The sequence below is a fragment of the Adiantum capillus-veneris genome, chromosome 5 (assembly GCF_014529385.1).
Source record: "Adiantum capillus-veneris isolate H3 chromosome 5, ASM1452938v2, whole genome shotgun sequence".
Taxonomy (NCBI): Eukaryota; Viridiplantae; Streptophyta; class Polypodiopsida; order Polypodiales; family Pteridaceae; genus Adiantum; species Adiantum capillus-veneris.
The window spans coordinates 26,372,941-26,445,029 of record NC_140935.1 but is presented as its reverse complement, the minus strand read 5'-3'; positions in this window follow the sequence as shown (position 1 = coordinate 26,445,029).

The window sequence follows — 72,089 nt, the reverse complement described above, 5'->3', positions numbered from 1 at the left end:
AGCCAGTTAGGGGTGGAGTCTTTGCCAATGAGGTCTGAATTTCAGCCTATAGAATCTTTACAAGGTCGCACGTCAGGGGTTCATCACGAACCAGTGGTTCCTGTTACTACTCAGGTTATGCCAGCAGTGGTCACTACAGCAGTGCAAGATGATGGGCTAAGGCAAGACATGAGGCAAATGGTAGATTTGATGAAGAATCTCAGCCTAAACATGCTAGGTCAAGTGGGAAATAATCGAGGTCGAGGGAGGTATGCAAATCAGCCAGGAGGTAAAGAAAGACCTAGGAATGGTGGACAAAGCAATGGTAGGTTTTGGAGGCAGACGCCCACCTGTTACAATTGTGGAGAGTTGGGTCACATCAGCCCGCAATGTGATAAGCCACCAAGGATGGGGGGAGACATGTATCCATTGCCAAGACAGGTGTTAACTAGGTCAAATGATTATGGCATCGAAATTAAGGGAGACGAAGGAACCAGTGGACTGACCCAGGACGAAAAAGGAAAGACAAAAGTGCTAAGTGTAGTCACCTTGGAGAAGGCATCAAAGCTAGAGGATACATTAGTGATGCCTATTGGGAAGAGGACCACATAGGAAAAGGAAGGAAGAAGTGCCCCAGGTCCTAGTAAGAAGAAAGGAAAGAGCCATGAAGGCGAGGATGTCAAGGCCAAGAGGAAAAGGAGAGCTCGTCGAAAGTTTCATGTTTCAGATTTTCCACTAGGGGATGGGCAATTAAGCTATGACTTGAAGGAGGATCTGACGAGCAGGAAGGCAGATGTTACTTTTGGGCAGCTTATAGAGATGGTGCCTGAGCTAAAGCGACAGTGGAAGAGGATGGTTAACCCAATGGAGAAAGAGCCAAAGAGAGGTTCGGTAAAGGTGTTGGCAATGGATGAGCTACCAGACATTTGTCCAATAGTAGATGTGTGGCATAAAAGGAAAAATTTGGGACAAGGTTATGTGGATGGCGGAGCCCAAATATGCGTCATAACACACTCATGCGTTGAGAAGATGGGTCACACAGTGGCTGGGGTGTCAGGGTTTCGGATCAGATTGGAAAACCATCAAAAAGTAAAATGCTTGAGTGTTGTAAAGAGCTTAGAAGTGGAGGCATATGATGCAAAGGCAATGGTTGATTTTCATGTGATGCCAGCAGGGTTGGGAGCATATCCTATTATACTGGGTAGACCATGGTTATGTGCAGTGGGAGTTGTTCAAGATTGGAGACATGGTACGATTAGCCTCTATGGAAAGACAGGTACCAAGAAGCTTTATAATATGGACACAAGGAAACAATTAGAGGAGCTTTATGAAGATGAGGATGAGTCTAGTGATGAAGACTCTTCCACGGTGACAGATGAGGACAGTGATAGCACTACCAGCAGTGATGAGGATGCTGATGTTGCATTTCTTTTGATGGACAAAGAAATCCAGGAGTTTGGTTTAGTTGCATTTTTGAATGAGGTTGAAGATGAAAGTGAAGGGCCTTATGAAGTGATTGAAGGGCTGATGCAAACCAAGGTTGAGTTGTCAACGAAGCAGGAATTGATGACACAAATGATCAGTGGAGACCTCTCAACTATGGAGAAGGATATATATTTGCACATGCTGGCTAGTTTTCCTGATTTGTTCATTACTTCATATGAAGAGATCAGAGGGTTCAAGGGCGAAGAGATGCATATAGAGCTGAAAGAAGGTGCTAAGCCAGTGCGGCAAAGGCTAAGAAGGATGGGTCAAGAGCAAATGGAAGCCTTGCGAGAAGAGGTGGACAAGTTATTGAAGGCAGGGTTCATAGTCCCTGTGGAGACCACAGAATGGGTGAGTCCAGTTGTAGTCAGTCCAAAGAAGGATGGGAAGTGGAGAATTTGTGTAGATTTTAAACCCTTAAACGCAGCCACTAAGAAGAACCCGTATCCTCTTCCATTCATTGATCAGATCTTGGATTCAGTGGCAGGTTATGAGAGGTACAGTGTGTGTGATGGTTTTTCAAGCTATTTTCAATTGAAGATTGCTCTTAAAGACCGCACAAAGACAATTTTTATTACGCCATGGGGCTGCTATTGCTACACAATATTGCCATTTGGGTTGTCAAATTGACCTTCCTTCTATCAAGAGAGAGAAAATTGGGTGTTGGAACCATTCATTGGTAGTTGTGTTAAAGCTTTTATGGATGACTTCTGTGTTTATAGCAGTAGGGCTGAACACCATGAGAAGCTGCAGATGGTATTGGCTCGATATGATGAATGTGGAGGACAACTAAATCCAAAGAAATGTCATCTAGCACAGCCAAGGGTGAAGTTATTGGGCCACATGGTGTCAGAAAATGGCATTGAGGTTTATCCAGACAAGGTTAAGTCTATTATTCTTCTTCCATCACCTACGAGTACGAAGCAATTGGAAACCTTTATACACAAAGTGAAGTACATGGCAAGGTTTATTCCATTGTCTTCTCAGATTCTTTATCCATTACAACAAGTGGCAAAGCATGATCCATTGCAATGGGATGACAAGTGTGAAGAAGTGTTTCAAGAGGTGAAAGAGGTGTTAGGGGGTTTGTCAGCCATGCAGGCTCCTGATTGGGAGAAAGTTTTTTATGTAAATCCCTCAGTAGGGGATGATGCTATTGGAGCCATGCTATTGCAAAAGGGGAAGGGCAGCCATTATATGATGCCAGTGTATTGTGCAAGCCGAGTGAAGTTGGTAGCGGAGAGAAAGTTCTCGGAAGTAGAGCTAGTGATGGCCAGTGTAATATTTGCTTGTCGACGATTTCGTCATTACTTGCTACCACGGCCTTTTGTTTTCTTGACGAGTTATGCCTTTTTGCCACAGTTAATTAATGGTACTAACATGTCAAATGTGGTGAAGAAATGGGTAATTGAGCTGCAAGAGTTTGAGTTCTCTTTTCTAGTGGAAGATAGTACAAGGGCTACCCTAGCTGATTTGTTGACCTACAAGGAGAATCCACTTATTGTTAAGGAAGAGGTGGTGAGAAAGGTAGTTGAAGAAGTGCCACAGATCAGCAATGCACATGTGTTGTTCTTTGATGGTTCATACAGAAAGAGCCATGATGCAGCTTCAGGGGGTATAGCACTTTATGATCCAGAAGGGAAGCTAGTATGCAAGAGAGGGTTCAAATTGGATGCTCATAGTAACAATGAGGCTGAATATGCTACTCTGGAAGCCGGATTACACATTTGTTTGAAGCATGGGGTTCAAAGGTTGAGCATAAAAGGTGATGCCTTGTTAGTGGTGAAGCAAGTGCTGGGTGTGTGGAAGAGCAAGAACACCTCATTGAAGAAATGTGCTTCAGAATTAAAGGCCTGTTAAAAACGTTCGAAGCATGGATCATCAGACACATTGAACGTGCTCTAAATGGAGAGGCACATGAAGCAGCTCAAGGCATGATTGGGGAGCTATTTGTGTTGAGGACCACTTTACCTCTTTATCATGGCCGGGAAAGTTTGGCTCAAGAAGAGGAGTTTTTGCTAACAGGAATCATTCCAAAGGAGATTCAGAAGTCTAAGAAGTATGGCTTTGTGTGTAGAGCATACAGGTACAAATTGATTGGTGATGTCTTATACATGAAAGGGACTAATCTCGTGTTGAGACGTGTACCTTGGCGGGAGGAGCTTTACAGAGTGTTGGAAGAGAATCATGAAGGCGCATGTGGTGGCCATTTTGCTCTAAAGATCACCTTGCATAAGATTTTGCAAGAGGGGTATGTATGGCCTAGTTTGCACAAGGATGCTCACCATTGGTGTAGGTCTTGCAATAGGTGTCAAGCATTTGGGAAGAGAGTGTTGAAGTCAGAGCTACGAAAAACCATTATGGCGTTTGATGTGTTTGAAAAGTGGGGGATTGATGCAATAGGCCCGTTACCTATCACAAGCAGGGGCAAAATCTATATTTTGACGGCAGTGGACTATCTTTCTAGATGGGCAGAGGCTATACAGTAAAACAGATCACTGCAAAGAATGTGGAAAAATTTGTGTATGATGAAATATGTTGCAAGTTTGGGGTGCCACTGGAGCTACTTTCAGATAAGGGGCCTGGCTTTAGAGATAAACTGCTAGATTTTTTATGTGCAAAGATGAAGATTAGGCACCAGCATACCACTCCTTATTACCCACAGTGTAATGGCTTAAATGAAAGATTCAATGGTGAGTTGGTACAGATTCTTTGGAAAGTGACAGAGCACCAAGGAAAGAATTGGGATTTGGAATTTCCTAGTGCATTATGGGCTTACCGTACTTCGGTGAAGACAGGTACAAGGTTTACTCCATTTCATTTGGTGTATGGAAAAGAAGCACTATTGCCTGTGGAAGTAGAGTTGCCTGCGGTCAAGATGTTAGAGAAGTTGCTTGGGCCGCCTAGTGATGCATTCGAAGAGAGGCTCTTACAACTACAAGAGGTTCAGCTGGATAGGATGAGTGCATTGGAACATTATGGGCAGATGCAAGATAGGGCTTTAGCAAAGATAAATGAAAAGGTCAAAAGTAAGGGTATCAAGAAGCATGACTTGGTTTTGCACTACAACAGTAAGCTGGACAACACCTTCCAAAAGAAGTTTCAAATTAAGTGGGAAGGCCCTTTCAAGGTAGTGGAGTGTTTTCCAAATGGCACATATCACCTGGCTAACCTAGATGGTGTTCTACATAAGTCAAGGGTAAATGGATTGCGTCTTAAATTGTATCATGCTAGATTGATGATGGTGGAGCAAGATGAACTATCTGTGGAGCAAGCAATGTTGGTGAAGGATGAGGAGACCTGTGATGCGGCGAGTCTCATATCGCTCTTTGCTGCTGCTGATCATGAATGATCTAGCAAGCTAGGGGATGGGCAAATTATGTCAGGAGTTTTTTGGAGCAAGGGATTGCGCATATGTACATATACATGCATGGTGCATCAAATAAATAATTGCCCATTTTTCAGAGCCAGGTGGTTACGTGGGGCCCACATGTGTACAGGTAGGACAGGGTGTACATAGTGCATCGATTTTTCACTATTACCAGTACCATTGTGTTTTTTCTACAGAAAGGAGGAGTAGGTAGCACGTAAAACTTCTTGAGGAAGCTATCCGCAGGCCGACGACATGAGGTAAACAGGTGCGTCAGATGGCATCGAGTGGCGTCAGGAGGCCGAACGGGGTCAATATTTGCACGTGGATGAATACGGACACAAAGTGGTGTTTTCTTGTGAGAGTTATGCAGAAAGGTCATCATTAGGACCACTTTTTGGGGCCACTTCACGTGGTTGCGAGATGCATTATTGAAAAGAAATGAGTGCCAGGTGTGCGGATGATGCAAAAAAGGTGACAACTATGCACTGCGCGGTCAGTTTTTGGCTTGTTCGGGGTCCGTTTGAGGTCATCTAAAAGGCCAAGGGTGCCCAACTAATAAATCTAAGTGTGGGAACTGAAAAAACTGAGAGAAGACCAGAAAAAATGTGGAGAAGAGAGGAGGAACAGTCGCAGGTGTGTTTTTGGGGTTTTTGGAGCTTGTTTTGGCTGTAAACTGCTCATTCGAGGTCGGATTTGAGCACTTTGACATTGTAGACAGGGGTTTTGGGCCGTTCCGGACGCGATGGCGCTGTCCATTTTGCCAAATTTCTCACTTTTTTCTGCTGTTTTTTTTGTGTAAGTTTCTCCTGTGAGCGTAGTTTCTGCTCTAGTTTGTGATTGTATCTGGCTTATTTTACCCATATTGTGTCAGCTATTTGCCCCATTGGTGTTGGCCCAAGCTCAATTGTATCTAAACATCAGAAATTCTCCTCTTTTGAGCTGAGTTTTTTGGGTGTGTGTGTGTGTGTGTGTGTGTGTGTGTGTGTGTGTGTGTGTGTGTATCTGTGTGGAGTGGGCAAGTGGATAGTCTCTCTCCTCTCACTCCAGAGGTGTGTTCCTTGTCTCGGCCAGGTGTGTTGTCTAAGCCGAGTGGTGCCCCATAGTGTGTGTGTGTATCTTCCCAAGAGTGTGTGTCGGGTCGTTATAGAGGCGCTGTGTGTGTTTTCATCCCGCTCACACCGTTAACTGATATAGTGATTCTCAAAGGATCGTGGGGTCCAAAATCTTGATTGTGGAGTGGACCACAAGCTATTTTTTAACCATAATTCTTAGATCGTGCATGATTTTTACGTCACACCCAAGAGAGAAAATGTTCTAAATGATTTGTTTTATCTTTGGTTTAAAGGGTTCGGTATGACTCATAAGGGTTCATGAGATATGACCAAAACAGTGTTCCTACCGCCTAGGTGACTTGAAATGAAAAGCGCATTTTATGTACACATGACCATAAATACATTATGTGCATAAATCAACGTGCTAAATATGACTAAATAAGCATGGAGAAACCTCATAAACACCCAGCAATTCCATACATGCACTCGTATATGACAAAGAAACCATGGAGGTTATAGCAACCATGGAGATGATAGCTACTTAAAAAACGATGTAGAGAGAGAAAGAGATGTCGGCTATGGATTTTAGAGCCTCTCTCCATGCTCTAGGATTGATTAGGTGTTGTCAAAAGGCTTCTTGTTTTTCCACAAGAGAGCGGTGATGAGAGCTATGTAGGAGTTTTCACCACAAAAGCCATTGAATTGCGTGTACACTGTGAAGAGAGAGAGAGAGAGAGAGAGAGAGAGAGAGAGAGAGAGTAAGCAAGTACAGAGAGAGAGTGTTTTTTTTCTTCTTCTTTTTGCAAACCGAGAGAGAAGAGCTTATGGAGATAACGATCGAGAGCTTGCACCACTCCTTATAATAGATATGTATTGTCGTGCGATAGTAGACGCAACGATCAGCACTGAAAAGTGAGGCTTGCAAGTGAATCTATGCGCAGTGTGTCAAGCGAGAGTGATACTCAAGCCAAATACTAGCGCCCCGTCTTCTTCTAGGAATAACTATATGCTTTTCAGAACTTTTCTAAAAACATAGCTTGGCTTTTGGTGGTCAACTCTCCCAATTTTTCTTTAATTTTTCAGTAAAATTTGACTAATTGGATAAAATCCTGGCAAGGAATGCGACCGTGACTAAACTTTGTAGAACCTTGATGTCTTGCCATAATTCTCACTTTCTCATACTGCCCGAGCATATTTACATGTTGCCTTTTATAAAAATAATTCTCAATTTTTTTTATTTAATTTGATTTTTTCTCCGGATGGTCGTTTTTAAATCGGACGGTGATTAGAAGTAATATTTATGTTTAGGTCATCTTACAAAGCACATTGCTTTTCTAAAACATCAAAAAGCACTAAAAGCTAAAAATATTGTAAAAAGAAAAAAAAAAGTCTTCTAAAGTTGAATCACGGATTTCTCTTTCCCAACGACAAGAAATCCGGCTCTCTTTTCACTAAAAGGAACTTAAAATCACAAAAAGTTTTAAATAGCATGAAATGCATTCAAAACGCAGATTTTCACAAAATTGAACCATAGCTTCCTTTTGAGACTCGTAGATTAAGGATCCAACACATGCACATGAGGCATCCATATCCATCTGTGAGATTCCTTACATCATATAACATCATTCCATCAACATAAACATGATGCAAAACAGCTCCGTCACTTTGATCAACCATAAATCAAACTTCTCATATATGCGCAAATCAACTTTTTGTCATTCTCTGGTGCATGCATATCAAGTGAACGGAAGTGTTTGATCTCAAACCAATGCATGAAGCTCATCTTCATAATAAATATTAACACCTTATCACATGACTTTGTTAATATGATACTCATGCAACAAACGGTAACACGAAAAGAAAGCCACTTTATTCATATGTACCTATATGGTTTTGGGTCACTAACCTTTTACCCTCATATAAGTTTATGGGCACCTAAGACTGGAAATCACCTCACAAAAACAAGCCATAAATAATATATAAACAATTCGACCAACTCACGATGTGATTTGGTACTCCCCCTTGATAGCACCCCTACACGCGTAGGTAAACCCGATCACGGAATAGTTAATAACTCGCACTCACAAAAAGATATCGGTGACCTAAATACATTTATCATCAAGTATAATCAAGCATTTTACTTGGCTAAGTGGGTTTGATTATCCCCTTTTCTAAAACGCCAAAAAGCACTAAAATCTAAAAATCTAAAAATTGTGTAAAAAGAAAAAAACATTTTCTAAAGTTAAACCACGGGTGTCTCTTGTCCAATGACAAGAAAGCGGGCTCGTTATTCAGTAAAAGGCACTTAAAATCACAAAAAGTTAAAAACAGCGTTAAAAGCGTTCAAAACGTAGATTTTCACAAAATTGAACCATAGGTTCCTTAGAACTCGTAGCTTAAGGATCCAACACATGCACATGAGATATCCATATCCATCTGTGAGATTCCATACATCATATGACATCATCTCATCAACATAAACATGATGCAAAACAGCTCCGTCACTTTGATCAACCATAAACCATAAATTCTCATATATGCGAAAAACAACTTTTTGGAAATTTTTGGTGCATGCAAAACACATGAATTAAAGTGTTTGACCTTAAACCAATGCATCAAGCTCATCTTCATAATTAAGATTAACACCATATCACATGACTTTGCCAATATGATACTCATCCAACAAATGGTAACACGAAAAAAAAGCCACTTTATTCATATGTACCTATATGGTTCTGAGTGACTAAAAATATACCTTCATATAAGTTTATGGATATCTAACACTTGAAATCAACTCACAAAAACAAAAAATAAATCAAACATCAATAATGCGACCAACTCACGACGTCATATGGTCCTCTCCCTCGGTAGCACCCTTACACGCGTAGGTAAACCCGATCATGGAATAGTTAATAACTCGCACTCACAAAGTGGTATCGGGGACCTAAATATATTTATCATCAAGTATAACCAAGCATTGTATTTGGCTAATTGGTTTTGATCATCTGTTGAATGTATATAGTGATTCTTGAAGGATCGTGGGGTCCAAAATTTTGATTGTGGAGTGAACCACGAGCTATTTTCTGACCATAAGGCTTAGATCGTGCATGATTTTTGTGTGACACTTAAGAGAGAAAATGTTCTAAATAATGTGTTTTATCTCTGGTTTAAAGGGTTCCGTATGATTCATAACGGTTTGTGACATATGACCAAAACAATGTTCCTACTGCCTAGGTGACGTGAAATGCATTTTATGTACACACGACCATGAACACATCATGTGCATAAATCAGCATGCTAAACATGATTAAATAAGCATGGAGAAACCTCATAAACACGTAGCCAGTCCATACATGCACTCGTATACAAAAAAGCAACCATGGAGATGACATCTACTTACAAAACAATGTAGAGAGAGAAAGAGATGTCGGTTATGGATTTTAGAGTCTCTCACCATGCTCTAGGATTGATTATGGGCTATTGAAAGGCTTCTTGTTTTTCCACAAGAGAGCGATGATGAGAGCTATGTAGGAGTTTTCACCATGAAATCCATTGAAGAGCGTGTACATTGTGAAGAGAGAGAGAGAGAGAGAGAGAGAGATAGTAAGCAAGTAGAGAGAGAGTGTGTGTTTTTTTTCTCTTCTTCATGCAACCAAGAGAGAAGAGCTTATAGAGATGCTGATGGAGAGCTTGCACCACTCCTTATAATAGATGTGTATTATCGTGCGATAGTAGACACAGTTGTCGACGATGAAAAGTGGGGCTTGCAAGTAATTTATAGGCACTGTGCCAAGCCAGAGTGATGATGCCCAAGCCAGCTACTAGCGTCCCCTCTTCTTCTAGGAATAACTGCATGCTTTTTAAAACTTTTTAGAAAACATAGCTTGCCTTTTGGTGGTCAACTCTCCCAATTTTCCTTTAATTTTTCAGTAAAATTTGACTAATTGGATAGAATCTTGGCAAATAATGCGACCGTGACTAAACTATGTGGCACCTTGATGTCATGCCATAATTATGACTTTCCCATACTGCTCGAGCGTATTTACGGGTTGCCTTTTACAAAAATAGTTCTCGTTTTTTTTTTAGTCCGATTTTTTCTTCGGATGGTCGTTTTTAAATCCGACGATGACTAAAAGTAATATTTATGTTTAGGTCATCTTACAAAGCACATTGCTTTTCTAAAACGCCAAAAAGCACTAAAATCTAAAAAATGTGTAAAAAGAAAAATAAAGTTTTCTAAAGTTAAACCACGGGTTTCTCTTGTCCAACCATAAGAAATCGGGCTCACTTTCAAGGCAGAGTGATACCCAAGCCAGCTACTAGCACCCCCTCTTCTTCTAGGAATAACTGCATGCTTTTTAAAACTTTTCTGAAAACATAGCTTGGATTTTGGTGGTCAACTCTCCCAATTTTCCTTTAATTTTTCAGTAAAATTTGACTAATTGGATAGAATCTTGGCAAGTAATGCGACTATGACTAAACTATGTGGCACCTTGATGTCCTACCATAATTATGACTCTCCCGTACTGTTGGAGCGTATTTACGGGTTGCCTTTTACAAAAATATGTCTCTTTTTTTTTTAGTCCAATTTTTTCTTCGGATGGTCGTTTTTAAATCCAACGATGACTAAAAGTAATATTCATGTTTAGGTCATCTTACAAAGCACATTGCTTTTCTAAAACTCCAAAAAGCACTAAAATCTAAAAATTGTGTAAAAAGAAAAAGAAAGTTTTCTAAAGTTAAACCACGGGTTTCTCTTGTCCACCAACGACAAGATATCGGGCTCCCTTTTCAGTAAAAGGCACTTAAAAACACACAAAAAAAGCGTGAAATGCCTTCAAAACGTAGATTTTCACAAAACTGAACCATAGGTTCCTTGGGACTCATAGGTTAAGGATCCAACACACGCACATGAGGCATCCATATCCATCTGTGAGATTCCTTCCATCAAATGACATCATTACATCAACATAAACATGATGCAAAACATCTCCGTCACTTTGATCAACCATAAACCATGACTTCTCATATATGCGAAAAACAACTTTTTGCCATTTTTTGGTGCATGGATAACACATGAATTAAATTCTTTGACCTCAAACCAATGCATCAAGCTCATCTTCATAATTCAGATTGACACCTTATCACATGACTTTGCCAATATGATACTCATGCAACAAACAGTAACACGAAAAGAAAGCCACTTTATTCATATGTACCTATACGGTTCGGAGTGACTAATTATATACCTTCATCTAAGTTTATGGACATCTAACACTTGAAATCAACTCACTAAAACAAACCATAAATCATATATAAACAACTCGACCAACTCACGACGTCATATGGTACTCTCCTTAGGTAGCACCCCTACATGCGTAGGTAAACCCGATCATGGAATAGTTAATAACTTGCACTCATGAAGTGATATCGGTGACCTAAATAAATTTATCATAAAGTTAAATCAAGCGTTTTATTTGGCTGAGTGGGTTTGATCATCCGTTGAATGTATATAGTGATTCTCGAAGGATCGTGGGGTCTAGAATTTTGACTATGGAGTGAACCACAAGCTATTTTTTGACCATAAGTCTTAGATCATGCATGATTTTTGTGTGACACCCAAGAGAGAAAATGATCTAAATGATGTGTTTTATCTCTGTTTTAAAGGGTTCAGTATGATTCATAATGGTTTGTGAGATATGAGAAAAAAAATGTTTCTACCGCCTAGGTGACGTGAAATGAAAAGCGCATTTTATGTACACATGATCATAAACACATCATGTGCATAAATCAGCATGATAAACATGATTAAATAAGCATTGAGAAACCTCATATTCACCCATGAAGTCCATACATGCACTCAAAAAAGCAGCCATGGAGATGATAGCTACTTTAAAAATGACGTAGAGAGAGAAAGAGATGTCGGCTATGGATTTTAGAGCCTATAGGAGTTTTCATGATGAAAGCCGTTGAAGAGCGCGTACACTCTGAGAGAGAGAGAGAGAGAGAGAGAGAGAGAGAGAGAGAGAGAGAGAGAGATAGTAAGCAAGTAGAAAGAGAGTGTTGTTTTTCTTCTTCTTCGCGTGACCAAGAGGGAAGATCTTATGGAGATGATGATGGAGAGCTTGCACCACTCCATATAATAGACACATATTGCCGTGCAATAGGAGACGCAACTATCGGCACTGAAAAGTGAGGCCTGTAAGTGAATTTATAGGCACTCTGCTAAGCTAGAGTGACATCCAAGCCAGCTACTAGTGTCGCCTCTTCTTCTAGGAATAAGTGCATGCTTTTTAGAACTTTTCTAGAAACATAGCTTGGATTTTGGTGGTCAACTTTCCTAATTTCCGTTCAATTTTCTTAGTAAAATTTGACTAATTGGATATAATCCTGGGAACTAATTTAAGCGTGACTAAACTATGTTGCACCGTGATATCCCGTCATAATTTTGACTTTCCCATACTGTCACGACGTATTTACAGGAGCCTTCTATAAAAATAATTCTCAAAAAAATTTATTTAATCCTATTTTTTATCGAGTAGTCGTCTTTAAATCTGACAAAGTGTAATCAATTCTAATATCTAACCAATCCAAATGATTTTCTCATATTAAACTGATCATTTAATGTGGGAGAATAAACGGGAACAAGGGCTAGGATATAGACATGTGAGTATAGATCGATCTCAACACGCGGCCAATGGTAAAGGGGCCCAAATGAGAGACGCTCTATCAAAGAGCAAGGCTAACCAATGGAGCATAAGACCTAGGGTTAGCTTCATTGAAGACCTCCAACAGTTAGTGTTAAAAGTCCTTTGACCTTAGGTAAGCTAGGTTTGTGCTTGAGGTGGGAACCCGGCCCAAGTTTGAGGTGCTTGTCATGCCTCATGACTGAGATGCTTGAGATGCTTGAAGTGCTTGAGGATTGAGATGCTTGAGGTGCTTGTCATGCTTGAGATGCTAGGGTTGTACTTGAGTTGAGAACCCAGCCCAAGCTTGAGGGGCTTAAGGGCCAAGCTTGTGGTGAGAACTAGGCCCAAGGTTGAGGGGCTTGAGGTGGCACGAAAGTCAAAGCAAATCCCTACAAGGAGGGGGTGATCCATGCAAGGAGGGGGGGTGGTTTCTTGAATACTCTCTATCTCCCAAAGGGCACCCTTGCTCAAGAGGCAAGTAGGACACATGTCAAGCCCCTAGCTAGGTTACCCTCATGGTGTGCCTAAAGCCTATTGGTTGGCCTTCCAAGGGGTCCAATGATAATTTAGTGGATTTAAATAATTGTTTTAGCATTTATCAATCCCTCTCTCTCAAAGGTCAAAGGGGGTCTAATGAGCGTGTTATTGGCTAGGCATGGAGGGGTCCAATGAGCTTCAAGCATGAGCTACAAGGGGGGGTCGACCAAAGCAAGTAGGGGGCCTTCTTGAGGGGTATACTCTCCCCCCCACACACACTCATTGTGTGAAGTGCAAAGTGAAAGAGCTCCCTCTCCTTCTCTAAGCAAGTAGAGAAGTTGAGATCCTACACCAACACTCTTGGCTATGGAATGCAAATCCAACCAAGAGCCATACTTCAATGCTTAAGCTTGTCATCTTTTCCATCTTCATTACTATGCTATTATGTATTCTAGCAAGAAGAGTGATGATAAATAAGGAACTAATTATTTTCCCTATGATATGTTTCTTCTTCCTCTTCACTACCCTCATTCCCTGCTAGCTCTCTCCACCTTCTAAGGTGTTTGAGGTCTTAGGACTGAGGCTTGGGATAGTTAATGCTTTCCACAAAGTTTATGTTATGCTCCTGATGCATGATTTTTTCCATCTTCATTTCTTCACCTAGGTCACAAGGAACACAAAGATTGTATTGTAACAAGTCTTTCTTGATGGGACAAACTATAATCCAAATGCTTATTGGAGGGGGGGACCGGCTCCACATAAATCCGGTCCTCAATTGTTGTCATCTTCTCTAAACTCTCTCTCTTCCAAAAGTATTGTTCATACCAAGTTAACTAAATGATTTTTTATGTTGCTACCATCAATTAAGTTCACCCGCTATGCTCAGAAATTAATTTCATAAAAGTACTTCTCTAATTTCTGCTACCGTCAAAATTAATAGGCCAATTCCATTACATTGGTATCAAAGCATTTGGTTTCTCTTTTCTTGCTTACGAAGAGAGGTTAAGTGGTTGATTTTGTTAATTATATTAGGGTAAGTGGGACTGGGATCTATTATCGGTCTTGTTGAGCCCACTATGTGATTGTTGATGCACACCTCGAGAGCTTTGGACTTAATAATGGAGTCTTTTTAGACTTGCCTACGGCTTTACAATTATTGAGCCATAAGAAGTCCGAAAGGAGCTAGCCCTCAGAAATTCTCCAATATTAGACCCACTCCACTACTCTCTATAATTAACCACTTTGAGCCGTGGGTGTACATACTTAAGAGCCAATTTTCAATGGCTAAGAGGAGTGGCAACTAAGGTTTTGAATTTCCAAAGCATACACTAAGTACGTACACAAGTTTTTTTAACATGGCTGGCAATAACCAAGAGAGTAGAATGAACATTGATAGCTTTGGTTTTGCACATGAAGGTGCTAATGATGATGCCCCATGTTTGTCAATTATCTTGTTACTAGGTTGCAGCAAGCTATGGGCGACCCTGCTTTGCAAGCCGAAGTTACCCAACAACTTCGTGCTTATGGGATTTCCCTTCCCCTCCAAGAGGAGAGAGCTCTTAGGAGGCCTCTTGAAGAGACCCCCAAAATAAGACTCTCCCCCATGTACAAGAGGAGAAATCCAAAGAGCAAGAAAGCAATGAAACTTTAAGTTCCTTTGAAGATGTGGCTCCATGAAGACGGCGATCTAGTTGATCGCCAACTCCTCCCAAGATGAAAATATCAACACACAGTCCTTCTCCTCGTCATTCTGGAAGGGAAAATAGGAAACAAAGGAAGAAAAGGGAAAGAAAGAGGTCACCCTCTTCTCCTTCTTCTTCACCTTCCTCTTCTTCCGGCAAAATCTATGGCTATTCTCCTAGAGAATACAGGAGGGGAGGACATCTTAAATCATACCCCGCATGGCGAAGGTCGAAAAGCTAAAGAAGTTCAAGAAGGGAGGAAAGAGTATCTCTTTTCTCACCTATAATGGCACCTTTGGTGCTACCGACAACGTGTTGGCCTTCATCTAGCAATTTGATGCGGCCTTTGAAGACGGGGGCTTCATGGAGTTCTCCAAGCTACGCCATGTAGCTATGCACTTCCAAAAATCGGCTCGTCAATGGTGGGCTAGCCTTCATGGCAATGGAGAAGCCCCAAAGACATGGAAAACTCTACGAGTTTCCATCATGAAGCAATTCCTTGCAAGCGATGCAAAGGACAAAGTGCTCACTAAATGGCACAGCTTGAAGCTTCTCTCTCATGAATCTATCCACAAATATGTAGACAAGTTTTGGGATTTACATCTCAAGGTTATTGTCTTCCAAAAGATAGACTTTGCCGAGCAAAAGCAACAATTCTGTGCGGGATTACCTGAAGAGATGACCAAATATGTCAACTTTCAACGGACTGGTTCTATCACCGAAGTAATCCATCATACCATGGTTGCTTCGCGCATCCATTTCCAACAAGGGACTAGACAAAATTTCAAGCCCATGGAAAACAAAGATAAAAATGATGCAAAGGGAAAAATCAATGCCCAAAATTCTTCCCAAATCACTTCCAACAACAACAACAACAACTGGTCCAAGGAGAAGGGAGCTTACAAAGGCAAAAAAATCCTCTCTTTTGAAGAGCTTGAACCTTTCCGCAAGGATCATAAGTGTTTTAAGTGTGGGGAGCAAGGACATGGCTATCATTCTTGCCCTAAGAAAAATGCTCGCAATGAGGCTCATAAAGCTTCCACCATCGAAGCTCCAAAAAGAGGATGCTCATTTTCAAATGATCATCTCTTTCCTATGCTTGGGGAAAGGTAAGGGAGCATGATGCCTTCATCTTGTTTGACCCTGGCTCTACTCACAACTTCATATCAGCAGAGTTGGCCACCAAGTTGGGCATTCAAGCTTTCAAGATGGGAGACATTGTAACGGTTGACACAAATTTCAAGGGACATCAAGTCTCCGTTACTCCCTTGATTGGGAAGTTGAGGCTTCATGTCCAAAGCTATGTCGACAAAGAAGACTTTTTCATCTCTCCTCTCCAACATGAGGATGCTATCCTAGGGGTTCCATGGTTTGACCGCATGGATGCCAACATAAATTTCCCTGAAAGAAGAATCTACTTCACCTATAGGGGAAAGAACATGTATATAGATGCTAGTGAGTGTGGTCATACTATACCACTTGTAAATCCTCCTGCTTTTGATAAATCAATGAAGAGCTCAGTTTCTGCCTACGCGATTTTTGTCAAAGAGTCCCTAAAAGATCCTAATGTTTCATCAAATGTAAATGGTAGGAATCAAGAAGAGTTAGACTTGTCTAATTTCCTAAAATGATTCCAAGATGTGTTCATTAATGATATCCCTATCGAATTACCTCCCGAACGAGAGGATGATGGCCATCGCATTGAGCTCCTTCTAGGAAGCTCACCACCTAACAAGCCTCTTTATGGAGTTTCTCAAGCTCAACAAGAGGAGACCATGAGGCAAGTACACGAATTGGTAGACAAAGGGATGGTGAGGCCTAGCTCCTCTCCCTTTTGTTCTCCAGTTATTTTAGTGCAAAATAAAGATGGTACATACCATATGTGTGTGGACTATTGAGCACTAAAGCATATCACTATCAAAAACAAATTTCCCATGCCTCGGGTAGAAGACCTGTTTGATAAGCTACAAGGCTCTACCTACTTCAGTAGTATTGACCTTAAAAGTGGCTATCATCAAATAAGGATAGTGGATGAAGATATCCTAAAGACCTTGTTTTGTACAATGTTTGATCTTTATGAATATCTAGTCATGCCTTTTGGCTTGACTAATGCACTGGCCACGTTCAATTGTCTAATGAAGAAAATTTTTAGACCCTACTGCAAATTCACTAGAGTGTTCTTTGATGATGTCATCATCTACTTTAAATCTTTGGAGGAACATAAGCAACATCTCTAAGTGATTTTTCAAGCATTGAGGGAGAACAAGCTTTTTCTCAACCAAAAGAAAAGCATTTTTTTCCTTCAAGAGATTCAATACCTAGGTCATATTATCTCTCAAGATGGTATCCGTATGGATCCATCGAATTTAGAGGTAATAAAAGCATGGCCTATTCCAAGGAATCTACTTGAGCTAAGAAGCTTTATTAGTATCTGCACAGACTATAGACGCTTCATAGCAAAATTCTCTCAAATAGAAAGACCACTATATGACTTAACTAAGAAGAACATTAAGTATGTATGGACTACCAAGGAGAAAAATGATTTTGATAAGCTCAAAGAGAAGCTTACTTTCCAACCATTCCTCATGCCTCCGGATCTCTAAAAGCCATTTGAGGTCCAATGTGATGCTGGTGGTGATTGCCTTGGAGCAGTTTTAAGGGAAAATAAATTGCACTTTGATGAAATTAATTAATCAAGACTTTTGGGCTTATGGGGGCTTGAAGTGCCAAAGTAAACCTAAAACGTTTACACCTAAAAGTTGTTAGAATGGATGAGAATAGTAAAGAGAGTGAAATTAATGCTGATAACTTTGATTTTGCTAATGAGCAAGCTACTAATGATGCCCTGATTCTTGTTAAAAACTATCTTGTTTATAGGCTTCAACAAGCCATGGGCAATCCATCCCTCCAAAGTGAAGTGCAACGGTAGCTTTGTGCTCATGGGATTCTCCAAGATCCCCACCATGATGAGAGAGAACCTAGGAAGCCTCCTTGTGAAACTTCCAAAAGAGGTCTCTCTCCGATTTGGGAAGAAGAAGAGGATCCCTATGAGGGGCTCAAAAATTTACTCCTTGATGACGCATCTCCTTCTCAAAGGAGAACTCAAGAGCCTCCACCGAAGGAACAAGAAAGAAGTGAGTCTCCTGCCACCTCGATGGAGATGGCACCACGAAGACGGCGGGCTAAACGCTCTCCATCACCTCCAAAACGGAGAAGACCATCGCATACTTCTCCATACCATACTTCAAAGAGGGATGACAAAAAGCAAGAGAAGAAAAAGGAGAGAAAGAGGACACCCTCTTCTCCATCTTCTTCATCCTCTTCCTCTTATGAAAGTGATGGTCAAGACAACAAAGATCATGGCAAGAAAAAGGCAAGAAAGAGGTCACCCTTTTCTCCATCTTTCTCAAATTCTTCATCTTTTGAAGAAAGTGATGGTGCAACCTTTGAACCATCAAAAAGAAAAGGCCATAGGAAATCCTATGCCACGTGGAAGAGGTCATCCAAGCTCAAGAAGTTCCAAGAGTGAGGGAAGAGCATCTCTTTCCTTACCTACAATGGCACTTTTGGTGCTACAGACAAAATCCTGGCCTTTATCCATGTGGCGTTTGGAGATGAGGGCTTCACGGAGCCCTCTAAGCTATGCCACATAGCTATGCACTTTCAAAAGTCCTCTAGGCAATGGTGGTCTAGCCTACAGGCCAACGGTGAAGCTCCACAAACATGAAAAGCTTTAAGAGCTTCCATTTTGAAGCAGTTGTTGGCCACTGATGCCAAAGGCAAAGTATTCACCGAATGGTGAAGCTTAAAGCTCTCTCCTTACGAATTTATTCACAAATATGTAGACAAGTTTTGGAACCTACAACTCAAAGCCACTGTCTTCAAAAAGTTGGATTTTGGAGAGAAAAAGCAACAATTTTGTGTGGGCTAAACTGAAGAAATGGCAGAGTATGTCAACTCCCAAAGGCCATGAACCATATTGGCGGTTATACACCATAATATGGTGGCCTCTCGAATCAATTTCCAAACGGGGGCTAAAAGAGATTCAAAGCCCACGGAAAACTAGGGTTACAATGAGCCTAAGGGGAAGGACAATGTCCAAAAGACTCCTAAGGGCAACCCTAACAAAGCTAAGGAGAAGGGAGTTTATAAAGGCAAAAATAAACTCTCTTCTGAAGAGCTTGAGCGTTATCCCAAGGATAACCGTTGTTTCAAGGAGGCAAGCAAGGGCATGCGTACCGTGCTTGTCCCCAAAAGAACACCCTCCATGAACCTCCTAGAGCTACCTTTTTCGAAATCCAAGAGGAGGAAATTCACCACAAAGGATCTCCTCTATGCCTTGCTTGGGCAAAGGTAAGAGAACATGATGCTTTTATTCTCTTTGAGCCTGGTTCTACTCATAATTTTATATCTATAAAGTTGGCCACCAAGCTAGTCATACAAGCCTACGAGATGGGAGATTTCCTACCCGCCGTAGATGGTGCTTTCAAGGGGCAAGAAGCTTCACTCACTCCCTTAATCGATAAATTGAGGCTCCATGTACAAACCTATGTGGACAAATAGAACTTCTTTATCTCTCCTCTCAAGCATGAGGATGTAATCCTAGGGGCACCATGGTTTGGTCGCATGGCTGCCAATGTGAAATTCTCTGGAAGGAGAATCTCCTTTAAGTTCAGGAAAAAAGATATGTATATAGATGCTAAGGAAATGGGCAACACTATACCCATTGTACATACACAAGCTTTCAACAAGTCAATAAAGAGCTCTATTTTCATGTACATGATTTTTGTTAAGATTCTCAAAAATGAACCTAATGTTTTAGCAAAAGAAAATATACACAATCAAAAGGAATTAGAGTTATCCAAGGGGTTTCAGGATGTCTTGACGACATCCCTTGTGAGCTACCTCCTAAACGAGGTAATGATGACCATGCAATTGAACTTCTTCCAAGAAGTTCACCGCCTAACAAACCTCCTTACAGATTTTCTCAAGCTCAACAAGAGGAGATTATGCGGCAAGTGCATGAGTTAGTTGAGAAGGGCATGGTTAGACCTAGCTCATCTCCATTTTGTTCTCTTGTGCTACTAGTGCAAAATAAAGACGTCACATATCGTATGTGTTTCGACTATAGAGCACTAAATAGGATCACTATCAAGAATAGGTTTCCCATTCCACGGGTACAAGACCTATTTGATAAGCTACAAGGGTCCACCTACTTCAGTAGGATTGACCTAAAAAGTGGCTATCATCAAATGAGGATAGTTGATCAAGACATTGTAAAGACCGCATTTTGCACTACGTTTGGTCTTTACAAATACATTGTCATGCCTTTTGTCTTGACCAATGCACCAGCCACATCCGCTTGATGGAGAAGCTACTCAGGCCTCACTGAACCTTTACTGGAGTGTTCTTTGATGATATCATCATCTACTCTAATTCTCGGATCTCTCAAAGCCATTTGAGGTCCAATGTGATGCTTGTGGTGATTGCCTTGGAGTTGTTTTTCTTCAAGAAGGGCACGCCATAGGCTATGAAAGTCAAAGGCTCAACCCCATTGAGCAAGCTCTAGGCATATATGAAAAGGAACTCCTTGCAGTTCTACATGCCTTAGACTCATGGAAGCACTATTTATTGGGGACTCCTTTCATTCTACAAACGGATCACCAAAGTCTTAAGTACTTCATGATGCATACCAAGATCTCCGACAAACAAATGAGGTGGGCAAACTTTCTTTCGCAATTTCATTTTCATATTTCTCACTTGTTGACAAGCATAATCAAGTAGCCAATGCACTCTCAAGTTCGGCAGAGAGTGAATGTAGTTTCCATAGCAACTCACAATGATCTATCTTCTATGATAGATGAGTATGCTATTGATCCCGATTTTAGAGATGTGATTTCAACCCTTGCACTAGGGAAGAAAGAGGAAACATTTACTTTACAAGATGGTTATCTTCTCTGTATGGCAATAGACTATGCGTTACTAGCTCACTAAAGTAATGTATAAATCTCATGCTCCTCCTTATGTAGGGCATAGAGGGATTCAGTCTACTCGATCTAAAGGAGATTGAAACATATTTCTATTGGCCTACCATGAAAGCAAACATACAAGAGTATGTTTCTAAATGTGTGGTATGCCAAAAGACAAAGTTTGATAGAGGGAAGCAACCTGGATTGCTTCAACCTTTACCAATCCCTAATTCACCATGGGAGAGCATATCCATGGATTTTATCTTTGGATTGCCTAAGTCTATCAATGGGAATATGGGAATATGGATGATAGTAGACAAGTTCAGTAAACAAGCTCATTTTATACCTGTCAAAAAGACTATCAAAGCCCATCAAATGGCAACCCTCTTCATTTCATAAATCTTCAAGTACCATGGCTTGCCAATGTCCATAGTGTCGGATAGAGATCCTAGAATGACCAGTAATTTTTGGAAGGGTCTCTTTGAGAATTTAGGAACAAGGCTAACTTCTCTTCGGCCTATCTCCTGCAAACGGATGGCCGAAGTGAAATAGTTAACCTAACAATTCTTGATCTACTAAAAGCCTATGTAACGGAAGTAGATCAAAGATCCCAATGGAGAAGTACTTACCCTTAGTGGAGTATGCCTACAATAACACTGTGCATACAAGATGAGTATAGCCGAGACACTGTGTATGCAGCATAGAGAAGTACTTGCTGCACATGAGTATAGCCGAGACCTACAAGAATCTTTCCAAAAGATTAAGGATGCTATCTCTATCTCATAGCAAAGGCAAAAGGCTGCTGCTGACAACCACAGAAGAGCCCAAGCCTTTAAAGAAAATTATTGGGTCTTACTAAAATTTCCCAAGGCTCGATTAAAGCACACGACGGGAAAGAATCCTACGGGACATCAAAAGTACTATGCTAAGTTAGCAAAAAGGTACTATGGTCCCTTTCAGATTCTTAGGTCAATCGATGAGATGGCCTATCAACTCAAGTTGCCCAAACATTGGCTCATACACAATGCTTTCCATGTGAACCTACTAAAGCCGTACAAAGGAGAGCCACCTCAAGAACCAACTATTGAAGACCCACTAGAGATCGAGGACCAAGAAGAGGTGCTGCAGCCCGAGTACATTCTCTGACATGAAGACAAGGTACTAAGAGGCGGTAAGACTATCCGACGATATCTTATTAAGTTTAAAAATTATCCTTTTGAAGATACTAGATGGATGCAAGGCATACAATTAAAGGATAACCTAAACCTTGTCAATGCTTACAATGCTGCCCTAGAGTAAGCAAATGTACAAATTCTAAAAATGAACAAAGTTTTTGTCTTATAAGACTCTCTTTCTCTTTATTGTGCACAAAAATGAAGTAGTATGCTTGCTTAGATCAAGTTTGCGGAGATGACGTCTCCCGAACACCAAGTAGAGCTTGTCATTGTACTATGGAAGACTGATATGACTAATGTGCAGACATGCTTGCGGGCAGCTGTTTAGGCTCTCAAGTGCCAAATGGACTAGTCATCCATTTTGGAACAATGTCGTAGGGTAACATAGGGATCCTCTACCCGCTAAGGAAAGGACTAATGAATATGCTTTATCCTCTCTACCCCATAGTCAAGGATGACTATGATTTCAAGAGAGGTAATGTCATAATAATCAATATATAATTCTTCTAAATGATTTTCTCATGTTAAACTGATCATTTAATATGGGGAAGTTCCAGGGGAGAAAAAGCTAGAAATTGGTTAAGCTAGCAGACCGGCCTCAGTAGGGATCCAAAGGAGGGAAAATAGGGATCCAAAGGGGAGGTCATCTGTAAAAGAGCCATGTGCAACAATGGGCTTAAAAGACCCTAAGGTTTAGCCCATTAAGACTTTCAAAATGCTAAGGTTCCAAGAATTCAAAGGTTGTGTCCAAAGGTCAAACATTGGGGGAATTGGATGCTTTGTGTGTGTTCCAAAAGTCTTTATCAATCCCTACATAGGAGGGGGCAAGCCTTGCAAGTAGGGGATGAGAGAGAAACACACATACACACACACACACACACACACACACACACAGACAAGATCCCTTTACACAAAGGGAATGAGGGACAGATGTCAGCTCCCTAGCCCAGATGCACACAAGGTGTACCCAATTCCTATTGGATGGCCTTGGAGGTGGACCAATGAGAATTAAGCTAGAGTAAATCTAGTTTAATTAATTTAAAAAAACACTTAATAAAAGAACCAATAAGAATTAAGCTCTCTAGAAGACTATTGGACAGTCTCCCAAGGGGACCAATGAGCATTCAACAGCCCAATGGCTTGCTTGATTCCTATTGGCCAGGAGGCAAAGGGGTCTAATGAGAGTTTAGTTGAATTAAATAATTGCCTAAAGCTCTCACAAAAGGGGAAAGGGGGACACATTTCGGAAGGCTATCACTTATACTGCTTAATTCCCATTGGCTAGGCTTGGGGAGGTCCAATAGGACTGTAGCAAGAGCAAATTGGAAGGGGGTTTGACCAAAAGAGAAAGGGGGACTGATTTTTGCAAGGCATTATCACACATATACTCACAATATCTCATGTGTGAAGCAAAGAAGGCTCTCTCTCCTTCTCAAGCTTTAATGGAAAGCTTACCACCTACTCCAAGCTTGTGAGAAGGGAGGCCTACACCAACAACTCTTGGCTTTGTGATGCAAATCCAACCAAGCGCCAAGCTTCAATGCATGATCATTTCGTCTACCATGCTAATTACTAAGCTAATCTATGCTAATATGAGTGATTATGTGAGGAAATGTACATCTTTCTCGTAAGAATACTCCTTCTTCCTCTCAATCTACTCTCATACCCTGCTAGCTCTCACCATCTTTGAAGGTGTGTGAGGTCTTGGGTCTGAGACTGTGAGGGAATTGATGTCGTATTTGATAAGTGTTTTGCTTAGTGCATGAAGTTTTCATCTTCATTGCACTAGCTAGTATTGAAGGAACACAAGAAATTGTATTGTAAAATGTCTCTCTTGATGGGAGAAACCATAATAAAAATCCTTTTGGATCCGGTCCTCAACTGTTGTCAATTGCTTAATTTCTCTCTCTTTTGAAGTATTGTTCATGCTATCTAACTAGGTGTTATGCTTTTTGTTGCTCTCTCCACCCAAGCACTCTTGTTATTCTCATTAGGAATCTATTCTAATGAAATGCTCACTATGTTCATGCTATTTTCCGCTACACACAAGTTACTAGACCATTAAATGTTACAAATTCCATGTTTCCTTTGGTACAGATGTACAGCCTGTATTTGAGGGGCACTTGGAGTGGTCGATGAGATTGAGATTGAAGGGTGCTTTGATGAGCTCACCTTTATTGAAGAATTGACCTCCTTTAAGAATCTTGAGTCTGCAATCTTCCATATAGTAGAGGTAGGGAGGTTGGCAAGGTAAACCTAGGTCTCACTTAAAATAGGAGCTAAGAAAGCTTTGTTGGGCAGGAACCAAAGCTGATGGTCAACCCCGAGGAATTCAATATCAATTTGTCTCACGGGCAAGACAAAAAAAACTTTAGAGATTTTGGGCACCATCTCTAGGAGGTTTGAGTCATTGAGGAAGCAAAGATTACTCTGAAATTCCTAACTGCTTCAAGGGCTGCATTATCCCGACAGAAGATGCCACCAGTTTTTGGAATAGAAGGAGTGGCTCGTACACAGACAAAAGAGGGATTAAGCCCACATAACTTCCTAAGAAAGTTAGACAAATCCGCACCAGAGCAGGAGAATAGAGCAAGCTCCTACTTATATTATGAGGATAATAGAGGAAGCTAGGCAATGTATTGGGAAATTAAATTTACTCCTTCCATGGAGTCTTTGTCAAAAGTTGCTAAAATCTTAACCCAATCATTAAAAGACATCGGATGTAAGACAGATAGCTTTTTGTCAGAGGTAAGAGCTGATTAGCTGCGAAGTATCCAAGCTGTTAATACATCTGAGAACAAGAGAAGTGGCCAATGATAAGGGCTCCGAGGTCAGTTCCAGTCCTTGTGAGAGAGAAAGAGTCTGCAAAAATACTGAGGTGAGGTTCACTTATATTTGCCATAGTTGGTAATACAATCTTTGGCCTTCCTAGAGAGGAAGGGTCTAGTTCTAACTGCCAAGGCATTCTTTGGCTTACGGTCCTTAAGGTAAAGCTTAATATGTTCCACAATCTTTGCATGATTCTCAGGGTTGTGATTAGTGCTCATGCGAGCTGTCTTTCTATAGGGTAAGCAGTCTTGAAAAGGGAACAATGTAAACATAAATAGAAGTAGAAACAATAATTGTAATATTTTCGGGCTTGCAAACCTTCAATCGGCAAAGTCAAAGACTATAGTAGCCGTGAGCAGGGAACCAGAAAAAGAGTCTAAAAGGGACTACCTAACACCAGTCAACTGGTTAAGGGATTACAGACTGCGGGTCCAACTTAGAACTCAATTTCAGAGAGAATTTCCAAAGCCAGCATCCCGGTTTCTCTTGGAAAGAAAAACCTTATGTATAGGATGTGTGTGTAGCTGTTAAATCTTAGATAACAAGACATAATTGAATTTTTACATTCAAAAGATAGCTGGCAATGGAACAAGGAATAGATATGTACAAAAACAACTCGGTATTAGAATCATTTAAATACAATATTTGTAGGAAAGAGATCCCCTTTCAGTATGTAAAAAGCAAAAGAACTTCCCAGCTCGATCCACAGTAAAACCTTTGTGTTTATAAGTTTAATTATCACATCTAATCTAATTGACCGATTTCCCCTTCTAATTTGAGTGGTATAATCCCCCAAGAACCCAAACTTCATGAGTTATTTATCTATCATATTAATGAGGTTCTATGGTAAATAAGCAGAGATATTTCCTTCTAAGTATAGAACTAATGTTGTAATACTGTTACAAATGGAGTCCAATGTAATCTATTCTTATAAGTTATAAACTACTAGCTAGCCAAGTGGTAGAGGCCTAGCCCGTCCAAAAAACAAGGACAAAGTGTGAATGCAAATGCTGTAAAGCATTGTTGCAAACAATCTTAATGGTCAGGTCATTCAAAGAATGTAATGGATCATATTCCTTCCCATGAAAGCAACATAAACTAGTACATGGGTCCAAAAATAGTGGTACAACAGTTTAACATTCCCTCCATGCGGAAGGTTTTTCCAAGTGACAAACGCGGTAGATAACATGCCATACATTAATACCAGCGACGACTGAATCAGTAGTATGAATCCATCCTTATCCGAGTTACAACCTTTTCAGAGCCCTTGGTCAGTTTCTTTCCATGCAAATGCTAAGCCAAAACTTCCATATACTTACCTTCAAAAAAAAGTAGAACAGAGAACCATTTGATCAACCATTGGCAGCCCCAAAACGGTGGGTTATACCCAGCCATATTGCCAAGTGTAAATGATGTCCACTTTACTTAGAATGTGAGTGCGCACAGTATTACAAATTACCCAATGCCTCAGATGCTACAAAGGCCAATACTAACCCTTTTTATTGAAAAAAACCAGCTAAGCCAAGAATAGGTAATGTCTGTAGTCGGTAAAACCCTGCAGCGGCTTTGAAAAAATCCAAAGTTACATAGTAGTATAAAGCCATGCTGCTCACAGTTTCCTTCCAAAAAAATAGTAGGAAAGAAACCTTTTTTAATTCCCCTCGAAGGTAATCAAGCTGTAGATGCCAACCATTTTTAGCAACCATATTCCATGCTAAGTACCAAAATAACCTAATGTTCATGAGTAGTATGCATAGTGTACAAGAACCACACTTAACAACATTTTAAAAAAACCAGTCACGACTGCAAGCAACAAAACCACCACAATGTTATTGAAAACCACTTTCCCTAGTGTGTTAACAAAACAACAGAGTACTGCTTACTGCAAAGAATTTCAATCATAACCGGCATCGAGGCATGTTTGCCAGAAAAAAACATGAGATATTTGAGTGGTCAGCTCCATAGCTCTATTTGTGAAGCATGTAGTAAATCCTCTCAGACAAGACACAACAAAATAATCACTGGCTAAGTGACGGGCAAAGGTGCACCCTCACCTATTTAAATTGATGGTGGAATGCCAGTCCTCTGAGTGTGAGTAATGAGTGAGCCGAGCTGCCCTCCTTTGTGAATGTGTGGTAGCATCAAATGGCACGCAGATACCCTTGAGAGGGGAGATCCATAGCCAGGGAGAAAAGGCCGCCTTCTTGGCGTAATAAAACAGAGACTTTAATCACGCTTGACACTCCAAGGACAACATTATAAGATTTATTATTCAAGGGTCGGGTCCCATAATCTTTATCTGGCATATTTTGAGCAGTAAAAAGTATCCCATCAATTTTCGGGAAAGATCAATGTTGGGGGGGGGAGTGGGGAAATACTAACCAGAATACCTATAGTACCATAGTGTGTGTGTGTGTGTGTGTGAATGTACGATTACAATATTTTGATCTCATAGGCCATTTCACTCTTTTGAGAAAAATAATATACCATTTTAATTCACTTTCATCTCTCTCTCTCTCTCTCTCTCTCTCTCTCTCTCTCTCTCTCTCTCTCTCTCTCTCTCTCTCTCTCTCTCTCTCTCTCTCTCTCTCTCTCTCTCTCTCTCTCTCTCTCTCTCTCTCTCTCTCTCTCTCATTTAATCCTTCTAAGAAAGTTAACATAACATTTTAGTATACCCCCATTACCATAACATTTTAGCATCTAGACCATTGTACCAGATTTGTGCAATCAATAGCATAGAACTCTCTCACCATAGAGAGTGTGGCCCTTGGAGGAGGGTTTGACAACCTTCTGGTGTCATGTTCTCTCTCTCTCTCTCTCTCTCTCTCTCTCTCTCTCTCTCTCTCTCTCTCTCTCTCTCTCTCTCTCTCTCTCTAAGTGCTCATCGAACACTAAGCCTCAGCTTCAACCCTTGCACATCTCCCCCTGGGCAAGGGTGGCCCTGTGGGGAGGTGTTAGCCTCAGTGCTGCCTGCCACACAGAGAAATACACCCCCTCAGTCCCTCACGACTATGTCAAACTCGTGTTACTGCTCTACACCTCGCCCTGTCCCCATTCTGCATCTGCATCCCGCTCTGCACTTTGCCTTGCTGCCACTTTGGCCAGTATCAAAGGTCTACAAGAGAACGAGGTGACACCATAAGAAAAACCAAGGATAAACCCAAGTTTAAAAAACAGGGGGCTATTTGCACCCTCGGAGTACGATGACCTCGACGCCAATCGCTCGCACCTGCAAAACTTTTCTTGTGGTCGCAGCAACACCAAAGAAGGACCCGTCTCCTCATCAAGATATGAGAATCACAACTCTAGAGGCCTAGGTCTAGGAGCTCATTGAGGAAAATGCTCAGCTCAAGGAGTAGTTGAGCAAGCTTGAGGAAATGAAGGACATCGAGAGCCAAGCTCTAACTGCAAAAGCACATGAGTCAGAAATTAAAGCAACCCAAGAAGAAGCTCATGAAGAAACACATTAAAATATTGTCATTGAAGTACAAGCAGCATTACAAGAAAATCGATTACAAGAATCCATTGGCATGAAGGTTCGGAGTGATGGACTCCATCCGCCATGGTGCACAGACAAGGATACTCTTGAAGATGGAATCACCAAGCTTAACGACATTCTCCAACCAATAACTATCACTATGAAAATCTCCAAGTGTTTACCACGTTGTTTTACCGTGTTTTGTAGAGAGAAGGTGTAAATTCAATGAGAGAAACAAGAGAGAGGAGGGTGGGTGGGTTCTTTTTGTATTTAAAGTATTATCGTGACTTTATCTGCTATTATTACCGCGCTCATTACCGTCGTTATATCCGCTGCCCAAATTTAGCGCCTAAACTTTCAAAATCTGGATTAACTCCCCTCAGCCCCTTTAAATTTTGGTGTTTCCCTCCTCTCAATAAAAAATTAAAGAGTATTGTATATAATTTTCAAATATAAAAAAGCAGAGAAAGAAAGAGAGAGAAAGAAAGAGAAAGAGGGGGGAGAAGGAGGCGGGGGATGTAAGGCCCAGTTCAGATGCTACAGCGGAAATGCTTCCCACAAGGGCGTCTAAATTGCATGGCAAAAGCCTATTTGCTACAATAGATATCACCTTCCTCCGGGACCGCCATTTTTCTTTTGGCACCCCCCCCCCCTCCCCCCCCCCCCCCCCCCCCCCCCTCGGAAGAGCTGTGGGCCTCTCTCCACCTCTCTCTGTTTTTCGCTCTTCTTCCTCCCACATCGTTTAGACAAGGCAGCAGTAGACCTGTAGAAAGCCTTTCTTCCTCCAGCCTCGTCTGAACCCAGCTTAAGATTACCCTTGTTTACAACTAGAATAATCATTGTCAATTGATTAACATAATCTTAAATCTAAAGAGAGGAAGAGGAGGGAGAGAGAGGTGAATGGATTACACGATCAGAAAACTTCATAACTGCAAAATGTTTATGAATCATCTTCCAAAAGATCACTACATGAAGCATCATCCAATTCTAAGCCCATGGCTCCTAAATCAATAAAGAGAGAAACCGAATTGTCGTTTGTGGATGCATTGCCAGCTTCATAATCTTCGAGTTCGTCATCCTCCATCTCATCATCTTCATCATCATGACAATCATCCTCGCTAAGACTTGCTGCCGCCGGACTTGATTCATCGACCTCCCTCTCCTCTGTTTCCACCTCATCCAAATTCAAAGGTGGAAGAGGGTCCCGAGAGGTGTTATGGGAATTACGAACCAAAGTTTTGGTTGGTGGATTGTTGGGATATAGAGGACCTATAAAACAGAAGCTCAAAGTGAGCAACATTGGTATAACTAACGCTACAACAAGTAAATAGGAATAAAAAAGGTACATTTCACTCACCTGCTCACAATTGCATGGTAAAACTAAATTGTCATACCTCCGTGTCCACCATGTAGAGGCCATTCTCATGTCGTCTAGACACATTTGCAAACCGCTTGCACTCAAAGATGAAGCTATGAAAGGTTCTAAAATTAACCTTTAGTATCCTTTCAATAGTTCTGCAGTACCTGGCTTCATCACCGTCTGTGTCAAATTTGCCCATGAGATGGCACAATCCATGGTGGTTCTACGCTCGTCAATGTGGCGTGTACATAAGTGACGACCCTTTGACCACATAGAGTTAAACGAAAGGCACTACAAAATAGAAAAATATATCAATTTATCAAATACATATTAAAGATAATTTCAAGAAATAGTGAGACAAGATGGTTTAGGTATATGAGTACTCTACCTTTGGTACGCAGCCTCGTGCATATTCCCATTCTTTGTTGGTGATGTCTTCTCCGTGCGTTTTTGCCTCCGTCATTCTCTCATGAATCCACTCTGCACTAATGAGATATGGGAAACATGCAAGGTGTCTAGGCACTGGGGGTGCCCTCCTTCCTCCATGTGCTTGTTTCCATGCTTCCCTCTCTTGCAAACGCCTGGACTTTGCCACTGTCCACAAGTCCACCCACCTGGTCATAATCTTTGCATTGAGAATGCAAAAGTTATCGACCACTCGGGATAGATTCATATCCATGTTAAGTAGTTTTCCCTTTCCACTTGTCAAGTGTAAAGTCATCTTTGAATCTTCCTCGTCTGACCACATGTGAGGCATTGAAGGATCAACTTGTGCCAAATACTCTGATATGTAAACAAATGCCTCTTGAACAATCCACCCTTCGGCCATACATGCCTCTGGTTGAGACTATAGCCTCACAAAATCTTTGAGAGTATTTAAAAACTCTCTAAGAGGAACATCCATCGTGTGTGCACTACTCCATATATAGGTATCTCCTCCACCACGGGAACCAAGAGGTGAATTTGACTAAGAGGGACCGATCGAGGAAATACATCTTCAATGGCACACATAGTTTCTATTGCAAGTGTTTGAGTAGCAGGGATAGCATCTATTTTGATTTCCTTGGAGCTCACAAATCTGCAAGAAATCACACAAGGATACACTAAGTGCTAGTTGAAATTATTGTGTACATAAAAAAGGTGTAGTCGAGTGGAGTCTTGTAGTGTACCTTACTAGATCTCCTAATTTGAAAATAGCGTCCCTGACTTTCTTGTCCCGACATATACACATACTCACCGGCAGAATGAACTACAATGTAAAGGAAAAGGGAAAGTGAGTGATAGTCATACACACAAACTATAGATAGAATAGGGAGTATGAAGATTACCTGAAGCATCTTGTGCCAATCGTGGGACTTCAACCCATAAGTTGAACGCTTCCACCTTTGTTCGCTTTCGTGAAAGCTCCCTTTAGCGACCTCATGTATCCTGTTGGTGTGCGAATAGAGGCAATGGTACCCTTCACCTTGTCTAATTCTTCTTTTGCTAGCATCCATGGTGCTTTAAGAAGCACAATCTTTCCATTTGGGGCACGTCATGGAGTGGCAGAGGTGGGGAGACGGTTTAAAAGCCTCAAATCCTCCCTCGCACCCAAAGAGTCCTTCTTGCCAATAATGTGGTCCCATAGTGTTTGGGCTACATTCTTGAATATATGCATCGGATCCAAGAGGTGTTGTATTTTTAATTCCTTCCAATATGGAAGCCTTAAAAATATGGAATACCTTGACATACCTTTTGTTGGAGGACACGGAGCCGGATTGTTGTTGTGGTGTTCCTCCCAAATGGTTGCCCAATCTGCCATTCTGGGCTTTAGAGTTGCCTTCCCATTTGTTGGAGCGTTGTGCTTGATATGCCCTTGGGGTAAGAAATGATGGTTGTTTGGATAGATTACCTTGCGCAAGGAATCTGGCCTCTCCGTCATCGACGATGGCCCGTAAGTAGGACATGCATTGTGGCTCGATGTGGACAACCCTGCATACATATCATATGGTTAGAGAGATGAGTGAACTAAAGGGACCTAAAGGGAGAGAGGGAATGAGGGAAAGAGAGATAGAGGACAGGGGGTTACCAGAAATCTCTCCAAGCCCAAGATATTTGTGCATAGCCCACATAACGATTCCCCTCACTTGAGCCTCTCTCCCCCCCTTTGCAAGTGAGACATCGACAACAGGAATGCCTCTCCATAACTCCTCCAACTCCTCGATGAGGGGCTCAAATTAAATGTCAATATTTGACACTTTGTACTTCCCTGTCGTAAGCAAGGAAAGAAGTATATTGCCCTTCTTGGTTGTCTCCCATGGTGGAATATTGTAGTTGACGATCACCACAGGCCAAGTGCTCCATGAAGTAGACTTAGTGCCGAAGGGGTTGACACCATCACTTGCTAACCCAAGCCTCAAGTGTCGAGGCTCCAACCCAAACTCTAGTCAGTGAGTTTCGATGTGCTTCCATGCAAGTGAATCGGCAAGGACACGCATCATTCCATCATTTGAGCGATGGTTTGCGTGCTACGCAAGAAGCTCCACGATAGACCTGCTTTTAAACATGTGTTGGGTGCGACGAATTAATGGAAAATGTCTTAATACCTTGCGGGGTAGGTGTGCCCCGCTCACACCTATCTTGTATCGTGCGTCCCCGCACACGGGACATGAGGTAGCATGTGCATGCTCATAGCGGTATAGCATGGAATCTTTGACGCACGCATGGATGCGCTCATACTCCATTCCAAGTGCAGTGACATACGATCTAGCTCATTGACGATCTAGAGGCATGTGGTGATCAGCTGGCAACATTTTGCCCATCAAACTACAACAAACATGCGTATTAGTATAATTCCTAGAAGACGACACCATAAAGAGAGAGGGAGAGAGTATATAAAAGCCACATTCCATACTTACAGAAGTAGTGTAGCGACACTTGCATTACTCCAACCAAATTCTTCTTGCAAGTAGAGTACTTCCAACGATGCTTGGAGGACCAAGTATCGTGCACCGTTGTAAAGAGGTTGTTGAAAGGATGCCCTTTCAACAACGTTTCCATAAAGATTCCATTAAAGATTTCTCAAAGATTCTGTAAAGATTCCACATGAAGATGGTGATGAAGTAATGAAGATGAAGATGGATGCTGCAACATAAAGATACGAGTTCATGGACGTCATCGAATATCCCGTTATTATTATTTTGAGCCATTACGATCACTTTTGTAATGTTTACGGGAACCTCATATTTTAAATCGGCACTTGTATTTTGGCCGTAGATGCTTGTATAATGAGTAAATCCAACTCAGTTTCTTGTAATTAAGCTTTGTAGAAGCCTAGGGACAATTCAGGTCATTTGGCCGAACATTAGGTTTGAAGGCTTTGTATATAAGCTTAAACCTAAGGCTTTGTAAGGAACACATTACGTTATCTCAATTAATATACAGTCGTGGGTTCTGCATCACACAGTAGTGAGCTTCACGCACACACACCATCGCGCACACTAATCACATTGCAGATATGAGAGTAGGAGCGTGTTAGCATCGAGGAGCTCTCCGCGTCAATGCAAGCAATGCAAGCCGAGGACCACATCGCGAGCCCGCCTGCTACGAGCTATATTTGGTCGTAAGTACCTCAAACGACATCCGCTCTAAATGATCAAGTAGGCGTTAGAATCAGGGCGAGAAGCTCTTCGTGTTGATGTCTTTGTAGATCAGTTCCGAACACTTAAGAAATTGTTGTTTTGAGTCTATCGCGATAGCGATTAGAGGTCTTACAGTTATGGTTTTCAGGGTTTAGGTTCTTGGCTATATAGGATATGTCCTTGTGAGTCTTACCCTCCAATTTCGAGTCATTCCGATATGATTTGAGACTGTTTCGAGCTTGTAGTGTTTCGTAGAATGCGTTGTCTGTTTCTTTGCTTTATGGTAGTGTTGTGGTAGGATTAGTGACTGTAGAGTGTTGTTCGTGTCTAGCTCACGGTTGACAACCGAGAGATTTCCTCCATGCCCTAGTCGGGTCAGCTACGTCCTCGGATTGACAGTTTGTTGGTCTGTGTTCTCGCTGTGCTCCATCGTCCGTCGCGGCGTAGCCACTAACATTGGCGTCGTTGTCGGGAACGAAGCGCCTAAACTAGCGTAGACCGCATCACTCGTGTTTTTGATAGTATAGCGTTTCTCTAGTGTTTTCTAGAGTGTTGTCACCATTTGCCTTCTTAGTGGGAAGTCAGAGAGCGGATCTTTTGACTGAGGGATAGCCAGGGAGCTTCCGTCTAGCCGAGGTGGTCCACCATGAGGTTGAGGTATGGTTATATTATTTTGTTGTGTGTTTAGATTAGGTTTTATGGTTTGTGTGTTTGGTTGTGAAGAACTTGAAAGAGAAAAAAACGCAAAGAAAAACACAAAAGGTAAGCAGGAGGCTGTTTGGTTGCCAGAAAGCAAAAACAACCATTCAACCATCCAAAGTAGGACTTTAGGTAGTGTAAGACATCTGATGTTGATCTAGAGCAATTTTGACATGAAAATGTGCTTGAAAACACAGAAGGCGGAATTGTGTTGATTATGGTAAAAGTGCTCGAAAATGGTCGTTTGAAAGCCGATTTGAGTGCTTGTTTTTGCATTGGAGACCTTAAGGTAGGGGGAAAACACAGATTTGGTCCAATCAATCCAAAAAAAAAACCCTATAAAAAACCCAAAAAACAAAAATCTGAAACCAAATCTGCAATTTTCAAAAAAGTTGGACCTCAAGACCTTTTTTTGCATATGCTTTAGAGCTTGTATGTGAAATTTCAAAGCATTTGCATCAGTGCTTGTGCATCTAAGTGGGAGTTTGCTTTTTTAGAGTGTAAGGAAGTGAACTGTGAAATGCTTGAATCCAAAGGAAAAGAAGTCCAAATTGAATGAAACTTTGGGGATAGGCTTCTAAGGGCATTGGGAACCAAACTGTCCAAAAACAGAGAAAAAAAATCACTTCCCAGTGGCTCTCTGCTCAGTCTATCGCGATAGACTGGAGAATTGGAGATAGACTCACAATCAGGCAAAACCCCTCATACCACAGGTAAAACACACCAATACAAGGCTGCTCCCAAAAATTGAGTGTACTTGGACACCTGCTTGACCACTAAACCTCAAGTCTAGTGTTTAGAGTCAGACTTCAGAGACAAATTGGGTAAAGGGACTTGACCAAATTTCCAAACCTTGTGAAACTTGGTATACATGATCTACAGAGGGTAGGGAACACATCTGTGAAGAGAAAATTTGCAAAAAAGTGTCATTTTAGCATACTTAGTGAATATATCGCGATAGACTAAGAACCCAGTGATAGAAACCAAATTTTTCAAAAACCTCTGTGGCATAGCTTGGAAAGGGGCTATCAAGGACACATAAGTCATTTGGACATCAAAATGTGGGTCTAAGACCATTTGAGAGGATTCAGCTTGTAGAAAACACCAGATCTGGTCTAGATGACAAAGTAAAAGTCCAAAACAAGTGCAAATTGGTAGGAGGACTAAGGAGAGGTATTGGAACACAGTGGTATAGTCAAAGTTCAAGTTTGACCTATAAAAGGGGTACTTGCTGAGTCTATCGCAATAGACTCAAAGCAGGGCCAAAGAAATTGAAATTTTCAAAACCCTCTGGAGCATAGCTTGTTTAGCCTCTTAGGAGGTTACACACAAAATTTGGTGGATTTTGGACAATTGGGAAGTCATCCTAAGCCTATTTTCTAGTGATCAGATAGACTCAGCATTCTAGAGTTGGAGTTAGAGACCTAAGAAAAAGTCCAAAACAAGTGAAAATTGGTGAGCAAGGTGTACAGAGTATAGGGAACACAGTGGTGAAGAGAAATCTGGAAAATTTTCAAAAATGAAGAACTTGCTGAGTCTATCGCGATAGACTGGGGCTTTTTCACAAAAATTAAAATGTTTCAAAACTGACCTTAGAGCCTTGTTCTACATGTTGTTGTGAGCCTATGGGTAAAGTTTGAGTAAATTTGGAGTATTGTAAGTGCATCTAAGAGGATTACTTCATAAGATCAGAAAAGAAACTGTTGTTTGATGCAAGTTACAAAGGAAAAGTATTCCAAATTGCTTGAAACTTGGTGAGTAGTATCTCAAGAGAAGGGGGAACTCAAATCTGTAAAAACAGTTGAAAAACTGTATCCCAGTAACACTCTGGTGAGTCTATTGCGATAGACTTAGGAATTCACTGTAGAAAATTCAAAATTCAAATCTGACTTCATATTTGGGTTCAGAAGGCCCATTATACCCTGTACACAAAGTTTGAGTGCATTTGGACATTTGCAAGGGATACTTGGTGAGTCTATCGCGATAGACAACTGAGGAAAAAATTTTGAGAAAATTTTTGAAACCAAGTATACCACTGGGTTTATCATTGCCTAAGGAGTGCACACACCAATTTTGGGCTCAAACTGACCACTTGCAAAAACATCAGATAGAGAAACTTTCCAAATTACATCTCACTGTTTTGGTCATAACTTTCACATACGGACTCCGATTCCAAAAGTTTTTTTATCAAAACGTAGCTTGAGAGCAGCACTACAGATCTTAGAGCAACACTATGGATCTTAGGCATACATTTTGGTCAGTTTTGAAAAAAAAGCTATTTAAGGCCTCAAAATGCATCCGGAAGTCAGGGGTGTCTAAAACCGACAATTTGAGAGAATTATGAGAAAACGCTCACGGTGTGAGCGGGAGGAAAACACACACAGTGCCTCTATAATGACCCGAAACACACTCTTGGGAAGATACACACACACACTATGGGGCACCACTCGACTTACATAACACACCTGGCCGAGACAGGGAACACACCTCTGGAGTGAGAGGAGAGAGACTATCCACTTGCCCACTCCACACACACAAACACACACACACACACACACCCAAAAAACTCAGCTCAAAAGAGGAGAATTTTTTATGTTTAGATACAAATGATCTTGGGCCAACACCAATGGGGCAAACAGCTCACACAATATGGGTAAAAGATACCAGATACAATCACAAACTGGAGCAGAAACTTCGCTCATAAGAGAAACTTACACAGCCAAAACAGCAAAACAAGAGGGAGGAATGTGGAAAAATGGATAGTGCCATCGCGTCCGGAACGGCCCAAAACCCCAGTCTACAATGTCAAAGTGCTCAAATCCGACCTCGGATGAGCAGTTTACGGCCAAAACAGGCTCCAAAATGAGCAAAAACACACCTGCGGCTGTTCCTCCTCTCTTCTCCACGTTTTTTCTGGTCTTCTCTCTGTTTTTTCAGTTCCCACACTTAGATTTTTTAGTTGGGAACCCTTGGCCTTTTAGATGACCTCAGACGGACCCCGAACAGGCCAAAAACTGACCTCGCAGTGCATAGTTGTCACCTTTTTTGCACCATCCGCACACCTGGCACTCATTTTTTTTCAATAATGCGTCTCGCAACCACGTGAAGTGGCCCCAAAAAGTGGTCCTAATGATGACCTTTCTGCATAACTCTCACAAGAAAACACCCACGTTGTGTCCGTCCTCATCCGCGTGCAAATATTGACCCCGTTCGCCCTCCTAACGTCACTAGATGCCATCTGACGCACCTGCTTACCTCATGTCGTCGGCCCGCAGATAGCTTCCTCGAGAATTTTTACGCACTATAAACTCCTCATTATTGTAGAAAAAATATACTGGTACTGGTGATAGTGAAAATCGATGCACTATGTACATGCTGTCCTACCTGTACACATGTGGGCCCCACGTAACCACCTGGCTATGGAAATTGGGCAATCCTTTATTCGATGCACCATGCATGTGTATGTACATATGCGCAATCCCTTGCTCCAAAAAACTCCTGACATAATTTGCCCATCCCCTAGCCTGCTAGATCATTCATGATCAGCAGCAGCAAAAAGAGATATGAGACTCGCCACATCACAGGTCTCCTCATCCCTCACCAACACTCCTTGATCCACATACAGCTCATCCTGCTCGACCATCATCAACCTGGCATGATACAATTTAAGACGCAATCCATTTACCCTTGACTTATGTAGTAACCCATCCAGGTTAGCGAACTGATATTTACCATTCGGGAAACACTCCACTACCTTGAAAGGGCCTTCCCACTTAATTTGAAACTTCTTTTGGAAGGTGTTATCCAGCTTACTGTTGTAGCGCAAAGCCAAGTCATGTTTCTTGATACCCTTACTTTTGACCTTTTCATTTATCTTTGCCAAAGCCTTATCCTGCATCTGCCCATAATTCTCCAATGCGCTCATCCTATCCAACTGGACCTCTTGTAACTGCAAGAGCCTCTCTTTGAATGCATCACTAGGCGGCCCAAGGAACTTCTCTAACATCTTGACCGCAGGCAACTCTACCTCCACACGCAATAGTGCTTCCTTTCCATACACCAAATGAAATGGAGTAAACCCAGCACCTGTCTTCACCGAAGTACGGTAAGCCCATAATGCAGTAGGCAATTCCAAATCCCAATTCTTTCCTTGGTGCTCTGTCACTTTAGAAAGAATTTGTACCAACTCACCATTGAATCTTTCATTTAAGCCATTACACTGCGGGTAATAAGGAGTGGTATGCTGGTGCCTAATCTTCATCTTTGTGCATAAGAAGTCTAGCAGTTTAGCTCTAAATCCTGGCCCCTTAGCTGAAAGTAGCTCTAATGGCACCCCAAACTGGCAACATATTTCATCATACACAAATTTGGCCACATCCTTTGCAGTGATCTGTTTTACTGCTATAGCCTCTGCCCATCTAGAGAGACAGTCCACTTGCGTCAAGATATAGCTTTTGCCCCTGCTTGTGATAGGTAACGGGCCTATTGCATCAATCCCCCACTTTTCAAACACATCAAACGCCATAATGGTTTTTCGTAGCTCTGGCTTCAACACTGTCTTCCCAAATGCTTGACACCTATTGCAAGACCTACACCAATGGTGAACATCCTTGTGCAAACTAGGCCATACATACCCCTCTTGCAATATCTTATGCAAGGTGATCTTTAGAGCAAAATGGCCACCACATGCGCCTTCATGATTCTCTTCCAACACTCTGTAAAGCTCCTCCCGCCAAGGTACACGTCTCAACACGAGATCATCCCCTTTCATGTATAATACATCACCAATCAATTTGTACCTGTATGCTCTACGCACAAAGCCATACTTCTTAGACTTCTGAATCTCCTTTGGAATGATTCCTCTTAGCAAAAACTCCTCTTCTTGATCCAAACTTTCCCGGCCATGATAAAGAGGTAAAGTGGTCCTCAACACAAATAGCTCCCCAATCATGCCTTGAGCTGCTTCATGTGCCTCTCCATTTAGAGCACGTTCAATGTGTCTGATGATCCATGATTCGAACTTTTTTAATAGGCCTTTAATTCTGAAGCACATTTCCTTCAATGAGGTGTTCTTGCTCTTCCACACACCCAGCACTTGCTTCACCACTAACAAGGCATCACCTTTTATGCTCAACCTTCGAACCCCATGCTTCAAACAAATGTGTAATCCGGCTTCCAAAGTAGCATATTCAGCCTCATTGTTACTATGAGCATCCAATTTGAACCCTCTCTTGCATACTAGCTTCCCCTCTGGATCATAAAGTGCTATACCCCTTGAAGCTACATCATGGCTCTTTCTGTATGAACCATCAAAGAACAACACATGTGCATTGCTGATCTGTGGCACTTCTTCAACTACCTTTCTCACCACCTCTTCCTTAACAATAAGGGGATTCTCCTTGTAGGTCAACAAATCAGCTAGGGTAGCCCTTGTACTATCTTCCACTAGAAAAGAGAACTCAAACTCTTGCAGCTCAATTACCCATTTCTTCACCACATTTGACATGTTAGTACCATTAATTAATTGTGGCAAAAAGGCATAACTCGTCAAGAAAACAAAAGGCCGTGGTAGCAAGTAATGACGAAATCGTCGACAAGCAAATATTACACTGGCCATCACTAGCTCTACTTCCGAGAACTTTCTCTCCGCTACCAACTTCACTCGGCTTGCACAATACACTGGCCTCATATAATGGCTGCCCTTCCCGTTTTGCAATACCATGGCTCCAATGGCATCATTCCCTACTGAGGGATTTACATAAAAAACTTTCTCCCAATCAGGAGCCTGCATGGCTGACAAACCCCCTAACACCTCTTTCACCTCTTGAAACACTTCTTCACACTTGTCATCCCATTGCAATGGATCATGCTTTGCCACTTGTTGTAATGGATAAAGAGTCTGAGAAGAGAATGGAATAAACCTTGCCATGTACTTCACTTTGTGTATAAAGGTTGCCAATTGCTTCGTACTCGTAGGTGATGGAAGAAGAATAATAGACTTAACCTTATCTGGATCAGCCTCAATGCCATTTTCTGACACCATATGGCCCAATAACTTCACCCTTGGCTGTGCTAGATGACATTTATTTGGATTTAGTTGTCCTCCACATTCATCATATCGAGCCAATACCATCTGCAGCTTCTCATGGTGTTCAGCCCTACTGCTATAGACACAGAAGTCATCCATAAAAGCTTTAACACAACTACCAATGAATGGTTCCAACACCCAATTTTCTCTCTCTTGATAGAAGGAAGGTCCATTTGACAACCCAAATGGCAATACTGTGTAGCAATAGCAGCCCCATGGCGTAATAAAAGTTGTCTTTGTGCGGTCTTTAAGAGCAATCTTCAATTGAAAATAGCCTGAAAAACCATCACACACACTGTACCTCTCATAACCTGCCACTGAATCCAAGATCTGATCGATGAATGGAAGAGGATATGGGTTCTTCTTAGTGGCTGCATTTAAGGGTTTAAAATCCACACAAATTCTCCACTTCCCATCCTTCTTTGGACTGACTACAACTGGACTCACCCATTCTGTGGTCTCCACTGGAACTATGAACCTTGCCTTCAATAACTTGTCCACCTCTACCCGCAAGGCTTCCATTTGCTCTTGACCCATCCTTCTTAGCCTTTGCCGCACTAGCTTAGCACCTTCTTTCAGCTCTATATGCATCTCTTTGCCCTTGAACCCTCTGATCTCTTCATATGAAGTAATGAACAAATCAGGAAAACTAGCCAGCATGTGCAAATATATATCCTTCTCCATAGTTGAGAGGTCTCCACTGATCATTTGTGTCATCAATTTCTGCTTCTTTGACAACTCAACCTTGGTTTGCATCAGCCCTTCAATCACTTCATAAGGCCCTTCACTTTCATCTTCAACCTCATTCGCAAATGCAACTAAATCAATCTCCTGGATTTCTTTGTCCATCAAAAGAAATGCAACATCAGCATCCTCATCACTGTTGGTAGTGCTATCACTTTCCTCATCTGTCACCGTGGAAGATTCTTCATCACTAGACTCATCCTCATCTTCATAAAGCTCCTCTAATCGTTTCCTTGTGTCCATATTATAAAGCTTCTTGGTACCTGTCTTTCCATAGAGGCTAATCGTACCATGTCGCCAATCTTGAACAGCTCCCACTGCACGTAACCATGGTCTACCCAGTATAATAGGATATGCTCTCAACCCTGCTCGCATCACATGAAAATCAACCACTGCCTTTGCATCATATGCCTCCACTTCTAAGCTCTTTACAACACCCAAGCATTTTACTTTTTGATGGTTTGCCAATCTGATCCGAAAACCTGACACCCCAGCCACTGTGAGACCCATCTTCTCAACGCATGAGTGTGTTATGACGCATATTTGGGCTCCGCCATCCACATAACCTTGTCCCAAATTTTTCCTTTTATGCCACACATCTACTATTGGACAAATGTCTGGTAGCTCATCCATTACCAACACCTTTACTGAACCTCTCTCTGGCTCTTTCTCCATTGGGTTAACCATCCTCTTCCACTGTCGGTTTAGATTAGGCACCATCTCTATAAGCTACCCAAAAGTAACATCTGCCTTCCTGCTCGTCAGATCCTCCTTCAAGTCATAGCTTAATTGCCCATCCCCTAGTGGAAAATCTGAAACATGAAACTTTCGACGAGCTCTCCTTTTCCTCTTGGCCTTGACATCCTCGCCTTCATGGCTCTTTCCCTTCTTCTTACTAGGACCTGGGGCACTTCTTCCTTCCTTATCCTCTGTGGTCCTCTTCCCAATATGCATCACTAATGTATCCTCTAGCTTTGATGCCTTCTCCAAGGTGACTACACTTAGCACTTTTTTCTTTCCCTTTTCCTCCTGGGCCAGTCCACTGGTTCCTTCGTCTCCCTTAATTTCGATGCCATAATCATTTGACCTAGTTAGCACCTGTCTTGGCAATGGATACATGTCTCCCCCCATCCTTGGTGGCTTATCACATTGCGGGCTGATGTGACCCAACTCTCCAAAATTATAACATGTGGGCGTCTGCCTCCAAAACCTACCATTGCTTTGTCCAACACCATTCCTAGGCCTTTCTTCACCTCCTGGCTGATTTGCAAACCTCCCTTGACCTCGATTATTTCCCACTTGACCTAGCATGTTTAGGCTGAGATTCTTCATCAAATCTACCACTTGCCTCATGTCTTGCCTTAGCCCATCATCTTGCACCGATGTAGTGACCACTGCTGGCATAACCTGAGTAGTAACACGAACCACTGGTTCATCATGAACCCCTGACATGCGACCTTGTAAAGACTCTATAGGCTGAAATTCAGACCTCATTGGCAAAGACTCCACCCCTAACTGACTCATTTTCCTCAGCTTCCACTCTTTGTTCCTTGCTACCTCTAGTGCATCTTCATATGTCCTAGGCTTCTTTAGCTCCACTCTCCAACGTATATTCTCCCAAAGACCAGCTAAGAACCTGTCCTTCTTCATCATGTCAGGCGGGGGTACCTGTGGTGCTAAGGCCTTGCACATCCGCTCCCATGCCAATGAAAACTTACGTATGTACGCATCTACTGGCTCACCTTCCTTCTGCACCAAACCTTGTACTTCTTGCCACACTTTGTCAGGATCTTCTATCTTCACAAACTCCACTTCCAATCCATGCCTTAGATTGTCCCAAGTCAATCTTACGGGTGGATCAGCCACACACAACTCCTCTTCAAATGCTTTGGACCAAACTCGTGCATCACTCTTCAAACAGATTTGGAGAAGACGTAGCATCTGCGCAGGGTCATGAATCTGGTTGCTAATGTAGGCAACCTCCATCTTTTCCAAAAATTCTTCCACATCTTCATCACTTCTTCCATGAAACTCCGGATAAGAGAAAGCCATGGCTACCCAAGTTTCAAGGCTTTGAGAACCCCTTTGAACACACGTGCAAGAACCCAAAACTTTTGACTACCCAATCCCCAGAAACTTCAATGGAGCTCAACTTTAGATAAGGACAAACACATGCACATCAAATGAGTTTTCATAGTTGATCATCGGAATTACAACAGGCAAAGGACATTCCAAGATCTCTCGTAATCTTCTTGGCCCGAACATAAAGACTATGCGCTGCTGGAAAAAAATCTTCTTGGACACATGAACATTTATCTGGATTCTTTGAGTTAAATGAAATGGAGTGAATTGAGAGCCATTTTGATCATCCATTAAAGCCAACCATGAAGCTCCCAAGAAGGCACACCTGACTTAACCTCTGATTTTTCCAAAATTTCAGCAGCATAACAGCATAAATGGCTCAAAAGACCAAAAAACCAGCCATCATAACTTGGAAAAATTTTGGCAGAGTTTCCCTAGAAATAGAGCAGTAGGAACCCAAAATATAGACTGTATATGTATGCATAAATTGTCAACAATAGAACCCGAGAATCAAGTAGGACTCACTAGTACATAGCCTATGGCGAGGTCACAAAAAGGGTGCTCTAGCTACCTGTATCACCGAAAGGATCTCCACATTTGAGAATCCCCCAGCTCAATAAAAACCTCACGCTATCGACCCTCACACGAAGGCTAATGCAAATCGCGTATAGTCAAGTCTCAGAAATGGCTGGGACTGCCAAATACAACCAAGTATGGCTCCACAAATGCGTACAATGGTAGTTTCCACAAGTAACGTACAATCCAGCAGACAATGCGCTCAAATAGGCGCCAAATGATGCATACCCACAACAACTGCAAGTGACATCACTGCTAGTAGATCACTATACTCCAGCTACCTGTACCTGTGTGAATCACCTGTACCTGTACTTGTACCTGTCCCTGTAACCTATAACCTGTAACCTGTAATCTGCAACCTGCAACCTGTAATCCCGAATCTCAAAGCTTGAAGCTCAAAGCAGAAGGTACTCGAAGAAGATCCTCCGTGGGGCCGCCAAAAGAATGTGAGTGGGAGGAAAACACACACAGTGCCTCTATAACGATCCGACACACACTCTTGGGAAGATACACACACACACTATGGGGCACCACTCGGCTTACATAACACACCTGGCCGAGACAGGGAACACACCTCTGGAGTGAGAGGAGAGAGACTATCCACTTGCCCACTCCACACACACAAACACACACACACACACCCAAAAAACTCAGCTCAAAAGAGGAGAATTTCTGATGTTTAGATACAAATGATCTTGGGCCAACACCAATGGGGCAAACAGCTCACACAATATGGGTAAAAGATACCAGATACAATCACAAATTGGAGCAGAAACTTCGCTCATAGGAGAAACTTACACAACCAAAACAGCAGAAAAAGAGGGAGGAATTTGGCAAAATGGACAGCTCCATCGCGTCCGGAACGGCCCAAAACCCCAGTCTACAATGTCAAAGTGCTCAAATCCGGACCTCGGATGAGCAGTTTATGGCCAAAACAGGCTCCAAAATGAGCAAAAACACACCTGCGGCTGTTCCTCCTCTCTTCTCCACGTTTTTTCTGGTCTTCTCTCTATTTTTTCAGTTCCCACACTTAGCTTTTTTAGTTGGGAACCCTTGGCCTTTTAGATGACCTCAAACGGACCCCGAACAGGCCAAAAACTGACCTCGCAGTGCATAATTGTCACCTTTTTTGCATCATCCGCACACCTGGCACTCATTTCTTTTCAATAATGCGTCTCGCAACCACGTGAAGTGGCCCCAAAAAGTGGTCCTAATGATGACCTTTCTGCATAACTCTCACAAGAAAACACCCACGTTGTGTCCGTCCTCATCCGTGTGCAAATATTGACCCCGTTCGCCCTCCTGACGTCACTAGATGCCATCTGACGCACCTGCTTACCTCATGTCGTCGGCCTGCAGATAGCTTCCGCGAGAAGTTTTACACGCTATAAAATCCTCATTATTGTAGAAAAAACATACTGGTACTGGTGATAGTGAAAATCGATGCACTATGTACATGCGGATTGCAAGGATAGATGAGCACCCACCCATAATAAATCTTCCAAACCTACAGTACATAAAGACCAATTTTGTGGAGAGAGTTTGGACGTATAACCATGAAAGTGAAGGACTATATAGGTATATTAATGGAAATCAATTCAACCTTTACAGTTGCTTAGAGCCTTACCCAGATGATCTATACATACTAGGTCGACCGACAATGGACATCTTTATTTGTTGACAAGTAGGGACAAGAATATAGAGCTGTAGAAAGCACAAATCCGCGAACCAAATTAGAGATGAGTGGATATTTGGTCAATGAAGGACCTCAGATACATCCACCAAACACAGGAACCTCTAAGAGAATTCCAAAGAGGGGACCACCACCTGGATTTTCTCCTAGAGCGATAACGAGAGATGAAACGATACCAGAGAGGAGTATGGTTCCATACTTTGCACCCCAAAGTATAAGACCATCTCAGCTAAGAAAATGGGTAAATAGAAAGTACAATGGCATAGGAGACCCATACGCCCATGTCTCAGCTTTCAAGCAAGTCCTATGAGTAGAACGAGTAGAGGACTTCCACACGCAGTATGAGGGTTTTGGACTTACATTGGAGGACAATGCACAATCATGGTTTGAACTATTGAACCGGAGAGAGTTCACAACCATTGAGAAAATGTTGGATGAATTTGTTCAAGAATTCACCAAGAGGGGCATCAAACATAACACCTTTCCTAAGATTCAAGGATTTAAACAAGGTGAAACAGAAACATTGCGACATGCAATACTGCGTTTCAAGAAATATGTTGCCAGATGTCCTACCCAAGAGTTACCCACACCAGAACGTCAAATCCTATGCTTCATCAGAGGGCTTAGGAATGAGAATCTCCAAAAGGACCTATACGTGAAAAGATACCAAACCTTGGAAGAGGTGACCAAAGAGGTAGTTGACCTTGTTGACAATTGCAAATTCTATGAAGATGGTCAGCAGAAGATGAATGATGCGAGTGAGAAAAAGAAAACCGTTGATCTTGAGGATCAAAGAGGGAATCTAGGACAAAACCAAGTAAATGTTGAGGAGCAAATAATAGAGAATGTGATGCAACGCATTAACCACTCTGACAGAGTACCAACCTATAGAGTTCCTCAACAACAAAGGTGCATGACATGTGGAGGGGACCATCCAACACAACATTTTCCTGACTATAGACCTAAGACTCCACCAGGGTTTGAGCATGTTATGTCTCAACCGCCTAGATATCATCCTGTAGCGGAACAAGTGTTCTTAAGTGAAAGACCCATAGCTGCTAGAAATGCATATGTGAGTCATGAGCTTCAAACAGAAAGATATGTGGTAGATCAGAGGCCACTTCAAGGTCAATATCAAGTATTTCCACAACAACCAATACGTCCATGTGACAGATGTGGTAGTAGTGATCACTTGATTAAGGATTGTCCACACCATGATATCATGATAAATGTATATTGTAATGAGTGTGCAATCACACATATGATTTTGGATTGTCCTAAGAATCCAAGAAAGAAAGGTAAAATGCAACCACATGTTACCTTTCCTTCTACTAGCAAATCAGAGAAAGAACGAGCCGCAACAAAAGGAGAGACGACAACAACAACAGAGAAAGAAACAATTACAAAAGAACAGGTGCTTAAACAACAAGAAGATGAAAGTAAGAAAGTTGCTCCAGTAAACGTTGTCACAAGAGCACAAGAAAAAGTGCAAGAGCAGAAGCCTACAGATGGAGATACTAGTAACAGTTCCAAAAGCCGTAGAAACTCTAGACGAGCAAGAAGGACTAGAATGAAAGCGAGACTAGAAAGGGAGAAAGGAGAAGAAAAGGTTGTTACAGCTGAGTTGGAAACGACTCAAGAGCAATAGACACAGCAAAGGGAAGTTGAAACCCTTGAACCAGTTGAAGCACCCAAGAGTTCTAGTTCAGGAGGATCTGTCCTAGTGGACAAAGTGAATGAGCCTTTAGACGCGATTTTACAGGCTTATGAGGCTAGATTGGCAAATAGACAGACCTTAGAACAAAGATGGATGACTTATCCTTATCCTGAACTAGAGAAGCAGAGGCTATCAATGTGTAAGCAGCTCATTGAAACTGCTCAAGCATTGCTAGAACCACCTCCACCAGTGCACAAAGATCAGAGCATTAAAGTAGACGAATTTCCTAGAGAAGAGGTAGATCATTGGGAAGAACCACTTCCAAGGTCGCAAGACTCGAGGGTAGTCCAAAATACAAAAGATGAATCAATGAGGGATTTCCCACCCTATGTTCCTATAGTTGAGGAGCAGTGGCCAGAGGAGTTATGAAAGGTTGTCCGAGATGCCCAAAAAAGAGAAGAGGATGCTGGACCAGCACCATTTCCTAAAATCACATTACATAGACCACAAATGAGTGTTGATGTGAGGTCATATTATGGTGATGTAGGATCGATAGCCTCCGAAGACAGTAGACCTGCATCGTTAAGAACTTTGCCACAGTACATGGGAAATTTTGAGGCAACGTCTGAGATTGTGAGAGTTCTATCACAGAGGCTAGGGCGGACAAAAGAATTGGACACAAAAATTTTGACTGACTTGCTATCCACGCCAGTGAAGTGCACAATTACGTTGGCAGAACTTTTGAAAATCAGACCAAGTATGTGGACGGATATAGGAAAATGCTTGGAAAAAATTGGGATCAAAAGCCCGTTAAGGTTCCTGGAAAAAGAGCTAGATGAGATCGAGAAGCCTAGATCAAATGTAAGACCGGTAACTCTGAACAAAGTAAGAGAGTACTGTAAAGGAGAAGATGGTAATGCCACTTTGCCTGTCGAGTACAATGGGATTGAAACAAAAGCTATACTTGACAGCGGAGCAGGAATTGCCATAGCAACAAAACGAATATGGGAGAAATGGGGTAGGCTCGCCTTTAGAACAACTAGAATAAAATTACAGTTAGCTGATGGGCATGTGGAAAGACCCATGGGATTGCTAGAAGCAATAGTGGTGTCTTCTTGTGGTATAGAGTATGCACATACTTTTGCCATAGTTGACTTTGGCAAGAAAAATAACTATGAAATCATCCTTGGAAGACAATTCATGAGGCAACTCAAGATGGTACAAGATTGGGGTTATGATTATCTATACTTGAGACATGTTGAAACCACAACACGTGTAAATATGAGAAATCATAGTTACCAAGATGTAACTAGAACGCCCGTGGAAGATTTTGATTCTGCAACACAAAGTGGATCAACAGACCATCCGTGGATGGGCAAAAAGAAAGAAATATGGATGTGCGAAGCATCGGAGTGTAGTGACTTTGACAGAAATGAGAATGCCTTAGAGAGGGTCTTAGAAGATGAAGCTTACATAAGAGAACCTTTTCCGGAAGAGGCGTTAGAACCGCTAGAGTGGACTCAGATGTTGGCTACTTTGGATGTCTGTGCTAATGAGACCACACCAACAAAATTTTGCGATGAGAATGGGTATGACATAGTCCCCTACTACATGCTAAGGGTTATGGGTGAGACAGATTACGAATTTGAGTATGAGTTCGAAACAGGGTTATCAGCTATGGGGATAACACAAAACTAGATACCTAGACCGAATACTGGTCATATAGAAATAGGTGCTCTTTGTGATCAGTGTGAGATAACACACTTTATTACAAACTGTCCAACTCGAATGCATAGTACAAAGGAGGAGCCGCAAGTCAACGAAGCAAAGTTGTAGGAAGAAGGGCTAAGATCCAAAGAAGATACTTCAGGTCCAACGCCTACAAACAAGCAATATGAAGACTTGGAATCAATCAAAGAAGAGGTGCAGCAAGTGACGGGAAGTTCAGACACTATTGGTGACATTTCAACAGCTGAAGTCGAGGAAGAAGAGCCTATGACTCTTTAGGAACCAAATGCTGATTTTGTCTCTCCAAAAGACATATCAGAGGAAATGGTGGTTAAGCAGGAGGTAGAACACACAAATGAACTCACAAGTGTGAACAATGAAGAAGAAGACGACAAGGAGTCCAGGCCAAAGATTGCTCAAGTCACTCAAGAGAACACAAGCAATCTAGTACCAAAGAAGATCAACTTTTTACTAAGTGCACAAGATGGAGTCAAGATGAATTTTATGGCAGAAATTGATACAAATTCCACGACTAATGTTATGTCATATGGCATGTGGTTACTTCTGGGTAATCCAAAGCTTTATGATATTCAGATAAAGGTAAATCTCTCACCTGAAGTGGATGTTATAAGTATGGGGATTGAAGAAGCTATTGTCCAACGACACTCACAGAATGTCAAAGAAAAATTTTGGGTGGTAGATTCTCGACAAATGGGAACACACTTGATTTTGTCCAAGCCATGGGCACAAGTCTTTGAAAACGAGCCTGAATCTTCAACAATGGTCATCACGACAAGCTATCAAATGGCAACAGAGGTCAAGCCTACAATAGTTCAAAGATTCTTGGCTATTGAAAAAGGCAAAGCTAAAATAATCCCACAGTCTCTAGCCCAACCAATGCAAGTGCAAGACAAAGCCTCTACATCAAAAGCCAAACCATCAACAAAACAATGGAAACCCAAGCAAAAAGTCTATCAACCAAAGTTTCCATCACCCGAAAGTCTCCAAAGGAAGTCAAAACAGGTCAACCAAGTGCTAGTATCCAAGGCACATATTAAAGTTAATGATCCAATTTGGATACAATCACAGGAAAAACCTCAACAAGCAAAGGTAACAGGATGGATCACATCAAGCATGTCAATTATTGCACAAGGCTACAAGAAAGGAAATTCAGATGTTTGGGTCAACAAGCCCAAGATGACAGCCTGGCGATATCCATCCCATGACAACCACTCAGTCAAGAATCAACAAAGCCGTCAACGTCAATCACATAACTCAACCAAGAGAAAGGACAAGTACAAAAATCAAAAGAGAAGGTCTTCCACTGGATAAACCATACGACAAGTTTGGGTAATGAAATCAGAATTCTACCAGACTACCCAACAAAGTCAAGTGAAGATCACCTCCAAGCAAGTCCAAAGATTCATTCCAGTCGAGTTACTCGAAGCACAAGGATTCTATGAGGGTAACTTTCAAATCTGGTTACCTAAGGTAGTAGCTTATCAAGGAATCACCAAGGAAAAGCAAGAAACATCAAGAAATGAAGAGCAGCCACCCGCTACACCCGAGAGTACTACAACCTATAGATGGATCCCTCGTCAATTACTACAAGAGCAAGACTTTTACAAAAGTGACAGCCATATTTGGAAATTAAAGAAAAGGTACCATCAAGTCAAAGAAGAAACAAGGCTAGTGGCAAAGGACATCACACCAGGCCCAAGAACAATGTGGGTTCCAAAATCCGCGATTGAGGCTCAACAACAAGAAAGACACACAACTCCTTTACGGCCTCTTAACAACAAAAAGAAAGCAACGGTAAATGCGGAGGTCACAGTTTTGAAGAACACTATCTGGAAGAAGAAGACTTCATCAACCATTGCTTCAACATCAATACATGTCTCATCAAGCAACCACAATTTGCTACCAAGGAATGAAGAGCAGATATATGCCAATGTATTGGACAACATGGAATCTCAAACAGAAACTAACGAGAAAGGCCTAAACATCAAAAGCATATGGAATTGGATTTCAGGCCGTGATCAGGTAAGTCCAAGTCGACATTTAACTTACATGGCATAAGAGTCTAGAGTCGGGCAGCTAAGCCACTAAATGAGCAAAGTGTCAGACCCAAGCTTCAAGTTAATATTTTTATGTGGTATATGAGTCTAGCTAATAGGTATAAGCTCAAGTTGGAGAGTTGAGCATACATAAAGTCATGTCGCTCATGCTGGAAGAGGTGAGCATAAGAGTCAAAGTCCATATAATATATAAGGTGGAGAAGGCGGAGTAGCCCAAAACAAAAACACTCACGCACTTGACACAGTGAGGAAGAGTGGAGAAACCTCGACGGCAAAAACCCTTCTTGTGAGTAGTGAAAGCTTTTGAAGCACTCATGCTATATGTTTTTCTTGCTACACTAACTCCATGAAGAACCCATCAATACTCTTCTCTCGCACCGCATCTTGTTTAACATGCATAACTCTGTGCAAGCATATAGATGTCCCATCATTGGATATATGCATTAGGCACTCTTTTTTATTCCACCCATGCACTTACACAAACAAATGACGATGACCAAGCGGAAACAGGTTTTATAAGCCTTTGCTCAACAACAATGACTCTGACTTCAAGCTACTAACACTTATCTATGTATATCAAGTCCATATTAGTAGCCATATGGCCATATGTATAACTCAGCATAGCTCTATAACATCAGAACCTAAGTACATATAGCCTCGCATTTAATTATGACTAAAGACATTTTTTCCCACTGGGTTTTTCCCTTTAGTCTTATCCAGGTATCTAAGACCTTCATTTTGTATATACGCTACATTTTACTTTTACTCTTTTATTTTTTATAACAACAAAAACAAGAAGAACCACGATATCCCCACACTACTAATTGCAAATCTACTGACAAGTCAAAAGGGAGAGGCCAAAAAACAGCTTGACAAAGCTTCAAGTCAACTTACAGGTACAACTGCGAGATAACAACCACAGGAAAAGCAAATACTAGAGCTACAATGACAACAACCTGCTGCACCAACAAGTCGACAACCAATCAGAGGGGGAGAGTTCTAGGCTTCAGATACACTACAGGTACAACTTCAAGGCAGCTTTAATATCATGCAACGCAACCAACTGCAGAAGAGGCTGCCACAACAACTTCAACCAACACCAAGACATCAATAACTCGTCAAGGCCAGCAAAGACATAGGGTCTTGTCAGGGACGACAAGAATTCGGAGGGGGGGAGTGTTGAAAGGACGCCCTTTCAACAACGTTTCCATAAAGATTCCATTAAAGATTCCTCAAAGATTTTGTAAAGATTCCACATAAAGATGGTAATAAAGTAATGAAGATGAAGATGGATGCTGCAACATAAAGATACGAGTTCATGGACGTCATCGAATATCCGATTATTATTATTTTGAGCCATTACGGTCACTTTTGTAATGTTTACGAGAACCTCATATTTTAAATCAGCACTTGTATTTTGGCCGCAGATGCTTGTATAATGAGTAAAGCCAACTTAGTTTCTTGTAATTAAGCTCTGTAGAAGCCTAGGGACAATTCAGGTCATTTGGCCGGACATTAGGTTTGAAGGCTTTGTATGTAAGCTGAAACCTAAGACTTTGTAAGGAACACATTACGCTATCTCAATTAATATACAGTCGTGGGTTCTGCATCACACAGTAGTGAGCTTCACGCACACACACCGTCACGCACACTAATCACATTGCAGATATGAGAGTAGGAGCGTGTTAGCATCGAGGAGCTCTCCACGTCAACGCAAGCAATGCAAGCCGAGGACCACATCACGAGCCCGCCTGCTACGAGCTATATTTGGTCGTAAGTACCTCAAACGACATCAGCTCTGAATGATCAAGTAGTCGTTATAATCAGGGCGAGAAGCTCTTCGTGTTGATGTCTTTGTAGATCAGTTCTGGACACTTTGGAAATTGTTGTTTTGAGTCTATCGCAATAGCGATTAGAGGTCTTACAGTTATGGTTTTCAGGGTTTAGGTATTTGGCCATATAGGATATGTCCTTGTGAGTCTTACCCTCCGATTTCGAGTCATTTCGATATGATTTGAGACTGTTTCGAGCTTGTAGTGTTTCGTAGAATGCGTTGTCTGTTTCTTTGCTTTATGGTAGTGTTGTGGTAGGATTAGTGACTGTAGAGTGTTGTTCGTGTCTAGCTCACGGTTGACAACCCAGAGATTTCCTCCATGCCCTAGTCGGGGGTCAGCTACGTCCTTGGATTGACATTTTGTTGGTCTGTGTTCTCATTGTGCTCCATCGTCCGTCGCGGCGTACCCGCTAACAGAGGTGTTCGGGCACTCGTCATCAGCCCGTTTAGTACAGGGCTGATAATCCTCTTCGCACACGTCACACTCATGAGCTAGTAACTCATCACACATGTCGAACATGTACTCATCCTCTACCTCAAAGTGTGACGACGACGCCGTAGGAGATGCCGATGTAGAGCCAACGGCAGGATCACCATGCGGTGCACCCAAATCGCCCAGTCGCTCTTGCCTCTGCAAACCTTCAACCGGCAAAGTCAAAGACTATAGTAGCCGTGAGCACGGAACCAGAAAAAGAGTCTAAAAGGGACTACCTAACACCAGTCAACTGATCAAGGGATTACAGACTGCGGGTCCAACTTAGAACTCAATTTCAAAAAGAATTTCCAAAGCCAGCATCCCGATTTCTCTTGGAAAGAAAAATCTTATGTATAGGATGTGTGTGTAGCTGTTAAATCTTAGATAACAAGACATAATTGAATTTTTACATTCAAAAGATAGCTGGCAATGGAACAAGGAATAGATATGTACAAAAACAACTCCGTATTAGAATCATTTAAATACAATGTTTGTAGGAAAGAGATCCCCTTTCAGTATGCAAAAAGCAAAAGAACTTCCCAAGTCATCAGTGAGTGTTCCATCCAGAGTAGGGTAGCTTGCCAAAGTACAAAAACCTTCCAAGATAAGATAGAGTCCTTACCTGCATCCATCCAAACAAGAAAACAATTCAGTTAGCCTTGGACGTGTTTTACAGGTATCAATGGACCATACCATTTGTTATCCATGTCCATCTTACAAAACTTTTTTACCTTAAACAAGCTCGATCCACAGTAAAACCTTTGTCTTTATAAGTTTAATTATCACTTCTAATCTAATTGTTGACAGATTTCCCCTTCTAATTTGAGTGGTATAATCCCCTAAGAACCCAAAATTCATGAGTTATTTATCTATCATATTAATGAGGTTCTATGGTAAATAAGCAGAGATATTTCCTTCTAAGTATAGAACTAATGTTGTAATACTGTTACAAATGGAGTCCAATGCAATCTATTCTTATAAGTTATAAACTACTAGCTAGCCAAGTGGTAGAGGCCTAGCCCGTCCAAAAAACAAGGACAAACTGTGAATGCAAATGCTGTAAAGCATTGTTGCAAACAATCTTAATGGTCAGGTCGTTCAAAGAGTGTAACGGATCATATTCCTTCCCATGAAAGCAACATAAACTAGTACATGGGTCCAAAAATAGTGGTACAACAGTTTAACATTCTCTCCATACGGAAGGTTTTTCCAAGTGACAAACGCGATAGATAACATGCCATACATTAATACTAGCAAATTGAATCAGTAGTAGGAATCCATCCTTATCCGAGTTACAACCTTTTCAGAGCCCTTGCTCGGTTTCTTTGCATACGAATGCTAAGCCAAAACTGCCATATACTTACCTTCAAAAAAAAGTAGAACAGAGAACCATTTGATCAACCATTGGCAGCCCCAAAACGGTGGGTTATACCCAGCCATATTGCCAAGTGTAAATGATGTCCACTTTACTTAGAATGTGAGTGCGCACAGTATTACAAAGTACCCAACGCCTCAGATGCTACAAAGGCCAATACTAACCCTTTTTATTGAAAAAAACCAGTTATGCCGAAAATAGGTAATGTCTGAGTCAGTAAAACCCTGCAGCGGCTTTGAAAAAATCCAAAGTTACATAGTAGTATAAAGCCATGCTACGCACAGTTTCCTTCCAAAAAAACAGTAGGAAAGAAACCCTTTTTAATTCCCCTCGAAAGTAATCAAGCTGTAGATGCCAACCATTTTTAGCAACCATATTCCATGCTAAGTACCAGAATAACCTAATGTTCATGAGTAGTATGCATAGTGTACAAGAACCACAGTTAACGACAGTTGAAAAATACCAGTCACGACTGCAAGCAGCAAAACCACCACAATGTTATTGAAAACCACTTTCCCTACTGTGTTAACAAAGAATTTCAATCATAACCGGCAGCGAGGCATGTTTCTGCTAGAAAAAAACCTGAGATATTTGAGTGGTGAGCTCCATAGCTCTATTCGTGAAGCATGCACTAAATCCTCTTAGACAAGACACAACAAAATAATCACTGGCTAAGTGAGGGGTAGAGGTGCACCCTCACCTGTTTAAATAGAGGGTGGAATGCCAGTCCTCTGAGTGTGAGTAATGAGTGAGCTGAGCGGCCCTCCTTTGTGAATGTGTGGTAGCATCAAATGGCACGCAGATACCCTTGAGAGGGGAGATCCATAGCCAGGGAGAAAAGGCCTCCTTCTTGGCATAATGAGAACAGAGACTTTAATCACGCTTGACACTCCAAGGTAAACATTATAAGCTTTATTATTCAAGGGCCGGGTCCCATAATCTTTATCTGGCATATTTTGAGCAGTAAAAAGTATCTCATCAATTTTCGAGAAAGATCAATGTTGGGGGGGGGGGGGGGGGGGGGGGGGGGAAATACTAACTAGAATACCTATAGTACCATAGTGTGTGTGTGTGTGTGTGTGTGTGTGTGTGTGTGTGTGTGTGTGTGTGTGGGTGAATGTACGATTACAATCTTTTGATCTCATAGGCCATTTCACTCTTTTGAGAAAAATAATATACCATTTTAATTCACTTTCATCTCTCTCTCTCTCTCTCTCTCTCTCTCTCTCTCTCTCTCTCTCACTCTCACTCTCACTCTCACTCTAACTCTCATTTAATCCTTCTAAGAAAGTTAACATAACATTTTAGTATACCCCCATTACCATAACATTTTAGCATCTAGACCATTGTACCAAATTTGTGCAATCAATAGCATAGAACTCTCTCACCATAGAGAGTGTGGCCCTTGGAGGAGGGTTTGACAACCTTCTAGTGTCATGTTCTCTCTCTCTCTCTCTCTCTCTCTCTCTCTCTCTCTCTCTCTCTCTCTCTCTCTCTCTCTCTCTCTCTCTCTCTCTCTCTCTCTCTCTCTCTCTCTCTCTCTAAGTGCTCGTCGAACACTAAGCCTCAACTTCAACCCTTGCACGTCTCCCCCTGGGCAAGGGTGGCCCTGTGGGGAGGTGTTAGCCTCAATGCTGCCTGCCACACAGAGAAATACACCCCCTCACTCCCTCACGACTATGTCACACTCATGTTACTGCTCTACACCTCGCCCTGTCCCCATTCTGCATCTGCATCCCGCTCTGCACTTTGCCTTGCTGCCACTTTGGCCAGTATCCAAGGTCTACAAGAGAACGAGGTGGCACCATAAGAAAAACCAAGGATAAACCCAAGTTTAAAAAACAGGGGGCTATTTGCACCCTCGGAGTACGATGACCTCGACGCCAATCGCTCGCACCTGCAAAACTTTTCTTGTGGTCGCTGCAACACCAAAGAAGGACCCATCTGCTCATCAAGATATGAGAATCACAACTCCAGAGGCCGAGGTCTAGGAGCTCATTGAGGGAAATGCTTAGCTCAAGGAGCAGTTGAGCAAGCTTGAGGAAATGAAGGACATCGAGAGCCAAGCTCTAACTGCAAAAGCACATGAGTCGGAAATTAAAGCAACCCAGGAAGAAGCTCATGAAGAAACACATTAAAATATTGTCATTGCAGCATTACAAGAAAATCGATTACAAGAATCCATTGGCATGAAGGTTCGGAGTGACGGACTCCATCCGCCATGGTGCACAGACAAGGATACTCTTGAAGATGCAATCACCAAGCTTAACGACATTCTCCAACCAATAACTATCACTATGAAAATCTCCAAGTGTTTACCGCATTGTTTTACCGTGTTTTGTAGAGAGAAGGTGTAAATTCAATGAGAGAAACAAGAGAGGGGAGGGTGGGTGGGTTCTTTTTGTGTTTAAAGTATTATCGCGACTTTATCTGCTGTTATTACCGCTATTATTACCGCGCTTATTACCGTCGTTATATCCGCTGCCCAAATTTAGCGCCTAAACTTTCAAAATCTGGATTAACTCCCCTCCCCTCCCTTTAAATTTTGGTGTTTCCCTCCTCTCAATAAAAATAAAAGAGTATTGTATATAATTTTCAAATATAAAAAAGAAGAGAAAGAAAAAAAGAGAAAGAGGGGGGAGAAGGAGGCGGGGGATATAAGGCCCAGTTCAGACGCTACAGCGGAAATGCTTCCCACAAGGGCGTCTAAGTTGCATGGCAAAAGCCTATTTGTTGCAGTAGATATAACCTTCCTCCAGGACCGCCATTTTTCTTTTGGCACCCCCCCCCCCCCCCCCCCCCCCCCCCCCCCCCCCTCGGAAGAGATGTGGGCCTCTCTCCACCTCTCTCTGTTTTTCGCTCTTCTTCCTCCAACATCGTTTAGACAAGGCGGCAGTAGACCTGTAGAAAGCCTTTCTTCCTCCAGCCTCTTCTGAACCCAGCTTAAGATTACCCTTGTTTACAACTCGAATAATCATTGTCAATTGATTAACATAATCTCAAATCTAAAGAGAGGAAGAGGAGGGAGAGAGAGGTGAATGGATTACACGATCAGAAAACTTCATAACTGCAAAATGTTTATGAATCATCTTCCAAAAGATCACTACATGAAGCATCATCCAATTCTAAGCCCATGGCTCCTAAATCAATAAAGAGAGAAACCGAATTGTCGTTTGTGGATGCATTGCCAGCTTCATCATCTTCGAGTTCATCATCCTCCATCTCATCATCTTCATCATCATGACAATCATCCTCGCTAAGACTTGCTGCCGTCGGACTTGATTCATCGACCTCCCTCTCCTCTGTTTCCACCTCATCCAAATTCGGAGGCGGAAGAGGGTCGAAGATAGTCTCCACTCCATTAGTGGAAAAAAATGGTTCTCCCGAGGTGTTATGGGAATTACGAACTAAAGTTTTGGTTGGTGGATTGTTGGGATATAGAGGACCTATAAAACAGAAGCTCAAAGTGAGCAACATTGGTATAACTAACGCTACAACAAGTAAATAAGAATAAAAAAGGTACATTTCACTCACCTGCTCACAATTGCATTGTAAAACTAAATTGTCATACCTCCATGTCCACCATGCAGAGGCCATTCTCATGTCGTCTAGACACATTTGCAAACCACTTGCACTCGAAGATGAAGCTATGAAAGGTTCTAAAATTAACCTTTAGTATCCTTTCAATAGTTCTGCAGTACCTGGCTTCATCACCGTCTGTGTCAAATTTGCCCATGAGATGGCACAATCCATGGTGGTTCTACGCTCATCAATGTGGCGTGTACGAAAGTGACGACCCTTTGACCACATAGAGTTAAACGAACGGCACTACAAAATAGAAAAATATATCAATTTATCAAATACATATTAAAGATAATTTCAAGAAATAGCGAGACAAGATGGTTTAGGTATATGAGTACTCTACCTTTGGTACGCAGCCTCGTGCATATTCCCATTCTTTGTTGGTGATGTCTTCTCCGTGCGTTTTTGCCTCCGTCATTCTCTCATGAATCCACTCTGCACTAATGAGATATGGGAAACATGCAAGGTGTCTAGGCATTGGGGGTGCCCTCCTTCCTCCATGTGCTTGTTTCCATGCTTCCCTCTCTTGCAAATGCCTGGACTTTGCCACTGTCCACAAGTCCACCCACCTGGTCATAATCTTTGCATTGAGAATGCAAAAGTTGTCGACCACTCGGGATAGATTCATATCCATGTTAAGTAGTTTCCCCTTTCCACTTGTCAAGTGTAAAGTCATCTTTGAATCTTCCTCGTCTGACCACATGTGAGTCATTGAAGGATCAACTTGTTCCAAATACTCTGATATGTAAACAAATGCCTCTTGAACAATCCACCCTTCGGCCATACATGCCTCTGCTTGAGACTATAGCCTCACAAAATCTTTGAGAGTATTTAAAAACTCTCTCAGAAGAACATCCATCGTGCGTGCACTACTCCACATATAGCTATCTCCTCCACCATGTGAACCAAGAGGTGAATTTGACTAACAGGGAGCGATCAAGGAAATGCATCTTCAATGGCACACACAGTTTCTGTTGCAAGTGTTTGAGTAGCAGGGATAGCATCTATTTTGATTTCCTTGGAGCTCACAAATCTACAAGAAATCACACAAGGATACACTAAGTGCTAGTTGAAATTATTGTGTACATAAAAAAGGTGTAGTCGAGTGGAGTCTTGTGGTGTACCTTACTAGATCTCCTAATTTGAAAATAGCGTCCCTAACTTTCTTGTCCCAACATATACCACATACTCACCGGCAGAATGAACTACAATGTAAAGGAAAAGGGAAAATGGGTGATAGTCATACACACAAACTATAGATAGAATAGGGAGTATGAAGATTACTTGAAGCATCTTGTGCCAATCGTGGGACTTCAACCCATGAAATGAACGCTTCCAGCTTTCTTCGCTTTTGTGAAAGCTCCCTTTAGCGACCTCATGTATCCTGTTGGTGTGCGAATAGAGGCAATGGTACCCTTCACCTTGTCTAATTCTTCTTTTGCTAGCATCCATGGTGCTTTAAGAAGCACAATCTTTCCATTTGGGGCACGTCATGGAGTGGCAGAGGTGGGGAGACGGTTTAAAAGCCTCAAATCCTCCCTCGCACCCAAAGAGTCCTTCTTGCCAATAATGTGGTCCCATACTGTTTGGGCCACATTCTTTAATATATGCATGGGATCCAAGAGGTGTTGTATTTTTAATTCCTTCCAATATGGAATCCTTAAAAATATGGAATACCTTGACATACCTTTTGGTGGAGGACACGGAGCCGGATTGTTGTTGTGGTGTTCCTCCCAAATGGTTGCCCAATCTGCCATTGTGAGCTTTAGAGGCGCCTTCCCATTTGTTGGAGCGTTGTGCTTGATATGCCCTTGGGGTAAGAAATGATGGTTGTTTGGATAGATAACCTTGTGCAAGGAATCTGGCATCTCCGTCATCGACGATGGCCCGTAAGTAGGACATGCATTGTGGCCCGATTTGGACAACCCTGCATACATATCCTATGGTTAGAGAGATGAGTGAACTAAAGGGAGCTAAAAGGAGAGAGGGAATGAGGGAAAGAGAGATAGAGGTCAGAGGGTTACCAAAAATCTCTCGAAGCCCAGGATAGTTGTGCATAGTCCACATAACGATTCCCCTCACTTGAGTCTCTCTCCCCCCCTTTGCAAGTGAGACATCGACAACAGGAATGCCTCTCCATAACTCCTCCAACTCCTCGATGAGGGGCTCAAAGTAAATGTCAATATTTGACACTTTGTACTTCCCTGGCGCAAGCAAGGAAAGAAGTATATTACCCTTCTTGGTTGTCTCCCATGGTGGAATATTGTAGTTGACGATCACCACAGGCCAAGTGCTGCATGAAGTAGACTTAGTGCCGAAGGGGTTGACACCATCACTTGCTAACCCAAGACTCAAGTGTCGAGGCTCCAACCCAATTTCTCGCCATTGAGTTTCGATGTGCCTCCATGCAGGTGAATCGGCAAGGACACACATCATTCCATCATTTGAGAGATGTTTTGCGTGCCACACAAGAAGCTGCACGATAGACCCGCTTTTAAACATGTGTTGGGTGCGACGAATTAATGGAAAATGTCTTAATACCTTGCGGGGTAGGTGTGCCCCGCTCACACTTGTCTTGTATCGTGCGTCCCCACACACGGGACATGAGGTAGCATGTGCATGCTCATAGCGGTATAGCATGCAATCGTTGACACACGCATGGATGCGCTCATACTCCATTCCAAGTGCAGTGACATACGATCTAGCTCATTGACGATCTGGAGGCATGTGGTGATCAGCTGGCAACATTTTGCCCATCAAAATACAACAAACATGCGTATTAGTATAATTCCTAGAAGACCACACCATAAAGAGAGAGGGAGAGAGTGTATAAAAGCCACATTCCATACTTAAAGAAGTAGTGCACCGACACTTGCATTACTCCAATCAAATTTTGCTTGCAAGTAGAGTACTTCCAACGATGCTTGGAGCACCGAGTACCGTGCACCGTTGTAAAGAGGTGTTCGGGCACTCATCATCAGCCCATTTAGTACAAGGCTGACAATCCTCTTCGCACATGTCACACTCATGAGCTAGTAACTCATCACACATGTCGAAAATGTACTCATCCTCTACCTCAAAGTGTGACGAAGACGCCGTAGGAGCTGCCGATGTAGAGCCAACGGCAGGATCACCATGCGGTGCACCCAAATCGCCCAGTCGCTCTTGCCTCTGCCGTTCGGCCTTGCACGCCGGTGCACCACCACCGAACACAGACCAATGGGGAACCTCCTCAAGTGACGGGTGAGTGGTGCTATCATCTCTCCGAGCGCTTTTTCGAGGATGCCAAAGCCCTTCGTTCTCCATGTGCTCCAAAGCAGTGCGCCTCAAGCGAGGAATTGCCCTTTTGCACTTGGCGCAAGAACAAGGTAGTTTTTCCTTGAGCCAATGATCTCGCTCTGGGCCTCTAGGAGAACCACGATCATCCCAGTCGGATGTCCTGCACATGCAAAAGGTTGTTTATTTAGTCATGTGTCCTAAAAAATAAATAATTAGAAAAACACTTAATTCCATTAGAAAATTACATATAGTTAAAGTCAAAGGCAATAAATGACAATGAGTGTTAAAATTATTTTCTAACTAAAAAAGATTTTAAAAATTCAATTAATAAACATCTTAAAGTACTACAAAATAAAGTATCCATAAAAAATTAAACATCTTCATCAAAAAACTCAAAAGGCTAAAAAATGAAATAATGTATAGCTAAGGGTTGGGTTGTGTTTTGTAACCCCCCCTACAGCCTCGGATTCGCATGTATCCGTTTGAAATGACTGGCCGCGTTAATATGGGCGGTAATCAGTGCGGTAATAGTCGCGATAATCAGCCACGATAATATCCAAGGTAATAATTGGCACCTAAAAAAAGACAGAAGGCAAAGTATGCCGTGTTTTTGTAGCATACCCCGCGTTCTTGCTCTCCTCCATCGCTCCCAAGCTTCCCCCCCCCCCTCCCCTCCCCCACTCCCCATATCTCTCTCTCCTTCAACAAGCCTCCCCCCTCCCCCCCCCACCTCTCCCTTCCCCCTCTCTCCTTCTCCAAGCTTCTCAAGTTTCGTCGAAGAGGGTTTCGTCCAAGTTTTGGCAAGAGGGTATTCCACCATCTTCTTTGGACGCTCAACCTATTCGAAGCTCAACCGCGCTACAAAGAAGAGGTAAACACAAAAGCACATCCTCCCTCTTTCCCTTTTGTTTTCTACTAAACACATACACACACACACACACATAAATAAAAAATAGAGAATCCATTATAACATATCTCGTTCATTACGAAACGATTGTTTAGCACAGCTTGTTTGAAATGGTTGTTTTTCTAAGCATGTTTGAAAATGGTTGCTTTGCTACGCACGTTGGAGAGGGGGAATAGCGAACATACCCAACACACAAAATACTTGCCTCTCTATAGCCCAAGGATTCCACAACACCCCTAACCTCTCAAATAACACCTTCAAAATGGCTAATTTGCACTAACAACTCCGCTTTAGCATACAAAACAACTACCTCACACCTTGCAAAAAATACCCACAATGCTCAACTCACCCGTTCCGACTCACAAAACACTCCTAATCTGCCCTCTCGGTAGCACCTTTCGAGCTGCAGGCAAACCCTCTGCAAGCAATGGCCAATACACGAAGAGCGAGAAAAGAGGAGGGGAGTGGGGAGAAGCAACACAAGAGATTGGGGCCAACGAGTGGTATTATTGCATAGGGAGTAGTACAACCAACGTATGCAGCTTCAATGGCAAGCTTAGCAACACACAAGCTTCAAGCTTCCACTCACACACACAGGCAAAAAAGCCACCTTGGTCCAAAGACCCTCAAATTTTTGCATTTACAGCCTTTTATAGGGGTGCCTCTAATAGGGGTGCCTCTAGGAGGGCCAAAAAAAGAAAAAAGGATGAGTTTCCCCTCCCATGGCCTTCACTTAGAGGTTCTTTTAGCATTTGGATTGCATTGTCAACACTTGGCATAGTTCACTTTTGGAAACCTTTGCATGGTGCACACCTTGGGTTTTAGTCCTTTTCCCTTTGACCGGCGGGATTTCCCTTCTTCTTGGCCTTTGAGTGCCCTTAGCCTTGCTCTTTAACTGCCCTTTCCGGCACCTTCTTTGCAGTGGGAACCCTCCCCTGTCGAGGCAATAGAGATGTCGCTATTGGGGGGGGGGGGGTACACCCCTTCTCCTCAAAAAACTTTGGCCTCTTGCGGACACGGGCACCTCCGCTTACTACCTGCCCCATCATCACCGAAACGCGCCACCACGCGGCCGCCCACGGGCGTGCCATCTCTTTGCACCGTCGGCTCGCGCCAAAACCGCCATCAATGCCACCACAGCAGCGCCCAGCTCGTGCGCCATGGCCATGGGAGGGAGCTCCCCTCTCTCTCCCTTCTTGTGTACAATGGAAAGCCCACGCCCTAATATATATACTGCGGACTTCTGGCCCGGACTGCGTATATGTGATAATATGCTAGCCACGTGGCGGCTCCACAAGGCTTGAGCCTCAAGGGCTTCAAAAAAACCCCCACTATTTTTTTTAACAAAAAAATCTTTTTGGCCTTCCTTTGTATGGCTCTCCTGTATTGCTCCAATCTGTAACCACCTACTGAATTCCACTTTCCCGGCTCCAACCATACCCTCTGTCTCTGCATTTTGATTCATTGGCACCCTCGAACCAAGGCTCTCAAAAAGTGAAAAAATCATATGCAACCATCCTTGGACAAAGGCACCCCAGCTTTCGACTGCCATATCTTTCCGCTTCGGACTTCGTTTGGCATGCAGTCACTTCCTTCTAGCTCCATATGATGTACACCCTGCTCTACTTTGTCAGTGCTCAAAAGACACCAGATAGCACATTCTCCAATGCGACCAAGTGGGCTCAGACCCGGCCCCCGAAAAAATTTCAAATGATCATATCTTGCAAACTATGGCTCCAATCCGCAATCCGAAAAGACGATTAGGCTCCATGAATCGAGCTCTACACATATATAACTCAAGTTCCACTTGGATCACCTGTTCCCCAGCTGCCCTGTCCGGCAAGAATCTGCAAACCACTAAAGCTTCAACCTTCAATAACTTGGGCTCCGTAGCTCGGTTTGATGAACCGTCTGCACCTGCTCCTTCAGCACTTCAAGCTCTTCATTCGTGGACCCAAAGGCTTAACTTTGCATCTCCTTCACCTGCTACCCAAATTAGCCCATCATGTAGCCTTCCCTTTCCTATAAGCCACATCATGCATACACTTCCGCTGCTACGTCTCATCCCATGAAAGAGGGAAAGAGATAGGGATAGAGATAGAGGGAGTCCATGTTAGGGAAAGAGGGAGAGACAGAAAGAGGGAGAGAGATAGGGAAAGAGGGAGAGAGATAGAGATAGGGATAGGGATAGAGGGAGAGAGTAATAGGGAAAGGGGGAGAGAGATAGAGATAGGGATAGGGATAGAGGGAGAGAGTGATAGGGAAAGAGGGAGAGATATATAGGGATAGGGAAAGAGGGAGAGAGATAGGGATAGGGATAGGGATAGGGATAGGGAGAGAGGGAGAGAGTGATAGGGAAAGAGGGAGAGAGATAGAGATAGGGATAGGGATAGAGGGAGAGAGTGATAGGGAAATAGGAAGAGATAGAAAGAGGGAGAGAGATAGAGGGATAGGGAAAGAGGGAGAGAGATAGAGATATGGATAGGGATAGGGATAGAGGGAGAGTGTCATAGGGAAAGAGGGAGAGAGATAGAGGAAGAGATAGAGAAAGAGAGGAAGAGATAGAAAGAGGGAGAGAAAGAGAGAGATAGAGAGGTAGAGAAAGAAAGAGAGAGAGATAGAGTGAGAGAGGGAAAGAGGGAGAGAAAGAGAGAGATACAGGGAAATAGGGATAGGGGAAGAGAGAGAGTAGATAGAGAGGGAGAGAAAGAGAGGAATAGGGATGGAGAGAAAGAGAAGGACAAAAAGAAAGAGAGATAGAGAAAGAGAGGGAGAGAGGGAAGGAGGGAGAGAAAGAGAGAGATGGAGGGAAAGAGGTAGAGAAAGAAAGAGAGATAGAGAGGTAGAGAAAGAGAGAGAGAGAGAGAGAGATAGAGGGAAAGAGGGAGAGAAAGAGAGAGATAGAGGGAAATAGGAAAAGGGAAATAGAGAGAGTAGATAGAGAGGGAGAGAAATAGAGGAATAGAGATAGAGAGAAAGAGAGAGATAGAGGTAGAGGAAGAGAGAGAGATAGAGAAAGAGATGGAGAGAGGGAAAGAGGGAGAGAGAAAGAGAGGGAAAGAGGAAGAAAAAGCGAAGGGTAGCCCATCCCCAAGCTTGGAGGGTGTAGGTAGAAGACAATGGGTTCCACTTGTAAAACATGCTGATCTATGTTTTGCAATAACGGGATGAGCGGCTACCTTAATTTGTGAGGCCAATATAGGACATGGTGGATGTCCTTGGGGTCGCTCTTGTGGACATACGCGAAGCCCGAAAAAGTGGTGCCCAAGTCCAAAGCCACCATGACCTTAGCCGAGACCTCCATGCCTCGGCGAAGATGTCATCCATGTTTGGCTTCTCATCTCTGAGAGTGCTTGCTTTACATGAAAGCACAGACATGACTCTGGGATGGAGAGAGAGAGAGACTCAGTGAGAGAAATAGAATTACTTATTGCATTACATTAGAATTGTAATGTTACGATCAATTGATCACTTAGATGTTGAATTTAGGTGCAACCAACACAAAACGATGGCTACATTTACAACCTTAACATATATATGTGTGTATATATATATATATCTGTTTGTGCATGTATGTAGACACTAAGTATGGGAGCATAGCATCCGAAGGTTAGACACTTCCTCTTGGGTATAGTCCTTTTTAAATCGTGGCGTTGCGATCATTGATCCACTCATGCATGGATTACCACAATGTACCTTTGGTTTTACCACGGTTGAGACTGCGATGATATCTAAAGAGGTGCAGTTAACCTGTGGCACTACTAGCCTCTACTTAGGTCTACTAGTATGTGTATGTATATACGTGTTGCGGATAAGAATACCATATAAGAATACCTAATCTGAAGGGATTAAATCTAATGTTGCGGAGGGTTAATGGGACAAGGACATTCATGAAGCTAGTTTTTAATAGGCTTCTCTAGCCTTTTTCTAGACCCATATAGAATGTAGTTCTTTTTCTCACTACCGTTTTGAAAAGTGAAGGGAGAAAAGGGGGGTATGCCATTAACTACTCCTTCCTTTCTCTTTTTCATGACATCATAAAAAATGTGCATAGCTAAGAGCCAAAAATCGACTTTTTTTCAAAAAAAAATCATTTTTTTCTTTTTGAAAAGTCCCATTCAACCTATATGCATATATAAAATAATGTTTTTGGATGTTTTTTGTCTTATACTAACTAAAAGACCACTTTTTTAATATTCTTTTTTCCCTCCAAAAAGAAAATGCTTAGCCCTCCTCTCACACTTCTCTCTCTCTCTCTCTCTCTCTCTCTCTCATGCAAGGAGGGGCTCACCTTTGGAGCCTGATAACTACCTTTCAGCTTCCTTCAAGCCTGATTTTGTCAACAATCTCAAAAAAAATCCTCTTTTCATGCAGGTGGAATTCTTTCTTAACTTCACACAGAATCATCCAAAGGTACAAATATGCCAAATAGCATTTGAGAAGCTAAAGCCTTATTTTGTGCGAAAACTTTGCAATTGATACCATGATCATTTAGTATGGTTTTTATCGACGCATGTGATTGCTTTGGCATGGTACCTCCTATTGATTTTATGTTTAACCAAATTTTGAACTCTTTAGTCATTGAATGATTGATGCTTCTTCAAAAGGCTTTCTTTGATGATATTGTGATCTATCCTACGACTTCCACTCTAATTTTTTTCCATTTGTTTTGTTTATAGGGTTTGCTTAGCATAGGGTTTGTCTTATTTGATTGCCTATTTATTGAATATTAGATGCATATAACATTGTACTTAAAGTAGGGTTACTCGATCACGCCCTTGGAGGGATAAGTTAATTCCTATTTTGAAAAGTTTGTTTAAAGAAACTCTACAATTGGTGTTTAGCACTTCTTAGATGGGTGCAATCTGGTTGCTTCTCCATTGTGCCATGCAATTATTCTAGACCATTTGCATAAGTTGAGTAGTTTTTTTTTGTTACATTGAGTAATCATTCTCCACCATCAAGCTGGAATACTATAGCTATGGGCCTTTTTTGCACTAGCTAACATTTTTTTAAATAATATTTTCAGTTGCCTTCACAAGGTTTGGTTTTTGGTGGTAATAACATGCTACGTCTACAACATTGAATGGCTGTGCATGCAACCTCTTTCTGGCCTCCTAGTCTTGTACCATGGTCATTTAATATGGTTTTTATCGACTCATCTGATTGCTTTGGAATGCTGCGTCCTCTTAATTTTATGTTTAACCAAATTTTGAACTCATTAGTCATTGAACGATCAATGCTTCTTCAAAAGGCTTTCTTTGATGTTATTGTGATCTATCCTATGACTTCCACTATGAATTTTTTTCCATTTGTTTTGTTTATAGGGTTTGTCTTATTTGATTGCCTATTGATTGAATATTAGATGCATATAACATTGTACTTAAAGTAGGGTTACTCGATCACGTCCTTAGAGGGATTAGCATAAGTTAATCCCTATTTTGAAAAGTTTGTTTAAACAAACTCTACAATTGATGTTTGGCACTTCTTAGATGGATGAACAACTCTAGGCTCTATGATGTTTAAAAGTCTAGATGAGTGCTTTGAATATTACCTGGATACTACTATAAGAGTGAGTTAAGTTGCTAAGTCCTCTTTTGATTCAAAAAGTGCAACTTTGATGGTTAATGAGGATTCAATCACGTAACAAATGACACCATGTTTCAAGAAAGTTGTATGTTTCTCTTCAATATAGCACAAGATAATAGTTTTGTTGAAAAATATTTACAAATTTGAAAACCGACATTTAAAACAATGAAACTTTTAAAAGACTCTCTATAAGAGTAATTCTTTTTTAAGAAAACGTTCAGATCAAAAGGAGTGATAACTTTACGATATATTTTTTAGAAGGTGATAAAAACAAGTTTATATGAAAAAAATGGGAGAGGTTGTCCCTTTACTCAAGTAAAACTTTTTAAGTAAGTTTTTTCCCTGTACTCAATTGTTTAGTTTAGGACAATAGTGAAACTAATTATCTGTAGGTTGGACATGGATTTTTATTGGAAGTTTCTTTGACACCTGTAAAACATATCGAAAGCTAATGAATGTGTTGCCTTGTTTACATGGATGCACATGAGATCTATCTTGGCTTAAAGAGGTTTAGCTGTCATCCTTGAAGATGAAGGCTTTTTCATCCTGATGTATAGGATCATTGAAATGTGACCACATTGTGACTATATTATGCAAAAATGAGATCTATCTTGGCTTAAAGAGGTTTAGCTGTCATCCTTGAAGATGAAGGCTTTTTCATCCTGATGTATAGGATCATTGAAATGTGACCACATTGTGACTATATTATGCAAAAATGAATCAAACATAGAACCATTTTTGTGCAAATAATTCCTTGTTGTTTGAAGGCACTCTTTTGAAAATTACTTTTGTGTATAAGTATTATCTTTGATACAAAAAACCACACACTCTAAACACAAGGCCTTCCCAAGCAACTGGGTAGGCTGGGACGTTGGCTTTGGCTTACTTCTAGTCTTTAGGTTCTGACGGACCCAAATCAATCCTCATTAGGTTGATAGATCTTAAGTGGTATGGTTGTGACTATGTACATGGTTCCTATGTTCATGGTCTCGATGTCCTTTGAGTTGTCTAGTTTTTGGTACACTCCTACCTGTTGTACTCACTCCTAACAGATTTTGTTCCTAAATTCATTCTCTTGATTTCACAAAAGAGCTTCTTATAAATAGACCGCTTGCATGAGTGTTATCTTTGACCCGAAAAAACGGATCAAAATCATGGAGAACATATTAAGAGCCTTAAACAAACATTGAATACACAAAATCCCACCTTCTAGGTCTAGTCCATTTCTTGAGAGAAAGACTAAAAGAAAACAAATTTTATACTTAGAATAATGTTGAATTTTTGCCTAATCTACCATGTAACAAGATTTGTCCTTCTCCCAAGGCCTCCAGCTAGCTTTTGAGCCCCTATCTATGTCCAACTCTCTTGTACTTCAATGTATAAACAGCTTAGATGCCTCACAAATTATTTATGATTCCTCTAAGTTGGAGATGGTCCCAAAAGTTTCCAAAGTCTTCCCCTTTCTTCCCATTGGAAAAATCAAATTTGTCTTCCACCAACTTTGGGTTCTATCAAACAAGGCTTTTTTTGGCTCCTATCCTTAGTGAAATATGGGTATTGTGGGTAGTGTGGAAGAATGTCGATTCAAAATACTAAAGGGTGGGAATTTTTTGATAAAGAGGAGTTCATTAAGGCCCCCTTTAACCTTAATGTTGTGGATCAATCCAAATGTGTGTCCAACACTGGTCTATATATTCGCACAAAGGGAATCATGGAGTTTGTAAAAAGTAGCCCCAATTATTACACTAAAGCGACTTGGAATGTATATAGGGCTTACATAAAATGTACTTGCAAGTTTCTTGACTCGAAGGCTTCTTGTGAGTCAATTATCATGTGGTTCTACCATGCGATATGGTATATTCTTAACCATTTAGAGCTCCTTTTTATGTATAAACCTCTTGACTTTCACTTATCCTTTTTTCTTTCTTGGCTCAGTGTGTACAATTCTGAGCCCTTGTGATTTATGAGATTTCCTTTAATAGCTTTCAAAGTTTGATGCTTGACATCCTCAAGGGATTGAATCAGATGAAACAAGCACCTATGCGACCACCTATGCAAATTACACTAATGAATCAAAGTGCACTTTGAGTCTATTACCATTGTGCATACTATATATCTTCATGCTCTTGCTCTTGCTCTAAGCAACTCTAGCCCTAATTGTATTTCTCTAACCCTAATCCTAACCCTAGCACTATAGAGAGCTTAAGGATTCATCTAACTTAGCTTAGCTGGCTCACCTAGATGCTAGATTGGAGAGCAGCAATTGAGATTTACAATTGGTATCAGAGCTTTGGGTGCTGCTCTCTATTGTTGATGTTGCCTTGTTGTACTCTCTTCTTCCATTTGTGCTTTCTCATTACTCTTGTCTATCAATTTGTGTTTTTCTAAAAAACTCTCTTTCATTGTCTATAGTAAGATTGAGAGTGTCTCTATCATTTGTGTGCTTATTTGCAGATTTATGTGTTTTAGTTTGTTTTTTCATCTTGTGTGTGTGTTTGCAAGTGTTATGTGTGTATGAATGCTTGCCTCTAAAGAGAGAAATAAAGATTCTTGAGATTGTATCGATTATGTGCGTGATTTTTGTGTGTGTGTGTGTGTGTGTGTGTGTGTGTGTGTGTGTGTGTGTGTGTGTGTGTGTGTGTGTGAGAGAGAGAGAGAGAGAGAGGGTGTAGAGATATATGTCCATGGCCTCGTCACTTGTAGTATCATTGGGATCGGCAGAGCCTTAATGCAGCCATCAGAGATGGACATGGAGGGCAATGGACATGATGGGTAGCATTTGGAGGAGGAGCCCACAAGTGGGTACGATAGCTTGGCATCCCAGAAGGAGGTCAACCTACCCCACCCTCTCACCATATCCGACTTTGTCCTTGCTCTTATGCACGGATCCACCATGTGGGTGTTTAGGGTGCCCATCGTGAAGCTGCCCATACCTCCAATGTGAGCAGCTTGAAGTTGCCTTTCTAGCATTAGAACTGTGGCTAGTAGACCATGCAGTGCTACCCGTCGAAAATTTAGCATTCATCAAAACTATGATCTCCTCCTTCGCCATCACCTCCATATTGTTGGGGAGGTTAGACCAGCCTTTAGTGTATTTTTTAAGGGTTGCCTTAGCTAAATGTCAGGACAAGGATCCTAAGGAGCAAGGCTCGACCTACGAGGTCAGAGACCTGAGCCAAGGGCTTGGACTAAACCAGTGTGGATTGGGGATCCAAACTATGGCTAGGGCAAGGAGCCGGCATATATATATAGGGAGGTAAGGTTGTGGATCCGGCATCTCAGTCTCCTAGGTCTTATATTGGTATCAGAGCTTAGGGGCGAGGAGCCATGGAAGGGGGAAAGGACTCTCTCGATTGCTCTCTCAATCTACGCATGAAGCATGGCCTCCCTTTCGATAGGGTTTTCTCTCTCTCTCTCTCTCTCTCTCTCTCTCTCTCTCTCTCTCTCTCTCTCTCTCTCTCTCTCTCTCTCTCTCTCTCTCTCATTTTCAAGAGCAGGACGTGCATGGTCTTGCATGATCATGCACGACATGGTGTCCAAGGTGGCTAAGCAAGAGGATCATGAAGTCAAAGGCTGCGTGTGCAAGGCTGCTAGTGCTGAGGAGGCAAGCAAGGTCGAGGTGCACAAAAATGGATGGGGTTGGTCGGGCTTGTTAGGGTCACAAGGCAACACCAAGTGGCTTTCAACAGAGGGCCAAGCCCCAGTTCGCAACAAAATGACCTTTGAGTTTGTTTTTTCCCTCGTGCAGAAGTATTGTCGCCCACCATGGTTGGCTTTTCTTTGTTTTCCACTTGGGGGGCCGCCCACAGTCAAAGGGTGGCCACCCTTCAAAGGTCTTAAAGGGCATACACACCCCCCTTTCAAAGAGCGAGGTTGACACTGTAGCCGCCACCAAGGGCACCATGAGTTGCAGAATTTTTCTCAGCTGCAAAAGGTTTTTTGTTCTGAAGTCTTTTTTTTGGTTCTCATGCACAAACGTGTAGTTGAGGATAGTCGGCATCGATAAGGCAACCAAGGTCTGAGCCTACCGAGGAGACGATTCAAGAACCATGGCGGCTCAAACACACAACTCACGCAAGGCATGCCAAGTGGGGTGCGGAAAAATTGAAAGCAAGACAAGAGCCTCGATATGAATTAAGATTAAGTCCAAAATCAACACAGGTACCAAGGATCGAGGGAATTCAACATTACAAGCAACCCGGGACAAGGGAGAAGTGCATCAAAAGAGACTATGAAGGGCAAGACATTTTTGGCAAGGGTGCGGCATGCAAGGCATGCGGCAAATTGCAGCAACACGTTTGCAATTGCAAAACTTTCATGCATATGATGCTTGTCGCGGTTACCAAATTGACGACTACTTCCTATTTGATGGAGATGGCAATATAGATAATTTCAATGGCCAGTAAGTACAATAAACTTGAAAATGATGTTTCTCATTTATTTCAATTTTGCAAAAAAAATCGCATTAGTCAACACAAGCTTCGAGACCATTGCTTATGGTGGAAGGGGAGCTTGTTCCAAGGGATGTTTGTCAA